This window comes from Solanum dulcamara, chromosome 6, assembly GCF_947179165.1.
Source record: "Solanum dulcamara chromosome 6, daSolDulc1.2, whole genome shotgun sequence".
Taxonomy (NCBI): domain Eukaryota; kingdom Viridiplantae; phylum Streptophyta; class Magnoliopsida; order Solanales; family Solanaceae; genus Solanum; species Solanum dulcamara.
In genome coordinates, this window is record NC_077242.1 from 32,731,513 (window position 1) to 32,803,601 (window position 72,089).

At 34.3% G+C, this 72,089-nt stretch overlaps 3 protein-coding genes across 4 annotated transcripts; 2 read left to right on the top strand and 1 right to left on the bottom strand.

Moving 5' to 3' along the window:
• Positions 1 to 27,964: 27,964 nt before the first annotated feature.
• LOC129893434 (enhanced ethylene response protein 5) lies at positions 27,965 to 34,031 on the top strand. The gene is made up of 9 exons (XM_055968963.1): positions 27,965 to 28,258; positions 28,553 to 28,689; positions 28,765 to 28,858; positions 28,935 to 29,299; positions 29,523 to 29,610; positions 31,845 to 31,921; positions 31,995 to 32,069; positions 33,172 to 33,277; positions 33,433 to 34,031. Exons 1-9 carry the CDS (start codon positions 28,085 to 28,087, stop codon positions 33,562 to 33,564), a joined length of 1,248 nt encoding a protein of 415 aa, XP_055824938.1. The 5' UTR covers positions 27,965 to 28,084; the 3' UTR covers positions 33,565 to 34,031.
• Positions 34,032 to 35,333: 1,302 nt separating this feature from the next.
• On the bottom strand, positions 35,334 to 38,925 carry LOC129893435 (protein HEAT STRESS TOLERANT DWD 1). 2 transcript variants are annotated; one of them, XM_055968965.1, is made up of 12 exons: positions 38,788 to 38,925; positions 38,531 to 38,688; positions 38,358 to 38,436; positions 37,863 to 38,036; positions 37,674 to 37,772; positions 37,040 to 37,208; positions 36,828 to 36,934; positions 36,575 to 36,714; positions 36,425 to 36,497; positions 36,015 to 36,130; positions 35,752 to 35,869; positions 35,334 to 35,667 (listed from the first exon to the last, which is right to left on the bottom strand). In XM_055968965.1, exons 1-12 carry the CDS (start codon positions 38,833 to 38,835, stop codon positions 35,536 to 35,538), a joined length of 1,413 nt encoding a protein of 470 aa, XP_055824940.1. In that variant the 5' UTR covers positions 38,836 to 38,925; the 3' UTR covers positions 35,334 to 35,535. The 2 variants fall into 2 exon arrangements, with proteins under 2 accessions (XP_055824940.1, XP_055824939.1); XM_055968964.1 differs by having other exon boundaries at positions 38,531 to 38,691; positions 38,788 to 38,923.
• A 4,976-nt stretch (positions 38,926 to 43,901) lies between these two features.
• LOC129892441 (uncharacterized) lies at positions 43,902 to 53,037 on the top strand. Its single transcript, XM_055968008.1, is given in 14 exon segments — positions 43,902 to 44,004; positions 44,077 to 44,121; positions 49,155 to 49,206; positions 49,295 to 49,368; positions 49,446 to 49,568; positions 49,773 to 49,895; positions 50,204 to 50,439; positions 50,527 to 50,635; positions 50,638 to 50,792; positions 50,890 to 51,588; positions 51,591 to 51,671; positions 51,940 to 52,059; positions 52,469 to 52,536; positions 52,607 to 53,037. Coding segments are annotated over 14 exon segments (2,001 nt in total). The 5' UTR covers positions 43,902 to 43,979; the 3' UTR covers positions 52,698 to 53,037.
• Positions 53,038 to 72,089: the final 19,052 nt, after the last annotated feature.

Sequence of the window (72,089 nt, forward strand, 5' to 3'; positions counted from 1 at the left end):
TTATGCATGCATTACGAACTTATGAATTATGATTTTTGGGATGTATATTGATGGAGCATGAATTATGGGTTTTCAAATAAGACAAAGATTACTTCAAAGTAAAGTATGCTATCATGAAGGTTTTCCATAATTTTTTATGAACAGGCTTATCATGATCTTGATTTTTTAGATAGGTATCTTTATGAATTGTTATGATGTTTATATATGTTGAAGGAGCTATTCTTATGATTTTCAAGTATTTATGATGAACTTAGTATTACTAGATTCTTACCATCTTCAAATATTATGAAATATTATGTATTATATTCCACTAAGAGTTGACCTACAATCGAGTAGACCTTAGGAAAGAGGCTCACACATCAGTAGAGGCATGAGACCATTCATAGAAATCTCATTGTCCCATAAATACGTGCCACCTTAGAAGAAGGATCACCCATTAGTAGAGACTTAAATCCTTAGAAAGGGTCACCCATTAGTTGAGGCTTGATTCCTAAGTAGCTTAGTGAATCCACTTAAACATCATGGAGTATACCTTGGCAAGTAGTATCTCTCTTCTCGATATGGGAATTAGATTAGAATTCCATGTTATTGTTCACATGGTATTAAATGTTAGTTAACGTTACCTATCACAAAGACTTATGCCTCTCAAAATGACTTTTACTATCCCATTTATTTATATACTATGTTACAAGTCCCCATGATGATGTTTTGATGCCATGACTACATGGTTATGATGTTTAAATGTTTTCAAGATTCTACTCATGCATTAAGATATTGGTCATGCATCCCATGTTCATATTGATTATGTCCTATTTTATAAGACCCCAAAAGGTGAAAAGTCCTAAAATGAGGATCAAAACATGAAGTTCTCAGAAAAAATGCAGTTTTTGGCACCCGGTGATGACCACAAAGGACATCAAAGGCCGTATTCCTCATAACGATTCGTGGTGTGCCACCGTGTTAGAGATTCAGAAACTCAAACCTTGCAGGAAAAGGTCTACGACCGAGATCATGGGCCATAGTGAGCACCATGAGATATGGCTCCCTCCATGGTGAACCCTCCCATGCGACCCAAAAACTCCACTCCAAATCAGGGACCATGTCCCAACCACCATGAGTCGTATTGCCTTTCACATATCGTGGAGGGTTTCATGGTGGATATCTCTCTTGGAACCTTAGACTTTTACCCCATGTCTAGCATCACGAACGACTACCACGGACCATAGTTCCCAAAATGGACAGTGTGGTGGGCAACATTCCAAAAACCCCTTTTCAGAAAAGGCCAAGTCCCTCACCATGGAAAGAACTACGGACTATATTGTCCATAACGGTTCGTGCTGATGGTCCATTTTAGTTTCGAATTCAGTCTTAAGTTAGGGTTATTTTGGTCATTTTCCTTTATTTCATTGATAAATGTGGATGATATTTGGGACTAGATTATTACCTATTAACTAACCTAAAATCCCTTAAACCTTTTATTATCACATAATTCCCCAAAATCCAAAGTATTCTCTCCCAAGTTTTTCACTCAAAGGCCTTCTTCTCCCTCAAGTAACTCCAAGGATTTCTTCAAGAACAAGATTCAATTCTCTTCAATTTAGGGATCATAAAGGTCAAGGTATGTGGGACTTCATCTATTGGTACTTTTGACCCATTGAATCCTAAAGATTTCTTCTCAAATTCTCTTATGATTTCTTCAATTAAAAGCCCTGATTTCAAGATTTTCATCGGGCCTTCTCAATTATGATACACTTCAAAGATATTAACCTAATTATGCATAATTAACATCACATTGCATGATTTCAAGTTATTTTAATGAAATTTTTATGAACGAGTTTAAAGATGCTTTATGCAAAGAAGTTTATGAATGATGATTCGATAATGATTTAAGCAACTTAATGATAGGGCAAGATAAGTCCCTAAAGATATTTTACTATTAAATATATGTAATGATAGAATGTCTACACCCACATTACATGAGTTATATGGTAGATGAGCTAATTCTATGATTTTACTATGATGATGCTAGATGAGTTATTCTTATGTAATTTTATAAACATGGGTTTATACTATTATTATCTTTCCTTATGATGTTTATGATTATGTTTTATGAGAGTTTCATTGGGAAAATGACTAAGCACCGAGAGGACTTTTAGGTAGGGTTCGATTCGATAACCAAAGGTAGGTAACCTAAGGAAAACCTAGTAACAAACCCCACGTAGGTTTAGAGATGCCAATATGGCAAAGCTAGTGGATCTACATAGCAAAGTTATTATGCCCTAACAAGGTAGCCTCCCCTGTCTCGATGTGGGACTCATCAGATTCCATGTATTAGCTCGCATGGTCTTATATGTCGATTAAAGGTCCTATCCCACGCCAATTTCAGATAAGTTATGAGTTCTTATGTTGATTATGAAATTTTGATGCATTGACCAATGAGATAAATATATCAATGTTTTCATGACTTTACTCATGTTTTAAAATATTGTTCTTGCATCACATGATTCATCTTTATTATGTTCTATGTTTATTTTTCATGTATCTTCTCACATACTTAGTGTATTCCATGTACTAACGCGTAATTTTTGTCTATATTGTATCATAATGTAGGGTTCGACGATCATGCTCATCCTTCTCCCACTCGTGGCTAGAGTTTGCTATTAGCTTATTGTCGGTGAGTCCTCCTAGTTTAAGGATATGACACTTATCTCATATTTGACAGTTGTTACTTCATTACTGTTATGTCAAAAAATGGACAAAGTGTAAAATTAATTTTATCTTCATAAGAAAAAATCAATTTTAGTAAAAGAGGAGTCGCCACTTAATTTTTTAAAGAAATTAAAAAAACTTAATTTAAAAGACCCTAACAGATTTAAGTCTTAAAAATTCAGAGAAAAAGGTACGAGATTCTTATTTCCACTTTGAGAAGGTGTTAAGCATTTAAAGTGGCCGCTAACGCGCGGTTATCCGACGATTTAAAAAATTATTTGACTAACTTTTAAAAATATTAATTTAAAAGGAAACGAAGACTTTAAAATTATTATTATTTTTAGAAAAATGATCAAACTTAAACATTTGAAAATAATATACATGTGTATATAAAAAAAAGTAAAAAGTTCATCGAATGACTAAGTAAGGTAGAAAATTATTTAAAGAGTAAATTAACATGAATTGGTTTATCTTTAGGGGAATCTAATTAAATTAAACTAAACTAAGATTAATATCTAAGAAATCATGAACGACATAAATAAATTAATTATTACAAACCGAATTAATAAAATAATAATAAAAAATAAGTAATGAACATATAAAAAATATGGCCCGACACTTAGTTTCTGTACGCCTGGACTAAGTTGTTGGGCCACCTGCGTTTTGGGCTTTTGGGCCAATTCTGATGTATATCACAATCGTATATACACTGTATATTAGTGCATACAACTAACAGTTTTCTTGTATATCAGATATACATAAAATTGCATATCAGTCAATTTTGCTCCAGCGACTGTAGAAATACTTAGTAAACATGTTAATAATAAATAATATGAATAGTAATACTAAAATTAAAAATAATAACAATAATAATAATACTAATACAAAAATAAAAATCGTCTTATGAACATGGGAGGCCTTGGAAAGCAACGGTAATTTCTTCATCGGTCAATTTTAACTTGTAACATATAATATATAATATAAACTTAAATTAAAATTTCCATCTTTAAAATGGAGAGGCCTCGAAACCCGACGGAGAGATTTTTCATTGGCCAAAATAAAGTTTGTTACATAAGTAGTAGACATGTAATCATCCCTCCAAATAATAAAAACTATTTAAAACTTATTTTAAAGAAGTGGGTACTAATTTTATTTAAAGTAGTAGGGTAATAACTTTATTTAAAGTAGTAGGGTAATAACTTTATTTAAAGTAGTGGTGAAATAACTTTATTTAAAGTAGTGGGGTAATAACTTTATTTAAAGTAGTAGGGTAACAACTTTATTTAAAGTAGTGGGGTAATAACTTTATTTAAAGTAGTAGGGTAATAAATTTATTTAAAGTTGTGGGGTAATAACTTTATTTCAAATTTAATAAAGGGAGACAAGATTAATTGTGATAAATGTCAAAATAATTACTACATGCTAGCAAATTTTATAAAAAATATACTATAATTATTTTCTAACAGTCAAATATTTCAATCAACAAATTATGCTCGATTAGCAAAATATTAAACATTTCCCAAATCTAAATCAAGAAAATAAAATATCGGTTATCAATTAGCTAATCAAATAGATACCCAAATTAAAAGATATGCATTTAGACAATAGCAAATAATAACAATCTCACCGTAAAAAACTTAATTAAATACAAGAATATAAACATGAACATAATTAAAATATAAGAACATGAATATGAACATGAAACCTTAATTAAATATAAAAATATAAACATGAACATAATTAAAATGTAAGAACATGAATATGAACATGAATATGAACATAAACATGAACATAAACATGAACATGAACATGAACATGAACATGAACATGAACATGAACATGAACATGAACATGAACATAAACAACAACAACAACAAAAACAAAAATAATATAAATATGCTTTGCAATCTTAATCAATTATGAATGAACAAAAATCTTTGAATCTCGAGTTTATCAAATCATTTGGAGCAAAAATAAAAAACTAAAGTGATGTAATAACATGTGAACAATATGAATCTTATAAGCAAGAAAATAACAATAATGGTTAGAGTAATTAATCATCCCAACATTTGTTATGAAAACAAAATCAGTAAAAAGAGTCTAACATGAGAAAGATCTAAATCTTCCAAGCAAGAAAACTTATCAAGAACACCAAACACAAGATGTAATCAACCCAACATATACACAATAATCATAAAAAAAGAATGAACTTTTAGATCTAAAAGAACACAACATATATAGTAAAATAAAGTTAAACGAAACCATACCAAGACGGATTTGTAAAGATCCGTCTTAGACCTCTCGTCTTGTTAGTCTAGCGGCGGCTTGGTGGCTTTTCCTGCATGGTTCGTCGGAGCTCTCGCCGGAGACGAGTGGAAGAGAAGTATTCGGTGGTGTGTAAGAGGAGAGAGATTGAGAGATGAGGGGAGAGAATGGTGAGGAGGGTAACTTGTCTTGTTTTCTCTTTTTGAGAAGATGAAGAGAGTGTAGAGAGATAGTGAAGAAGAGAGTTTTTGAGAGAGATAGTGAAGAAGAGAGTTTTTTGAGAGAGATAGTGAAGAAGAGAGTTTTTTGAGAGAGATAGTGAAGAAGAGAGTTTAGAGAGAGGGATAGTTGTTTGATAATGGAAAGAGAAAAGAAGAGATTAGTTTTAGGATTTTTTGTATTTTTTTTTTAGAAAAAACTAAAAACTTCAAAAATACAAACCATAATTAAACTAACCTAACTAAAATTGTATTTAGTAAAAATAAAATCTTTTGAGATAATTTTCGAATAATCACATAAATAGTAATCAAAGATATAGTTATATAGAAATATGTATGTTATACTAAAATTTATATAAAGATAAAAATAGTTAACAATAATATGAATATATATATATATATATATATATATATATATATATATTTTATAAAAGCTAATTATTTCAAAATGTTCGAATTCAAAGAAACTCGATAACTAATTTGCGTTGTGGATGGTCAAAATTGGGTGTCAACAATTACTCTTATGTTGTCTATTTGAGTGAACTAGGAGCTTGTCATATGCCCCCATTGAGTTAGTAGAGGCATGTTACATAGTAAGAGTCTATGTTGTGGCTTTCTCGTTCGACACTTATGTTCTATTTGAGTTTATGCTTTTATACTCGTTGGTCTTGTTTATTTACTTCATTTACCTTATGTATGCTCATGAATGTTATGCTAAGAGACTTGAATAGGGTCTTTCGGGATTCTAATCATCGTGTTACGACTAGGACCTAAGTTGGATCACGAAAAACATGGTATCAAAGCACAAGGTTCAAGTATCTTAGGGCGTCTAACATGTTGTGTCAAGTAGAGTTTTATTCATTGGTGTAAAGTGTGTCACATCTATGAATAGAAGGCTATAAATCATCTTAAGATACACTTTACTTCTTTCATGATCTCATCGCTCTATAGAGTTAAACTCTAAGGTTTCCTCCTCTAATGTTTTCTCTTTTTGATTACAAATTCATGCCTCCACAAAGATATCTCATACTGAGGAATGTTGAAGAGGAGCCATAAGCTCCGAATTCCCCTATGAATGAACAAGTGCCTGATCTAGAGTTCTGAGCTATTTTTCAAATGCTAGCCAAACTCGTGACTACTCAAGTGAACCAAGGAGTATTTGTTCCTCCTAATGTATCTACTCCGATTTCAAGGATTAGAGACTTCACAAGGATGGACTCACCCGAGTTTCATGGATCCAACATTGATGAGGATCCCCAAGACATTATTGATAAGTTCTATATGATCATTGATATTATGAGAGTGTCTTCGGAAGAGAAGGTTGAATTGGCGGCCTACCAACTCAAAGGTGTCATTCAAGTGTGGTACAACCAATGGTAAGAAAAAAGGGTTGAAGAGGGTCCCATAGTTTGGGAAAAGTTCAATATTGCATTCAAGCGAAGGTGTTGGAATTTATCAACCTCAAGCAAGAAAACATGAGTGTGAGGAAGTATGTCCTCAAGTTCACATTTTTTTCTAAGTATGCTCCATCCTTGGTAGCCTACTCTCATGCCCGAATGAGCAAGTTAATTTTGGGAGTGTTGGACTATTATACCCTGCACTCTTGGTACATAGGAACATTTATTTAGCTTCTCTAAAGTTACCTAGCTTCTCTAAAATTTACCACATGATCCATGTTATTCTTGACAACGTTAAAAGCTATCCATCTTTTCTTTTGGCATGTCTTAGATCTAAGTGATATATGATATGAGTATGGAGGTAATTCCATTCATAAGCTTCAAGTATGATTCATGACTCTTATTCACTTCTGAATGTTAAGACTCTTAAAGTAGTTAAGCTACTACCCTCGAGCCTTCTATATGTTGAATAGTATTTGGATGTATAAGCTCCAACTCCTAAGGCCTTTACGATGACAAATGTCTCTAATTCCATAAGCTATTTAGCATTATCTTGATACATGTCTATGATTCCTGAGGCTTCACTCGATATGATCCCTAATGACAATTAGAGGGTACTTGAGATGATTACTACCCTAATCTTCAAGTGATGGTTCACTTGATTACTCTATTAGGTCTTAGATGATGATTTAAATTGCATATAGTTACGCACTACTCTACTCGTTCATACGGTAACACATCTTTTACCAAGTCCCATAATGGGCCGAGTATGGTCTAAGTGTACATTATTCTATTCACTAAGCCCCCCTCTAGAGGGACGGGTATGGTATGATATAAGTATATAGTCATATGATGATGCAATGATGTGGTTATGGCATCGAGTCCTATAATGGTCCAGGTACGGTATAAGTGTATACTAATTTATTTACCGAGCCCCTCGGCAGAGGGACGGGTACGGTATATACATATATACATATGATGATATCATGATATATAACTGTAACACCAAGTCCCAAAATGGGCCGGGTATGATATATGATGATGAGATGCATGACTTCATTACATAAGATGCAGGTACAGTGATTTGTTAAATGTTATACTTGTCTCCTGCATCCTTATTTCAGATGTAATCCCCTTTGTGGTGTTTTATGCTTTATATACTCAGTACGTATTTCATGCTGACCCTCTCTATTCGAGGGGCTGCATTTCATACCCATAGGTACAGACACGTATTTTGGGGATCCACCAACTTAGGACTTTCCACTCAGTTATTTTAGAGTGCTCCATTATACCGAAGCCTAGAATGTTGGTATTGATATTTTGATATATATATTTGTTTATTCAGGAGTACGGCGGCGGCCCTGTCCCTCCATATGATACTGTTGACACCCTTAGAGGTTTGTAGACATATGTGTGTGGGTTGTATGTAAGTTTTGTTCAGCTGTGTCTATACGATGTATTGTGAATGTTAATATGCATTAGCAGCCTTGTCAGCTTGTGTGTCCTTTCATGATATGGTTATGACCCGTTGGGGTTCTTATGTATGTTATCACATTGTTCGTAGTTCGGTTTGACTACAGCTAATAGGTATGTATACGGGGTCCAGGTTGGACCCCAGTCACGGCCTATGGGATTGGGTCGTGACACGGACTTGGTTGTCACGACCCAACCTATGGCCTAATAGTAATACGGCGATTAGAATTATGAAGAACTTCAACCAACCCTCTTGGCATAAAATTCATGAGCATACATAAGGTACTTAAAATAAATAAACAAGAATCAGCGACATGGAAGCAACATCTCAAATAGAACATAAGTCTTAAAGAAGTGTGAAATAAGAGACAACATACACTCCAATGAACATCTAACATGCCTCTACTAGTCTAGATGGGGCATAAGAATATATCCTAGCTCTACCAATAAAAAAATATAAAGAAGCTATAAGCTCATAATAAATAAAATGTCTTGTCCTCGAAACAGGAGGACTCACCAACAGTACACAAGTGCTAACTCTAGCCACGAGAAGAAGAAGGATGAATGTGATCGTCTAACCCTAATTATGATATAATGCAGGTAAAAAGTATGCTTTAGTACATAAATGCACTAAGTATGTGAGAATATACATAAAAAAATAAATATAGGACATAATCAATATGAATCATAGATGCAAGACAAATATCATTAAAAGCATGCGTAAACATGAAAATATTAAAACACTTATCTCATTGGTAAATGCATCAAAACACCATAATCATCATAAGAACTTACATATGTGGGTGATAAACGCAACCGATATTAAGAGCATGCGAGCTATTACCTTGAAGCCAATGATACCCACATTGAGAACGGGGAGGCTACTTGCTAAGGTAAGCTCCATCCAATTAATATGATCATGTGTTATATGTGGATCCACTAGCTAATCCATATTGGTAAACCTACTATGGCAACGCAGTTTAAAAGTCTAGAGGTTGCTACTAGAGCTTAGGTCGAGCCCTCACCTCAAAGTCCACTCGGTGCTAAGTACATCATCCCAAGGAATACATGTCATATCATAAATCTTAAAATCATACTTTCCATAAGCATAATCTTTTCATAATCATACTTCATAAACTTGTTCATAAGAATAGTTCATTATCAAGTAATTCATGTAATGTGGATGTAGGCCTTCCACAAACCATCTTTAGGGTCGTAAGTCACCTTCTTCATTAAGGATCTTAGGCCACCCTTTCACTAGAGTCTTAAGTCACCTTCTAGGATCTTAAGTCACTCTTTCATTAAAGTCTTAAGTCACCTTCAAGGATCTCAAGTCACTTTTTCATTAAACTTTCTTGAAACATCATAAAAACATTATTCATAAACTTCTTTGCATAAAGCATCTTAAAACTCATCCATAAAGCTTGTATTGAAATAACCTTGAAAATCATGATCATGTCTCATAAATCTTACTTGAAAGTAGCATATAGCTTGGGTCATTTAAATTCAACTTGAAATCATGAAATATGATGTGAATTATGCATAATTAGACTAATGATATTGAATTATATCATAATTGACTAGACCTAATGAAAATCATGCAATTAGGGTTTTTACTTGAAGAAATCATAAGAGAATTGAGAAGAGATCTTTGGGATTCCGTGGGTGAAAGAGAACTATGGATGAAGTCCCACATACCTTGACCTTGATAAGCCCTACATTGAAGAGAATAAAAGATAGAACTTGAAAGAATCACTTGAATTACTTGAGGAAGAAGAAGACCTTGAGAGAAAATTTGGGAGAGAAGGTTTTGTAATTTTTGGAATTATGGAGAGAATAGGAGGGTTAGGGAACTTTAGGTTATTTAATAAGTAGTACTCTACCCTCAAAAATTGTCCGCATTCATTAACAAAATATGGAAAATTGACCAAAATAACCCCAACTTAAATTGAATTCGAAACTCAAAACGGACCATTACCACGGACCTTCAAGGTCACCACGATCTGTGGTCTCTTCCATAGAGTTGGTCTTGGTCTTCTGAAAAGGGTCCTAGCCTATCACGAGACCCACCATAGTTCACTAAGGGAAATACGGCCTGTGGTAGTCATCCGTGACTAATGCGTAGAACTTAGGAAAAAGAGAAATATTCAGGACCCCCTTCATGGAGAACATGATGGTCTGTGAAGTTCACCATGGCTTGTAGTGAGGGTCGAGTTGAGGAACCTGATAGGAGGTTTTGCAGGAGTGGTCACTAGAGTCCTTGAAGGGTAATATGTCCCGTGGTGGTGTGATAGTGGTCCTGGCCTTGGAAAGTTTCTGATGGTTTTAGGGGAAGGGTCACCAAGGAGGGCACCATGACTCGTGGTGCTCACCATAGATTGTGTCCCCTTGTCATGGTCCCTTCCCTATAGGACAGAATTTTAGAACCTAACAACCGCAGTGAGTACTACAGCCTGTAATAGACTTCGGGATCATCTCCTGGTGTCAAAAGGCTGTATTTTCTGGAATTTCATCTTTTGTTTCTCATTTTCTAACTTTCCAACTTTCGGGGTCTTACAATATCTCCTCCTTGGAAATATTCATCCTCGAATAGGAATCCAGCTAGCATGAATGGAATATAAAAGGAACATAACAGCCCAACATGAATGAAAAAACATTTCTACAATGCATAAAGCATAAAATCTTTAATCTCAAGCTAAAACATGACTTTAAAACTCATTTCATGAACATGAATGCATATTAAACTATGAGAACAACTTAAACGAATGATTTGTGTTGGTTGGATCATGAAGGAACTAAATACCTCAACTAAACACAGAAGGAAAGAGATGAGGATATCTAGACATCATATCATCTTCGGCTTCCCACCTAGCATCTTCATCATCTTGGTTCCTCCACAATACTTTAACTGAAGCTATTTCTTTGTTCCTAAACTTTCTAACTTGCCGGTCCAAGATCTCAACCGGAACCTCATCATATGAAAGACTCTCTTTAACCTCAATATTTTCCAAAGGCACAATGAAGCTAGTATTAAGAACAAACTTCCTCAATAATGACACATGGAACACTAGATGCACCGATGCGAAATCTGAAGCCAAATCCAACTCATAAGCCATATTACCAATCCACTTCAAAATTTGATATGGCCTAACATAGTGGGGAATTAGCTTCCCTTTATTACCAAAATACATCACACCCTTCATGGGTGAAATTTTTAAGTAAACCCAATCATTAAGCTCAAATTCAATTTCTCTTCTTCTCACATCCGAAGAGGACTTTTGTCGGCTTTGGGTTGTCTTTAATCTTTATCTAATGAGTCTAACCTTATCCATAGACTAAAATACCAACTCAGTTCCTATCAAAGAAACTTCACCTACCCCAAATCAACTGATAGGGGACCTACACAACCTATCATACAAAGCCTCAAATAGAGCCATCTCAATTTTAGAATGATAACTATTATTATAAGCAAACTCTATCAATGTCAAATGATCATCCCAATTTCCTCTAAAGTCAATAACACATTCTCTCAACATATCCTCTAATGTCTGAATGGTACACTCGTCCTAACCATCCGTTTATGAGTGAAATATTGTACTAAGCTTCACTTGAGTACGAAGTCCCTTTTGGAAGGATCTCCAAAATTGAGATATAAACTGAGTTCCTCATTCCGAGATGATATACAATGGAATACCATAAATCTTAACCAACTCTCAAATAAAAAACCCAGCATAGTCTTTAGTAGAATATGAAGTCTTAACTGGGAGAAAATATGTTGACTTAATCATTTGGTCAACTATCATTCAAATAGAATCATGTGTTGCCTACGAGTACGACGCAAATAAATAATAGACAAACTTTGGATTTGTGATCCCATGTAAGATCAGTTTAGGATCAAGGGATCAGTTTCTATCAGATAGGAAAGCAATACATGATCATTCAAGTTAGGTTTTTTTGTTATTGGGATAGGTGAATTATTATAGACCCATCCCCCTAGTGAACTTCCATATTCAAGTGTTCCCACTTCCAAGTAGGAATCTCAATGTCTTGAGCCAAACCTCCTAATTTTTTATGCTCAACTTTCACTTGTTGACAGTTAGGAAACTTAGCCATGAATTCTGCAATATGTCTTTTCATTCCATTCCACCAATACATTTCCCTCAAATATCGATACAACTTTGTGGAACCAGGATGAAAAGAATGTCACGAGCTATGAGCTTCAGACAATATCATATATTTTAATCTATTAACAATCAGAATACACAATCGGTCTTGATATGTCTAAACACTATCTCTCCCTTCGGAGAAAGCCTCAATGGATTTTTCGACAATCGCCTTCTTCAATTCCACCAAAGAGGGATCACCATCTTGCTTTGCCATAATATCCGCCACAAGAGATGATTCAAAACCATTTTGCACAATAACACCACCATCTTCAACATCAACCAATCAAACACCTATTTGGGCAAATCTATCCACATCCTGAACTATCTCTTTCTTTTTATCCTCACTATGAGCAACACATTTCATGGACAATCTATTAAGAGTATCGGTAACCACATTTACCTTGCTAGGATGGTATAGCACACTCACGTCATAATCCTTCAATAGCTCAAGCCATTTTTTTTATCGAAGGTTCAAATTCTTTTAAGTAAACACATATTGCAAACTCTTGTGATCAATTAAGACATCCATATGGACAGCATAGAGATATTATTTCCATAACTTCAAAGCAAATACCACCACCGCCAACTCCAAGTCATTAGTTGGGTAGTTCTTCTTGTGTGCCTTGAGTTTCTTTGAAGCATAAGATATCACTTTACCATTTTGCATTAGAACACAACCAAGAACAACTCATGAAGTATCAAAATACATGGCAAATCCATCAGAACCTTCCGATAAAGTCGACAACTGAGTAGAGGTAAGTCTATCCTTCAACTCTTGGATACTTTTCTCACATGCCTCGGACCATTAGAACTTCACCTTCTTAGAGTCAAAGTAGTCAATGGCGATGCAATTGAAGAGAAACCTTCAACAAACTGTCTATAATAATCGGCTACGCCTAAGAAACTTCGAATATCGAAAGAAGAAAATGGTCTAGGACTATTCTTAACCGCCTCAGTCTTCTTTGGATGAACAATAATTCCTTCTCCGGAAATAATGTAACCAAGGAAAGCAACTGACCTTAACCAAAATTCTCATTTACTAAACTTTGCATACAACTAACAATCCTTAAGAATTTGTAACACAATCATCAAATGATTGGCATGCTCTTCCTTACTTCGAGAATAGATCAAAATATTATCAATGAAGACAATCACAAATATATCCAAGTATTGCTTGAACACCCTGTTCATCAAATTCATAAAAGCTACAGGGGCATTCGATAGTCCAAAAGACATAACTAAAATTTCAAAGTGACCATACCGAGTTCTAAAGATCGTCTTTGGAATGTCACACTCCCTCAGTCGGAGTTCGTGATATGCCGATTAGAGATCAATCTTTGAAAAATAACTTGCTCCTTAAAGTTGGTCGAATAAGTCTTCAATCCTTGGAATGGAATACATATTCTTAATTGTGAACTTTTTCAATTGCCAATAATCAGTACACATAAGAAGAGAACCATATTTCTTTCTGACAAAGAAAATTGAAGCCCCCATGGAAAGATACTCAGTCTAATGAAACCCTTATCTAGCAAATCCTTCAACTGATCCTGTAACTCTTTCAATTCCGCTAAAGCCATGCGGTTTGGAGGAATACAGATAGGCTAAGTATCGTGAATGAGATCGATACCAAAGTTTATTTCTCTTTTGGGAGAAATACCTGGGAGATCATCGGGGAAGAATTTCAAAAACTCATTAATAATTGAAACTAACACAAAAGTAGGAGTTTTGGAATTAGTATTTCTAACCTAAACTAGATGATAAATGCAACCTTTAGAAATTATTTTCTGAGATTTAAGGCATGACATGAATTTACCCTTAAACACGGAACTACTACCTTTTCATTCTAGGCCTTGCTAATTAGGAAACTAAAACTTAACCACATGGGTACTACGGCATATAGAGGCATAACATGCATGAAGTTAATCCACATGAGAATAATTTCAAAATCGATCATATTAAGCTCTACTAGATCAACGGATGTGACCTTATGAAAAACTGAAACTGAATATTTTTTATAGACTCTTTTAGTAATAACTAAATCACCAACCGGAGTATAGACCAAAAAATGCTCTAGAAAGATCTCGAGACTAACTATGAAAGATATAAAAAGATAAGGAGTAACAAATAATAGAGTAGAACCCAAATCTAATAATACATAAACATCAAAGTCAATGGCTTCGACGCCACCAGTGGACCTTATCCGACCTCCAAAACAACATCAATTGAAGCACTCTAGTGTTGCAAACAAATCCCATGAACATTTAATTCTCAATTCATCTCCTAGTTCCTCAAATTTACAAAGAAAATCAGAGGCCACTATAGAAGTCTCAATGGAAGAGATGGAACGAGCAAGACAAATTATACTCCTTGAAAATATAGAAGGATTCAAGTTAAGAGAGCTATTGGAGATGAATCCACAATGGCTAAAACATCTACAAGCAAAGAATTAGGTCACCACCCTCCAATTCATATAGCTTCCAGAGATTCATGGAAGCTCTACAACTGGGGATTAATCCCCACTAAGTTGCGAGCATAACCCAAGAATCACAGTTAAAAATAATGAAGGAATCTCCAATGAGGTCAACTCCGGCAAAGTAATTGAAACTTTGGTGACCTGTTCAGTCAAAGACCAAAACAGAAAGAACTATGATAAGGATTATCACACTATGAATCTGGAAACTCCCAGTGGTAATCCTCTCAACAGTTCAACTTTGAAAAATGATGCACTGAGGGATCACATAGGGGACAATACTGAAGAAGGACATCAACTCCCAAAGGATCTCGATCCTCGGGTGCAACAGATACAAAAGGAAATATCTAAGCAGCACGATAAAGCTCAGAACCAAGAAGCTGAGAACAATCAGTTGAATGGGAGAATTGATACAGAAGGGATATTAGGTAAGTCTTCTAATGCTACTATTTCTACTAATAATAATGTTGTAATAAATAGGGATATTGCGCATTTGCAACTTAATGCAAATAAGAAAAATTATGTTGTTGTAAGTACTTTGATGCAGGGGAAAGATGTAGTGCAAAGTAACTTACCAAATGGTAAAGGAGATACTATGGTTGAGCCTCACAACTCCCATCAACAAAGTAATTAGACCAAGTTTGGCAATCACAGCAACTTCCCTTAGGTCTTAAATAATTTTGGGAAATATGTTCCCAACCAACACATCAACAAACAACATAGCCAACCCCCTACCAAAGATCAACCTACCCAAAAGCCCCAAAACAATTCCAAAAAAGACCAAATTATTGAACCAGCTCCATCTACAGTCATCTAATCAATAGTTGCTAGAATCAGAATCAATCAAGCTAGGAATGAGGTAAATATGGAGATCACACCCCCCAAAGTCACCACTAAGCAAGGACTACCAGTAGTCATATTCAAAAAGGAGGATTTTATGGTCAAGCTTACAACCATGTGTAAGTATATATTAGTGGGGAGGTTTACTAATGCCATGCCAAAGGTGGAGATCATCAGAAAAAAATTTATCTTACACACCCAATTACCTAGAGGGGTTAAAATAGCTCATTTCAATGCAAGACATGTATATATTAATTTGAACAGTGAGTTGGACTACATCACTGTGTGGACAAGACAGAGAATGGATATTAATGGACAACTGATAAGAATCCAAACTTGGACACCTACATTTAAGCCAGAAGAGAAAACTCCTATTGTGCCAATATGGGTATCTCTCCCAGAACTTCCTTGGAATTTCTATCAAAAGGAGTTTGTTTGACCTCATTTAGCTCCTATAATAAAGGTATTATACCTTGACACAGCTTTAATTTACAAGACTATGGGTAGCTTAGCTAAGGTGAGAATTCAGATGGACCTTACTAAAGAGAGACCCCCTCATGTGTGGATGGGATATAATGAGGAAGATATGACCATAGGAAGATGGCAATCAATCCTTTATGAAAATTTTCCTGAATACTGTAACTACTACAAGCACCAAGTACATATGATTCATGTCTGCACTATTAAAAAAGGGAGGAAGAATAGAAAAAAAGAAGAGAACAAGAAGATGAGAAAAAAGAAAGAACAAGAGAGAAGTTGTAATACAAGACAACAACACTAAACACAAACTAAATTAGACATGCAAATAAGCACTTCAAATCCAGATCATAATCAACAGAAAAATAAAAAAGAAGGAGAGCATCAATATGAAAACCAATGGCAAATACAAAAGATAAAGAAAATAAGAAATCAAATAAATTTTCAGCAAGACAAAGTGGTTAGTCCTAAATCTCCTTAGAAAATGTTGGACAAAGGCTTCACTCAGCATAATTCTACACAAGCAGGTATGAACTCTAACATTTCTCTTCATAATACTTATGTTGAACTTGTGGAATAAGATCAACCCACTAACCAGGTTGTAGAAGCAAATTAACCTCCAAGTCATGTTAATGTACTGGAAGATCAAGCTCTTAAGGAGAATTCCATGATAACAGGTATTGACTTATCTCTCCCAAGACCCCAAAACCCCAATAATAGTAGTTGTGATATTGATGCAAAACAACAAAGGTAAAACCAGCAAAGGCAAAGGAACCTCAAGTATTGACTTAATGATCCCATCACCCTAAAAAAAATCTCCCTCTGATTCTTGTGTCATGGTGGCTGATGTAGTTCAAAGAGGAAAGGTTGGGAATGACAAGGAGAACCCTACTCACTTACAGAAAGGGGTATCCAAGGGGAGGGAGTTATCTATGATTCAGCATACTACTAACCTTAGGAGTGACTATAGAGCCCCTGCTACCTCTATTCAAAGGCCTCTACATCTCACCACTCATGTGCACCAAATTCAGAATCTCTAGAATTTGACTGCACATGAGGATGACTTGGTACTGAATGCATATACTAAGAGGGGTAGGGAAAACCGATCACACAAGAAGATGTTAATGCAATGAGAAAAAAAATAAGGATAATTTGTAGGTTGTTGATAGTGAAATTGGGAATCCATCAACTAAAACTCTTAATAGCATGCAGAAAAGTAAAGATACAAGTTCACAACTGTTGAACAATAAATCCACTTTAGCTTTGAGTAAGAAGAAAAGGGATGCTTTTAAGACAAAACAAGCTATGGAGGATAAAAGATAATTTGAGAATTCTCAACAAAGAGTTAACTATTTACTGGTTGAAGAATGGGTAGGGATCCATGCACCTCCAATTCAAGTACAAGACAATGTGAGTATGTTGAACAAAAGGGCCATTTCAAAGGATCTTAGTGATGATTATAGGGTAACACACTCTGAAGATGTAGAGGAACCTGATCAGTTAGAGAACTCAGAAAGAAGATAAAGAAATAAGGGCACAACTCCGCAAAGTTTTTGGGACTGCTTCAAACATAGACAGCCAGGAGGTAATCCAACAAATTACTGCCAAAAATGGCCTATCTCCTAGAGGTCAGAAAAATAAGAAAAAAAATATACAAAAAAGCTTCTATCAATAGTTCTGATAATTTTTCCAACAAGAGTACATCAATACTAGATCAAAAGCTCAAAAGATTTGATGATTAATACAATTTGTTGAAATACAAGGAGTATTAACACTCAAGGTGCTTTGGATATACTTCAGAACCTCAAGAATTACCATAATCTTTCTATGATTGCAATTCTTGAACCCTTTGCAAATAGTTCTAACCTCAACTTCAATAGAATCCAGCTTACAATGGACAAGGCTACTCATAATTCCAACAACAAAATTTGGTTATTTTGGAGTCAGGATATTGATTGCACTATTTTGGATTAAGATGAACAATAAATTACTTGTGAAATTAAACATATTGCCTTCCTAGTTACTTATTTCACAACCTTTGTTTATGCCAAATGCAAGGATCACATGAGGAGAGACCTCTGGGATAAAATATTACAGTTTTCAGATTATGAAAATCCTTGGTGTAATATTAGGGATTTCAATGTGATTACTGACATAAAAGAGAAAATTGGGGACTTACCTTATAATATGAATAAATATTTTGAGTTCATAAGTATTATTAAAGCTTGTGGTCTCATAGATTTAGGTTACGAGGGTCATAAATTTAACTGGTGCAATAATAGGGATAAGGATGCTAGAATTTGGAAAAGGTTGGATAGAGCCATGTCAATGATAGGTGGTTAGAGAAGATGCCTATGTATACTGTCACTCATCTTACCTCTATAGGTTCTGATCATTGTCCCCTCTTATTAAAATGCATGGATAGATATATCAATCCTATCAAGTATTTCAAGTTCCTTCATTGTTGGGTGGAGAATGAGACTTTCCTGAAAACTGTTAAAGCTTGTTGGGAAAGAACAATTGAAGGAAATCCTATGAGAATTCTTTATCAGAAACTGAAGAAGGTATCTAATACTCTTAGTAATTGGTGAAGACAATAATATGAGGATATTTTTGAATCTGTTAAAGTGTTTGAAGAAAAGTTCAGACAAGCAAAAGAAGACATCATTAATGACAACACTGAATAGAATAAAACCAATCTAAATCAAATGAATGCTCAATACATCAGATGTCTGAAGACTGAACAATCCATTCTCAAAAAGAAAACATAATTGCAATGGTTTAAGTATGGGGATTGCAATTCCAAATACTTCCATGCTATCATCATAGGTAGGAGAAGGAGACTGCTTATTTATAAAACCTCTGATGAACTAGCCACTACTATCAAGGAGATGAAAAAATTGCTATAGCTACTTGTTCTTATTTTGAGAACATTTTTACTTGGAAACAAGAATTGATCAATGAAGAAGTTCTCAGTTGTATTCCCAATATGGTCATAGACCAATAAAACCAAATTCTTCAGACCATGCCTACTATAGAGGAACTAAAAAGAGTTGTATTCTCTATTAGTACTACATCTGTTGCAAAAACAGATACAATGAATGGCAAGTTCCTTCATTCTTGTTGGGAGATCATTTGTGAGGATATGCTTAATTTGGTTTAATATTTTTTTGTAGTCACTCCATTCCTAGGTTCATATCCCATGCATGTTTGGTCTTACTACCAAAAGCAGATCATCCTAATAATCTCACTAAATTCAAGACTATTCCTCAGCAACTTCACAGTAAAATTTTCTCCAAATTGTTGTGTCTCAAATTGGCTCCCATTCTCTCCTCCCTTATTTCTGAGAACCAATAAGATTTTGTCAAAGGCAGAAGCATTTTTAAAAATATAATGCTTGTCCAAGAAATTATTCATAGTATCAAAAAGCCTAAAATTAGGGATAATATGGTTATTAAATTAGATATGGACAAAGCATATGATAGAGTCTCCTGGTTCTTCTATATGTTTAACTATGAGAAGGATGGGCTTTGGGGAGCTGTTTATTGACATGGTATATAGGACGATGTCCAATAATTGGTATTTTTTGATCATCAATGATTGTAGGCATGGTTTTTTCCATTCAACAAGGGGTATCAAATAGGGAGATCAAGTATCTGCTACTTTGTTCATTCTTGGTGGTAAGGTGTTGTCCAGAATGCTCAATAATCTTCATAACCATTACATGTATAGATGTTTCCATATAGAGAGAAGGGGTCTCATGATTGACCACTTGAGCTTTGCTGATGATGTAATCAATTTCACATCTACTTGCAAGTATTTACTAAAGTTAATCATTTGAACCTTGTAAGTATATGAAACTACTTCTGGGCAACTTATTAACAAGGATAAAAGTCAATTTAAGATCCCTCTAAATAGTGCTGCTGAAATTATTGAAAGGGTCAATATTGTTACTGGTTTTACGTGTACTCATGGTCCTATTACATACTTGGGATGTACTTTATACATTAGAGGTCAAAGGATAATATACTTCACTTCCATGGTGGCCAAGGTTATTTTCATAATAAAAGGATGGCAAACAAATATGTTGAGTTATGGGGGAAAAGCTACACTTGTGAAATCAGTTCTCCATTCACTTCCTGTTCATCTCCTTTCTACTATAACTCCTACTACTACTAATCTCAAGCAAATCAAATCCCTCATTTCTAATTTCTTTTGGATATGGGACAAAGGAAAGGGGGAATACCATTGGAATTCATTGGAAACACTCAGTTATCCTGTAGAGGAAGGGGGAATTGGAATGAAGAATCTGAGTGATATTTGCTTAGATTTGTAATACAAGCAATGGTGGATTTTCAGATCAAAAAAGACCCATTTGGGGTAAGTTTCTAAAATCTAAATATTGTCAAAGATCTCATCCAGTCATCACTAAATGGCACACTAGTCAATCTCTTATGTGGAAACACATGATGATCAATAAAAGTGAAATAGAGCCTCATATTCAGTGGTCCATAAACTCTGGTTCTTGCAGTTTTTGGTAGGATGATTGGCCTGGAATTGGTCTCTTAGCCAATCACAATGACTATCTCCCAAGACTCAACAACATAACTATTTTCAAGTTTCTGATTAATGGGATGTAGGATGAAAACAAGGTGAGACAGCATGCTTCTCAACACTTTGTCCAAAAAATACTTACTACTACTTTAAAAATAACAACCTGTTGTTCAAGATACAGCTTTTTGGAATTTGAATTCTCATGGTAAGTTTACCTATTCATCAGCCTAGAACCAAGTGAGAAAGAAAAAAGTTAATACAATGACTAATTCTTCTACCAGGAAAAAAAAATATACATGTCAAGGTATCATTTCTTTTATGGAAATCTCTCAAAATTAAGCTCCCTGCCAATGACACAATTACATCCTTTGGTCAGTCACCTGCTCAGTGCTCTTGTTGCTACAGACTAGGATGGGATAACAATGAGCATATTTTTAGTTCAGGCCATTTTGCTAATCGCATTAAGAGATACTTTTCTGATTGTTGGGGAGTTCAGCACAACAACAGTCCTATGAGAAGTATTCTTATGAAGTGTTGGCTTTTTAAATCAAGTAATGAGGTACATAAAATCATGTTATAGGCCACTCCTATATTTATATGTTGGAACCTTTGGAAGAATAAGCGTGCTAGCAAATATGGAAGAAAGAATTCTAGTATTACTAGAGTCAAATTTTCCATTATTAAGGACCTATACATTCTGATCCTTAAAGCTTTTCCTTACATCACTTGGCCAAGTGAATGGAAAGATCTTCTGTCCATAGTAGAATAGTGCACTCATGAGATGAAAATCATTTAAGTCAGATGACATAAACACCAATACCCTATAGTTAAACTAAATATCGATGGAAGTGTATTAGATAATCCAGGGAATTTAGGAGCTGGTGGTTTCTTAAGATATCACAAAGGCAAGATGATTTATGCCTTTACGATACCTCTAGGAGTTGGTTCTAGTAACCAGGCTGAGGTACAAGCAGCATTACTGGGGATTACCTTGTGCATTCAACATAGGTTCAGTAGAATTCTATTGGAAGTAGATTCTAAGCTTCTTGTTAAATGGTTAAATAAGAACATCAACCCTCCATGGAATATCAGCAAGTACATCATGGAGCTTTAAGATGTGATCATTTTGCTTGACCAATTTTAGTGCAAACACATATTTAGAGAAGCCAACTATACTGCAGACACTCTATCGAAGTATAGCCATACAGTCAATAGTGTCCACCAATTCTATAGCTTCCAATAACTTCCTAAAGAGACCAAAGGGTACTATATTTTGGATAAATTGGGCATGGCAAGTTTCAGAAGGCAGAAAATGAAGAGGATCAAAAAACTCCCTTAAACATTTTGTTTGATTTGCTACTTTTGTACAATATAGACATCCTCTATACTTCTTTTATTTACTTATCCTTTTCTATATAGCTATATATTCGTTAGGATGATAGCTAGTTAGAATAGGTCTTAGTTATTTCTTTTCTTACTTATGTAAGGGGATAGTCTCCCTTATTTATGTTTTCCTAGTATCCTTGTATCAAGAAGAGTCCTCTCTTTTAGGTGCATAGGTTTTAGATTTCATTTGATAGTATTGGGGATGAGTCTGCCGACCTTAGCAGGTTGGATAACTTATGAACCACCATATGATCGGAGGTACAGTTTATGTCCCCCTCCTTGTATTTTCCTTTCTTATTTTATATAAAGGCTTAGGGTGCATGGCTCAACCCCTGACTGCCACAAGGGATAAGATCCTGGAGTTAGGTCTATTTAATAAAAATAAAAATAAAGACTTTTAACATACCCGTGACCACATCAGAAGGCTTATCAACTTTTTGCCTAGCTTGAAGGGCATAGAACCTATTTTGACGTGTCCCACTACCTTGTAGAGTTTGTCCACCTTGAGTTGACCTTGAGAAAGCCCTTCTATTCCCTTGTTAGGACATTCGAAGATCTTGTGCCCCATCTTACCGCATCCAAAGCATGCACCTATGCCAACCAAATATTTATCTCCATGATTTCCCTCACACTTGGTACATTTAGAAAGAGTAGGTCCACCAATACTGCCTTGTGCCTTAGGATTTAGCACCTTATCCTTCTTGAATATTCAAGCCTGAGTGTTTAAAGAACTTTGGCCTTGAAACCTTTGCCCTGTCAGAAATGACCATTACCACCACTGAATTTGTTGTGAGAAAACGCACCTTCATACCAAGCCCTCTTCAACTCCCTTACATTTCTCTCCTTAAGCTTTTCTCCTTCAATTTTCTCAGTATACATCATAAACCTAGAGATATCCATCAGTTTGATGAGCGTAGAAGTTCGACATTATTTCATAACAAAGTATGACACTCTCGAGATAAACTTGTTCATATGGGCATGAGAGTCGGCTACCAAGGATAGAGAATACTTGGACAATTTTTTGAAATTGAGGGAATACGCCCTCACACTCATGTTTCCTTGCTTGAGTTGATAAATTCCAACACCTTTGCCTCCCTCAACTCAAGTGGAAAGAAGTGATCAAGAAAGGCAACTTTGAACTTTTCCAAACCTATGGGACCTTCTTCAACCCTTTTGGTTTTCCATTGGTTGTATCAAACTTGAGCGACACTTTTCAATTAGTAGGCTGCCAATTCTGCCTTCTCCTCCAAAGACAATCCCATAATCTCAATAATCTTGTACAACTCTTCAACAAAGTCTTAGGATCCTTATCAACCTTGGATCCATGAAACTCGAGAGTGTTCATCCTTGTGAAATATCTAACCTTCAAAGCCGGAGTGGTCATAACTTGAGGAGTATCTACCTCTCGATTCACTTGAGTAGTAACTATTTGTGTTAGAGGAGGAAACCTTAGAGTTCAACTCTATAGCACGATGAGATCATTAAAAAAATGAAGTGTTTCTTATGATGTATTATAGCCTCCAATTCATAGATATGGTGCACTTCACACCGATGAACAAAACTCTACTTGATGAAGCATGTTTGACTCCCTAGGACACTTGAACTTTATGTTCTGATACCAAGTTTGTCATGACCCGACCTAGGGCCTAGTCGTAACACGATGATTAGAATCCCGAAGGACTCCAATCAAGCCTCTTAGAAATATTAAAGAGAATACATAAGGTACTTGAAATATATAAATAAGAATCAATGATATGGAAGCAATGAACATGAAATGCACTAAGTATGTGAGAATATGCATGATCAATAAACATAGGACGTAATCAATATAAATCATAGATGCAAGACCAATATCATTAAAAACATGCATAAACATAAAAATATTAAAACACTTATCTCATTGGTGAATGCATCAAAACATCATAATCATCATAAGAACTTACATATGTGGGTGATAACCGCAACCAATATTAAGAGCATGCGAGTTATTACCTTAAATCCGATGATACCCAAATCGCGAACGGGGGAGGCTACTTGCTGAGGTAAGCTCTATCTAATTAATATCATCATGTGTTATATGTGGATCCACTTTCTAATCCATATTAGCGAACCTACTGTGGCAACGTAGCTTAAGAGTCTAGAGGTTGCTTCTAGAGCTTAGGCCGAGCCCCTACCTTAAAGCCTACTCGGTGCTAAGTACATCATCCTACAGAATACATATCATATCATAAATCTTAAAATCATACTTGTCATAAGCATAAGTTTTTCATAATCATACTTCATAAACATGTTCATAGAAATAGCTCATTATCAAGTAATTCATCTAATGTGGGTGTAGATCTTCCAAAAACACTTTTAGGTTCATAAGTCAGCTTCTTCATTAAGTATCTTAAGTCACCCTTTCACTAGAGTCTTGAGTCACCTTCTAGGATCTTAAGTCACGAATTTGCCAAATATGAGTTGGGCACTTTAACCATTCAGCCATGGATGCAAAAGGATACGAGTGAATTAGGTTTCATTAGAGTCTTAAGTCACCTATAAGGGTCTCAAGTCAGTCTTTCATTACACTTGCTTGAAATATCATAAAAATATTATTCATAATCTTTCATAAGGCATTCATAAACTTCTTTTCATAAAGCATCTTAAAATTCATCCATAAATCTTGGATTGAAATAACCTTGAAAATCATGATCATGTCTCATAAATCTTACTTGAAACTAGAATATAGCTTGGGTCATTTAAATTCAACTTGAAATCATGCAATATGATATGAATTATTCATAATTAGACTAATAATATTGGATTATATCATAAGTGACTAGACCCAATAAAAATCATGCAATTAGGGCTTTACTTGAAGAAATCATAAGAGAATTGAAAAGAGATATTTGAAATTCCATGGATGAAAGGTACCCATGAATGAAGTTCCTCATACATTGACCTTGATGATCCCTACATTGAAGAGAATGAAAGCTAGACCTTGAAAGAATCACTTGAATTACTTGAGCAAGAAGAAGACCTTGAGAGAAAACTTGGGAGAAAAGGTTTTGTAATTTTGGGAATTATGGAGAGACTAGAAGGGTTAGGAAACTTTAGGTTAGTTAATAAGTAGGAATCTAGCCTCAAAAATTATCCTCATTCATTAATGAAATATGGGAAATTGACCAAAATAACCCCAACTTAAACTGAATCCAAAATATAAAATAGACCATTACCACAGACTGTCAAGGTTACCATGGTTTGTGGTCCCTTTCATGGAGTTGGACTCGGTCTTCTGAAAAGGGTCCTTGCCCATCATGAGACCCACCACGGTTTATTAAGGGCAATACGGCTCATGGTGATCGTCCGTGAACAATGCCTAGAACTTAGGGAAAAGAGAAATATTTAGGACCCCCTTCACGGAGAACATGATGGTACGTGAAGTTCACCATGGCCTATAGTGAGGGTCATGTTGAGGAACCTGATGGGAGGTCCTGCAGGAATGGTCACCATGAAACCCACCATGGTTTGTGAAGGGCAACATGTCTCGTGGTGGTGTGATTGTGGTCCTCGCCTTGGAAATGTTTTGAGGGTCTCAGGAGAGGATTCACCACGGAGGGAACCACAGCTCGTGGTCCCTTTTATTATGGGACTGAGTTTCAAAACCTTGATCACAGTGTCACATCAAGAACCATGGTGAGGACTACAGCCTATGATGGCCTATGTGGTCATCACTTGGTGCCAAAAAGCTGCATTTTCTAGAATTTCATCTTTTGTTCCTCATTTTCTAACTTTCCAACTTCTAGGGTGTTACATTGGTTATGAAAGAATGACAAACCACTATTCTCATCAAGGACATTTACATATCTAGTCTCATGAATTATGCTAAAAAAATTGAAGGAGAGAAGCTTTAGGAAAGAAATGCAAGGGAGTCCAAGAGGGCTCGATATAAAGGTGAGTTTTCTCACAACAAATCCGGTAGTGGTAGTGGTCGTTTCTGACAGGATCAAAAATTTCAAGGCCAAGGTTCTTCAAACACTTTGTCTCCAAATTTTGAGAAGGACAAGGTGATAAATCCTAAGGCACAAGGAGGAGCTCCGGGTGGCCAAGTCATCCCTCCATGTAAGAAATATGGGAGAAACCATAGGGGATAGTGCTTAGTATGATTGGATGTTTTCTACTAGTGTGGAAAGACGGATCATCATGAAAAGGAGTGTACGAGTAGAGCTAGACCCCAGGTTCAAACTCAGGCTACCGGTCATCTAGATCAGCATGCTACTACTTCGGGTGGCGGTCAGTGCCAAAACAGATTTTATGCCCTTTAGACTCGTCAGGAGTTAGAGGATTCCCTTGATGTTGTGACTGGTATGTTGAAGGTCTTTAACTTTGATGTTTATGCATTATTAGATCTGGGTGCTACTCTATAATTCATTACTCCTTATCTTTCTATGAGATTCATTATTAGTCCCCAGATCTTTCTAGAGCTTTTTTTGGTCTATACGCCGATTGGTGATTCAGTTGTAGCTAAAAGAGTTTATAGAAATTGTCCAGTTTCAACTTTTCATAAAGTCACCTCGGTTTATCTTGTAAATATGACTGATTTTGATGTTATTCTTGGCATGGATTGACTTCATGCATGTTATGTCTCTATATGTTGTAGAGCCTGACAAGTTAAGTTTCTATTTCTTAATGAGCCAATCCTAGAATGGAAAGGTAGTAATTCCCTATTTAAGGATCAATTCATCTCATGCTTTAAATCTCAGAAAATAATTTCCAAAGGTTGCATATATCATCTCATTTGGGTTAGAGATACTAACTCTGAAACTCCTACTCTTGAGTCAGTTTCAATTGTTAATGAGTTTTTGAAAGTTTTCCCTGATGAATTGATAAGCATTCCTCCCGAAAGGGAAATAGACTTCGGTATCTATATCCTTTCTGATACTCAGCCTATCTTTATTCCTTATTACCGAATGGCCCCGACAGAATTGAAAGAGTTAAAGAATTAGTTGAAGGATTTATTAGATAAGGTTTTCATTAGACTGAGTATCGCTCAAGCACTTCAATGGCCTAAAGCCAAAAATGAATTGGAGGTCTTAAACTTTTGAATAATATATCGCACTTTTAAAAAAAATTGGAATTCTATTCTCCTCGGATATTTTTAAGATGCAAAGTTATTAATATATTTCATAAAAACTAAACTATTTTGAGATTCAAAGTTGTTTCTTTCTTTTTATATGAAAAACTTACTTTTTCTATAAATAGTATTTCCCGTTTCAATTTATTTGTCTGAAATGGACAATACAATTTTATTTTATTTTTTTAAAATATCTATAATAATTTTATTATTACTAAAAAATGAGGGCACAGAGCCACCCCTGCTTAACATCTTTAATTGCCTAGCACTCGTAAAGAGTTGCATGCTTTTCAAGATATATATATTTATTGATCGACATGAGACACACATGCAAAGCACGTATACTAAACTAGTATATATAAAATTAAAGATTCCTTTTTAAAAAGTTAGTTTTAAAAAAAAAAGTTAACATTGAGCATAAGAACTTTTATCTAGTATTATAAAAAAACTAATAATGATTCAAATCGAACCACAAAATAAAAATGAAAAAACTAGAGCAAATTAAAAGTTGAAAAATCTGATTATTATTAACTTGATTTGGTTTCTAAGTATAGAAATCTGACACCTTTAATTTGGTTTGATAAAGAAAAAAAATTAGATCACCCAGACCTATATATTTCTCTAGTTTTCACAAATTGTGATATTTTTATATTTATGAAAAATGTCCAAATAATAAGAACATTTGATAATTGGCTAGGAGGTAAATAAATTGTAAATAAATAATACAAGATTTGATAAAAAAAAAATAGTGTGAAAAGATTTCCACATACTAATATAAATATAAATTATGAGAGAATTTTTATAATATTTGATAGAAAATAATATTATTTTATACCCCTAATATTATTTGATATTGCAATGCTGACGAAAAGAGGGTAGTGGTTAATAATTTCTTAAAGCGGAGGATCGACAATAGAAAGAGGGCACTGTCATTCTTGTTGAGTCGAAGAAAGACATAAACCCCTTTTGGTGTGTGCTCAAAACTAAGCTTCAACTGTATTGGAATCAAAGAAGGAATGTCATCATCCTATTTAAGTATGGGAGAAGCTCACAGACGAATCACTGACTTCCTTAACCGCTTCTCCGACGCTGTTTCATCTCAAGACGCCAACTCTCTATGCCTTATCTTCTCTATCTCTTCAAACTCATCTTTTCTCCTTTCTCTATCAGATGCCCTCATCACCTTCCAGGTAACTTTCCTCTTTTAGACATTGGATTCAAAGCTGTACTAATTATATGATTGATGATTCCTTTTTCTGGGTAATTGGGATTCTCTGGATGAAATTGCACTCATTGTTTTGCTACTCATATTTCCTAGCAGGCTAAATTTCTCTTTTTTTGTTAGGGGACAACTGGCTACAGTAACATAGTCTGATATATGAATGAATGCTTTTGTAGATAGAAAAACCCCCTTAATTTGGGTAATTTGATCTTTATTTTTGTGATGAAAATACATTTATGTATGTATCTTGTTTCTAAAACAGGATGCTAGCAGAGTAATAGGACAAGCTGATAGATACTCTCAGTATGCAGATGTACTACTCCCTCTATTTCGTGCCTTACAAAGTTATCGACTCAAAAACTTGGTTGAATCTTACCAGGCATTTGAAAAAGCTGCCAAGTGAGTTTAGCTTACGCTCTCCTTTGCGCCCCTTCTCCCTTTACCCCTATCCCACTGATTTTGTCGAGATTGCAGTGCATTTACTCAAGAGTTCCGCAACTGGGAATCAGCTTGGGCTTTGGAAGCTCTTTATGTCATTGCCTATGAAACTAGAATTCTAGCGGAAAGGGTAAGAGCTACTCTTGTTATATTTGGAATATCAGAAGGTTTGTTGAGTTGACTCATGTGTGTTTTTGCATGTGTAGGCAGATAGAGAGTTGGCTTCTAATGGAAAAACACCTGAAAAGTTGAAAGGTGCTGGCTCATTTCTGATGAAAGTGTTTGGAGTCCTTGCTGGAAAAGGATCAAAACGTGTTGGAGCTTTGTATGTGACTTGCCAGCTTTTCAAGATTTATTTCAAGCTCGGAACAGTTCACTTGTGTAAAAGTGTTACAAGAAGCATTGAAACTGCCCGCATTTTTGATTTTGAGGAGTTTCCTCTTAGGGATAAGGTTACTTACATGTATTATACTGGACGGTTGGAGGTGTACAATGAAAATTTTTCTTCTGCTGATCATAAGCTATCATATGCTCTAAGCCATTGCAATCCTCGGAAAGAAAGAAATATAAGGTCTGTATAGGTTCCAGTTATATTTCGGGATTACGATGTTTCACTCATCAAAATAAATAATGGTAAAAAGATTATTAGATGAATATCCTGCAACAATATGGATTTTCTGCAATAAATGCTGGATTTACATTTAAGGAGTGACTTTTCTTTTTCAAAAAGCAAACCAGACACTATTATTGACTGCGTTGATTTCATCTCATTGATATTATGCTTTTATTTTCAGGATGATACTAAAATATCTGATACCTGTGAAGCTCTCAATCGGCATCTTACCTAAAACTTTGCTTTTGGAGAAGTACAATTTGACTGAGGTGTTGCACGTATTCTGATTCATATTTAATTCACTCAGCTTGAAATATTGACATTTTTTTAAAATAGTCTAATAGCATGCATTTACTTCACTATAGTTAGTGTAAAGGAGGTATGGCTGCTGATTTCTGCTTTCAGTTGAACACCACTGAGATTCTTTTGCTGTTGAAATGGAACATTAAAATATTGAAGTTTCATACATCCCAAGGATTTCATGAAAGGGTTTTCCGCTATTAAGTTTAAGTGCTACACATAAAACTCTGTTTTCTTCTTTTAACTTTCAGACTCTTTAACATTCGAAGTTAATTCATTCAAGTTGCTGAGTTTACTTATAAAAGAAATCCATTAAAGTTGCTGATGTAGCTTACTAGAGCTGCATATTCCATTTCTAAAGGTCTAAAAGGATTAATTATCTGCATTCTCCATCATCTCCTCATTTCTATTATCTTGCTTCCTTAATATGGTCTCAACTCCTCACAACAACCTTATTCATCATTTTACTGTTTTAATATCCTTTAGTGCTTAAACATGCAATGATGCAAAGAAAACAAGTACCATGCACCCTTTCTATGGATAAGTAAGAGGTGCCATTTACTTATAACACCGAAAAGCTGCTACTGGTTAACAGCTTGGTTAGCCTATTAGTCGACTACTAGGATTTTTTTAGGCTTTTATTTAGCAGTCAAGACCTATCTATTCAGGTCTAGTTACTCTTCTAGCTTTCTGTAGCGGCATTACTATAAAATGAACTGGCTCGCAAGTTGGCCCGAATGCCATCATCATGAAACAAAATTACTTTAAAATGGAACTGGCCGGAGATATGCATTTAGTGCTGTTCAGGATCAATTGACAAGATATATTCAATTATATAAGTTTTGTGACTTACATTTCCCATGGCCTACCAATATTTTTATTCCATTTCCCATGGCAAATATGTTAATACCGATGCTTGGCTGATTTAACCTTTTTATGTGGAAATTCTCCTTAATGTTTTTATGACATTTGACAATATTTTATAAGTTGTAGCTTCTACTGTCACAAATTTCAAGAGTCAGAATCAGTTTCACTTTCATCTATTAAGTAAAGTTCTCCTTTTAAATAAAGTTCAGCCTAGAATGCATCAACAAAATTGACACTCTTAGACGGATGGTTTCTAGGAAGAAAGTGTCTGCAGTGTGGCATACCAACTATTTGGCGTGTAAAACGTTGTTTTTTCCTTTTCTATCCGTCCTTTTTTTAAAAAAAAAAATGGCGGAATTCGGCGAGTTTGCTCGCACATCGATTATTTCATTGGGTACTAGCTACCTCCCACCTGAACAAGTACTGGATAACTCTGCCTGCAAGGCTTAGGCAGAAGACCGAAAGAAATCACCTAGTGTTAATTTGTCTCTTCTTAATTTGAACCCTGATCTCAAAGGTTTTCACCCACTTAATTGACTGCTAGGACACACCTTTGAATGCAAATTATTCTTCCGTCTTTTTTTTAAAACAATTTTCTTGATGATGTTAATTCTTTTTCCCCTTTTTCCTATTCTTTATTTTTCCCCCATTTTGTCTGTTCCTTATTGACATACTTGTCTACCTTCAGTAGTATTTATTCTCTTGCGTTGTTTGTTCCTGGATTCTCTGACATGAACCAATTTTACCCCATGTCATACTCTCTTACTTGGAGGTCATCCTTGGAAAGTTAAAGGAATCGTTGACATTCTACTATTACGTCAGCTCTGTTTCTGGTTTAGAAAGACCTCAACACTGCTCTATGAGAAGCACCTGGGTCCTCTTTCTTCTATTAAAACAAATTATTGTTCTGTTCTATTCAACTTATTTTTGAAAAATTAAAGGATGTTTGGTCCCATATGTGAAGTTCATTGTGCCCTTAACCTCCTTTCTTTCTTCCTTTTATGGATTTTTTTTGAGAACTGTGTTCTAAAGCTAGCGATTCATCTGAAGAGGGTAAATTCTTTAAGTTTTTCCAATGTAGAAGATCAATGTATTCAAACTATAAAATCTAAGCTTCCTATTCAAAATAGATGAAGAGGAAACAGTTGTTCTGTTTGATGATTTGGTGGCAATCTTGGCAAATACCATATAGTCTTCTGGTGTTTAAATGCAAGGAGGTGCATGCTCTATGAATTGAATGTGTGATTGTTTACTTTATGATGATTAGATGTAGAAAACAATAGTTTCATGCTCTGCAATCTCACTCTCCTTTTCCTCTTTGAATTTATTTTTACAGTACAACAACATTGTGCTTGCTCTTAGAAGGGGGGATCTACGACTTCTTCAACATGCTCTGCAGGAACATGAAGACCAGTATGTATATATTTCCTTTATATATGAGCTGCATTAGATTTGCATAGCCTAATAAAACTCCTATTATTACCAGGTTCTTAAGATCTGGCGTTTATCTTGTCCTGGAGAAGCTAGAGCTCCAAGTTTACCAGAGGTTACTAAAGAAGATGTAAGTCATACTTCTGTTTTTGGGTGAAAACACACGTGACCCCCTCAACTTGCCAAATATTTTCATTAAGACACCTTATCTTGAGGTACGACCTATTGACCACTTGACGTCAGTAAAAGATGTACCGATTACGCACGCTGCTAACATGCACAATGTGTCTGAATTAACTGGATCAGAAAATAAACATTGTTGTGTGGAGACTGAATCCTTTTTCCTACTTTTTTAGAAAATCCGACAATATTTTCCCCGTGGGACTCAGCCAGATCTTCTTCAGGTTGTGGGTCAGTTTAAATGGAGGTACTTTGCTTTTTGAGAATAAAAGTTTGATCTGGGTTTAGAATGAACATTGTGAGAAGTGAGGTTACTACAGGGTCTGTGAGTGAATTAAGAACAGTTTTTTTTTTTGGAGCTAAGTAATTTTTTGGGTGGAGAGAGGAAACAGAGGATGAAGCTGAAAACGTTTTCTGGAGTTAGGTGTGTTCCGTCAACTACTACTACTTGGATAACTATTAACAGAACTTGCTAAAAGGTGGATGCAATTTTGAAAGCAAAAGTATCAAACAAGTTTAACAGCGAACAGTTCATTACTGAGGTAAAAACATTGGGAACTAATCTTGAGAACTTTTGATAACTAAGTTCTGGTCCGGGAGGGATAATATCAACCACTTGACTAATTTTCTAAGAACTCAAGTTTGACTTCAGAACTGATTTTGAGAACTCAAGTCACAGTAATGGGCGTGTTCGTAAAATTGGCTATTTGTTGTTGAAGATGATGGTGGTTATGGTGGTAGTGAAATGAAGAAGACGACCATAGGGGGAGGAGGGGAAAGTTGACTGATCAGATACATTTTTTGGTATTTTCCCCGCATCATTCATTGATTTGTCTCATCTTTGTGAGAGATTGTCATTTAAGGATCTAATAGGCACATTTTAGCTCGAGTTCAAGTGTTCAATAGGTACGTACAACCTCCTCAGTTCAAGTGTCTAAATGAAAAAAAATTGGCGAGTTTGAGGAGTTGTTGATGTATTCAGCGTTTCTTTTTTATTGTTTCTTTCTAATTGTCTTTTGAGTATTAAAATCACTGTATTATTGATTATACAGCTATATTATCCAGAAGCAGAAAGATCAGAATAAAGCTCACCAAATCAAGTTAGACTTAATTGTTAGAGCTCTAAAATGGCTTGAAATTGATATGGATGTTGAAGAGGTAAGCTTTTTGTCTCTTTTAGTCTGGTTGGTTCAAGTCTTCATATTCCTCTTTCAACTGGCGTCTTCCATTACACCCAAAAAAAGGAGGAAAAAAACAAGGCTTCTTCCTTTACTTTCTCCTACATAACTGGAGCTTTCTATGCTTTATTGCAGGTGGAGTGCATCATGTCCATTTTGATATATAAGAACCTGGTCAAAGGTTACTTTGCTCACAAAAGCAAAGTTGTAGTTTTAAGCAAGCAAGACCCTTTCCCCAGATTGACAGGCAAAGCAGTTAACTCATAAGAATGAGGCTGGACCACAGTATCTGTACAACTATGTTCTTAATGGACTGGCAGATAACCGATCTGGGTAATGATGCTGTAGCTGGCTCCCCATGGTTATGTTCAGCTCTCTCCAGTTGCATGATGCTGTGACACAAGTATGATGATAGCGGGGACTGCTTCTACCTGATTGATACTGAACTCTGATTGGCAAAATGGATGTAATGCAATTTTACTGTTTATTTATTTTGACAACAAAGTTCAGTGGTGACTCCCCATGGGAATGACGCTGTAGCTGGCTCCCCAGATTGATTTAGACAATCTGGACGTTGGTTATTGTACTAGACGTACTAGAGTGAGTGTATGCTGTGTGGGAAGACTACTTCAACTAACAATCATTTTTGTTGATCCAAAGTGTAGGGTGAGCTTGTCTGCTAGGTGTCCTAACCCATGATATTGCAATAATAAACGCTCATCTGGTTTCACATATATGAATCAGGTCCTGCACCATGTCATCCACTCCACAATATGTTAATGTCTCAATTCCAAATCAAACTGGTTGAAGTTAGCTTTATCATAATTGAATGAGACTTTGGACATTGTCAAACTCGACAACGTCCCAACTCCAGAATAACCCGGAAACCCTTGTATTTGGCTTTATTTGTAAGTTGGATCCTTATACTTTCGAGTTTACCAATTGAACCCTTCAACTTTTCAAAACATAATATTTTAAACCTCTCTGACCATGGATCGAACTTATATGATATTAACATTGCTGAGGTGGAAAAATATGTCATTACATGCACAAGTGAGTTTAAAATATTTTACATTAAAAAATATTAAAATTAAAAAAAAAAACTGAATTGTAATTAAGAAAAAATAAAGAGAAAGAACCTTTCTTCTTCTGGCCTTAACCTCTTATCCCCTTGCCCTCCCAACCCCCAACCCCACCCCCACCCACCCACCCTAACTATCTTCTTTTCAGCCCATTTTTTTCTTCTACGGATCCACCCATCATGCCCCCCCCACCCACCCACCCCCACCCCCTTTTTCTTCTTAACATCACCCCTGTCCCCCAGCCAAACCTTTTATCCCCATCTCTAAATGCTTTCTCAAAAAAAATTCTGTTTTAATGCAAATCAATACCTTCCCTGGCCATTTTTTTCATTCTGCCACATTTTCATCCTCAAAATTTTAATTTTGTGAATATCTTTTGAATCTTGTATGTGTAATGTGAAGGGTGATATTGGATATTGAAAAATTAAAAAAATCCTTTGATAAGTTTGAGAAAACTTGGAGAACAATAAATGAGTTTTGTTAATTTATGAAATTAATTTAAAATTGTGATGAGGGTTTGTGTTTTTGAACTTGTAATGTAAAATTCAAGTCAAATAGACAAGAATTTGATCTATTTAACATGAATTTGGCTTTCAATTTGAGAGCAAATATAAAGAACATAATGTATGTAGTACACACATTGGATGAGAAATGGGTTTAAAATAGTGTTTCAGTGAGTTTAAAAGTTTACTTGACAAAATCGCAAGTATTAGAGTCCAACTAACAAACGAAGGCAAGCATAAGAGTCTCCAGAGTTATTCCGCCTTATGGATTCTTACTCTCTTCTATTTAACTGGATTAGTGGATTCGTTTATTTTTAAGTCCTATATAATTTATTTATTTATTTTGAAGAAGATGATTCTTATATCTCTTCTATTTAATTGGATTCATTTCTTTTGAAGAACTAAATAATTTGCTTAAAAATAAACAAAAGAGGGTGTGGCAAGCGTTGAATTGGGAAACAGAGAAGAAAGTTCACATTTCAAACAATGCAATGTGTTGATTTTTATGTGTTGCTATAGCTCAAGGATCCATACATAGAAACTGGGACAAATTGCTGCAACTCTGCCACAATATAGCACAAAAGCAACAGTACAAATGCCATCACACAGAGGAGAGGTACTTCAAAAATGAAAACTATTAACTTAATAAACTATCATGCAACATTTGCAGGAATTGCATTTTCAATGTTCGATGGCATCAGTATGTTAAATCCATCTGCCGCAGTGGATACAACCATTCCTGGGATCTGAGAATGCCAGTGAAGTTCTTTCAAATCTTTCTGACCCTGTTAGCAGTGCAAGAGCAATGTCATAAGAATATCCTTAAAGCAGATAAATGTTGCTACTCAACAGACAAATAGAAGTTTAACCTGATGAACGAAGAGAAGTTGTGGGGGCAAATCTGTTGGGGCATTGACTTGCTCTTTCATTTTACTTTTGAACTCTGACTCCTCTTCTTCATCTCTCTCCAAAGAAAGGTCCCAGATTCTGATAAATTGAGAAGGATTAAAAGTTAAAACACACCAGGTGATACACACAGATAGACACATCCAAACTAATCACAGGAAGAGATGTGGAAAGAGAGCTAAATCTGTTCCACATTCCCATTAGAGTTGTCTCAGAAGGCTCTTACGTTAGCTGATTATCTGACGATGAAACAGCCACTGTTGAGGCTTCATGAGGACTCCATTCAATAGAAGTGATGGGATGTTTGTGATATTCAAAGTGTGCCACTACGGAGTCTCCTTCCTGTCAAAGTGAACAAGAGAATAAGGAGTCGCTCTTTCACTTGTATTGGCAAATTAACAAGACGCCACCTATAAACTGGTTCTCTCTTTTCTCCTTAATTCACACTTCCTTTATGACGAAACCTCAGCTACTGGGTTGACAGTAAGAAGATGAAGTCCTACTGGCCTCATCCACACTTCCTAACCCTTTCCAAGCAGTTAAATTTTAATCGGACAATCAAAATCGAGAGAGTATAGGAAAATCATGAAGTTACTAATGTTTGTGTCAAGAATTTAGTCACTATTAGTAGAATACCTTGACCATTCTAAGATCTTGAATAGAAAATGTTCCATCATCACTTCCTGATGCAAGCATACAGCTTGCCAACCTGGTGAAAAAGCAATAGCATGACAATATAGCCATAACTATAGATGTGGAAAGTAACACAACAGGAAAGTCCAATACTTGTTCCATGATATCACATTGACATCTGCTTTGTGCGCCGTTATAGTTGCAGCAAGAGGGTTGTCCATACGGGTGTCCCATATTATAATATTTCTATCAACCGAGCAAGAAGCAAATACAGTAGGTTCTGTAGGGCTCCACTGTATCAGAGGAAATTAGAAAGATACTTCAGAATTTAGCAAAAATAATGAGATACAAGATTAAAGAAGCCTCCCATAACTGAAAGTGAAGTTAGCTGGTCCTATATGAACACCTGGAGATCTTCAACACTTGCAGTATGTCCATTAAAAGAATTAGCACCAACATTCCATGTTGCATTACATGTTGGCTCCCACAAATGGATACAATTCTTGCAGTCACCTGCAGAGACAAGTAACAGCATCTAATGTTAGAAAAATTTATGACCATAGCATATCATTAACGAATGTAATTATGTGCAAAGAAAATAGGATTACTATGCCATACCTGAAACAAGCTTCCCGGGAACAAGAGGACTCCAGTCTATAGCATAGCCTTCATCTTTATGTCCGCCAAACTTAAATAAGGGTGCTTGATTAGAGACTGCAGAAGCCCCATGGCTAAGATCACTCTCTGATTCTGCCAAAGCATTTATATGCGAGCTAAAATCCCAAACCTGCCAGTGCAATAAACCTTATTTAAGAGAGAAGCAATCATACTAGTGATTGGATGTATTAAACTTGACATGCAGTGGAACATACTTTACTTCTTAAGAATATAATCTTGGTAACTATAACAGTCAACAAGAATTGGTATACAAATCTCATGTTTGAGAGGTATTGTATTTAAATTTGTTTCTTCTTTGTCAAGGGAGGGTGTCCTGTCTACCAGATCATCGAAAACAAACTATATAACTCAGAAGAACTTAATCAAACATGGGAATATACCATTTTGAAGTTTTAGAATGTATCTCACATTTTCTCTAGTTTTTAAAAAATGTTTCATGTGTTTGCAACATGATTACCATAGAACGATGACAAACAGTTTAAAAACTAACATAATTACTTCAAACAGATTAAAGAATTGTATTATCAATGGCTTACAAATTCAATTATTGAATTATTATTAGGCAGAGTCTGACCTGAACATGACCAGTATCACCCCAAGAAGCAACTATATGTGGGTTGTGCGTCATAGCACGTATGCGATTAACACATCCTTCGTGAAACACCTTGCGTAACTGTAGAATTTTGAAACAGAAGTTTTAGCAGGAAAATGTCATCATATGCGGCGATAGTAAACTATATAGATGGTGTTAAAAATAAAGTACCTGCAATACAGGTGTCCCCGATCCAGCTTCCTCTTCTTCTTCATCACTGTCACTGCTGTCGCTGCCCATATCAGAGTTTTCATCACCTGTCTTGTCTGGCACCAATTCCCGCCTTTTCCCAGATACATTAGATAACTTAAATATACCAATCGAGTTCCAAGAACTTTTCTCTGCCTGTAAGAATGGGAGAAGCATGTTTCAGAAGCTTAAATCATCTCTAACTCAAATGGTGCAAGAAAATTTGGTTTTTCATTTCCCCCCGTAATAATAAAAGAAAGGAATTTTATACTATACAAGGAGAAACACTAGCATTGGCAACCAAATATGTCAAAACACATTAAAACAACGTAAGGGAGAACAGAAATTAAAACAGAAAGGATTTTCTGCAATCTACAGAAAAATACTTTTGCTTGTCATGAAAAGTTTCTGAACGTTAGAAATGATCCTCTTTCTCATAGTATAGAAGAAGCTAAATTCCTGCAGTTCTTGGCTTACCTGTGTTCCTGCTACACAGTACACAGTATGTGGAAACTCAGTCCGCACCAAGCCGAGTGAGTCACGCAACACATCAAAACTGCAGAGAAATTCAAAAAAAGTTTTAACGAAGTCAAGTGATCAATTCTTTATTTTGTATTTCAACCAATTCGAAACCCCCACGAAGAAAATACCTCAAGCAGGGCCAGCCAATGTGGAAGGCATGAAGAGAATTGTAAGCAGAAGCGTCACACTGAAGCTCTTCTCCTTCCTCTAATTTGTCTACTCCTGGTTGCCATACCTTCGCTGGCAATGATGGAACTGAATCCGAGGATCCTTCTCCCTTCTTTGCCTGCTTTATAATTTTGTTTTTTCATCTTTAAATTTATACTCTCATGTGACAAATTGATTGCAAAACAAGAACACAAATTTTCAGAGAAAAAAATCGCACCTTGTTCTTCCTTTTAGCCTTTTTAGGGTTCTTTAAGCTCCGAACCATCTTGGGATTACAGGATGGAACTAATAACAAGAAGACGAAGACAGAAGGTGAACCAGAGACTCCACTGCAAGGGTTTTACAAATAGGGTTTTGTATCTGCAATATATACATATATATTTCCCCATTTTCTTCGAATCTGAGAATTGGGCTCCAAAGGTACGAGTTTGGTCGGGCTTTGGGCTGTTTGGGTCGCTTGTAACTTCAGACTATAAAAAAATAAATTTTAATACATAACTTATTTTATTATATTCTTTAAAAAAAATTATCATTTGAAACAATTACAAAAATTCATACTCTCTAATATTTTTGAATACATCATTTTACATAATATATTGACGGATAGATACATCACTTTACGTGATGTATTGATCGGATACATCACTTTATGCGAACGCGATGTATTGGGACATTAAGTGATGTATTCAAAATCAAGACGGACGATGTATCAGGACATTGAGGGATGTATTCGAAATCGGGACGGGATGTATTCGAAATCGGAACAGGATGTATAAGAACTTTTTGGGATGTATTCAGATTTCACCAAATTTAAGAGATTTTTATAAATTTGAAAAGAATACGAATAGAATGTAATTAGCTTCTTACATTAAAAAAATCTTATAAAAATAGTGTTTATTCATTTAATCAAAATTTCTTAAGCAAAATTGTTCTCAACCTTAACAAAATAAAGAAAGTTTGTATTTTGATAACTAAATAAAACTAAAAAAATTATATTTCTTTTTTTATCCGTTTTTCTTTTTAAGCTCGTTTTTGTCTTTTTTCTTGCGATAATTTTTTCTCTTTTTTCTTTCTTTCTTTTTTTTCTTACATTTCTTTTTTCTTTTCCTTCTTTCTCTTTCTTTCTTTTATGTTTTTTTCTTACGTTTCTTTTATGTTTATGTTATAGAGTATTTTTTGTCGCTTCCTTCTTTTATGAAACTAAAATATACTCTATAACTCTTGTCTTAGAGGCAACATAAATAAAAGTTGATATTGTGTCTTAATTTATGAGATGTCTATAACTCTTGCCTTAAAGATAAGAATTAAATCAATAACTTCATAAGTTATGCCTCATGTGCAAGACTTAAAATTACTACATTGTTATTTGATTTATCATATGTTCTATAACTCTTGCCTCTTAGCTCAAGGATTTCCAAACAACAAGTTAAGCCTCATGGACAAGACTTGACAATATCACTTTTTGTCTTGATTTATGAGATATTCTAGAACAATATGTCTTGATTTATGAGATATTCTATAACTATTGTTCTGGTGGTAAGACTTGTTAGCCCGAGGGCTTTCAAACAAGTTAAGTTCCATGGGCAAGACTTGACACACCACATTATGTCTTGATTTATTAGATGTTCTATAACTCCTGCCTTAGAGGCAAAACTCAGCCCAAAGACTTCAAAGAACAAGTCGCGCCACATGGTCAACTCTTACTTATGGGAATGCAATAATATTTTCCTTAGAGGCAAAATATAGCACAAGGATTAATAAAATAATATATGCCTCATCGAAAATAGTTTACATTATTTCACTATGTCTAACTTATGAGATACTCTATAACTCTTGCCTAAGAGAGAAGACTTAGATCAAGAACTTCAAATACAAGTTACTTCCTATGGGCAAAACTTGACACTATCACATTGTGTCTTGATTTATGATATCTTCTATAACTCTTGCCTTAGAGGAAACACTAACCCAAGGACTTTTAAATAACAAGTTGCGCCTCATGGACCACAATTTACATCATTTCACTAAGTCAAACTTATAGGAAATACAATAACTTTTGCCTTAGAAGCAAAACATAACTCGATGGTTTAATATGATATATGTATATATATATATACTATTTCAATATGTTTAACTTATGCTATGCTCTATAACTCTTACCTTAGAGACAGGATTTAGGTCAAGAACTTCAAAATAATAAGTTATGCTCCATGGCTGGACTTGACACCACTATATTGTGCCCTGATTTATCAAATGTTCTATTACTCTTGTCTTAGAGGTAATACTTATTCCTAAAGTCTTCCAAATAATATGTCACACATCATGGGCAAGACTTGAGACTATTATCTTGTGTCTTAATTTATCATATGCTCCATAACTCTTATCTTATAGGCAAGACTTATCTAAGAACTTCCAAAGAATAAGATACGCTCCATGGGCAAGAGGTCTTGATTTATGAGATATTTTATAATTATTGTCTTAAAGGTAAAAAGGGCAGCCCGGTGCACTAAAGCTCCCGCTATGCGCGGGGTCCGGGGAAGGGCCTGACCACAAGGGTCTATTGTACGCGGCCTTGTCTTGCATTTCTGCCAAAGGCTGTTTTCAAGGCTTGAACCCGTGACCTCCTGGTCACATGGCAGGATAAACGACTTTCAAATAACAAGTTAAGCTCCATGGGCAAAAAAAAAAAAAAGAATATTTTTACCTTCAAAAAGATAAAAGAAAAAGTAATAAATGAAAGAAAAAAAAGAAAGACAAAAATGAAAAAAGACAAAAAAAATAGAAGTTGAGAAAAAACGAAAAGAAAACAAAAAAAAAGAAAAAGAAAAAATAATAAATAAAAAAAAATAAAGAAGGTCAAAAATGAAAAAAAATTGAGAGGCGCTTGAACATTGAGTGTTGTTTAAAAATATTTGAGATGTAGAGGGGCAAAAATATATTTTTACTCTACTTAAAATGGATGAAAGACAATTCTTTAAAGCCTTTTCTTATGGGAGGCAAAAACTCAAGACCACTATATTTGGGAGAAATCTTGTGTAATTTTTTAATTAATACTACGAAAAAGTATATAGTACAGTAAATATATGCTCTGTATTTATTGTACATAATTATATTTTTTTAAAATTGCGTAGTATAATTACACTTCACTTTCTCTAGCATCACTCCAATTTTGCTCGCATCTCTCTCTCTCTTGCCTCCCTCATAACACATCTCTCCCCCACCCCCCGCTCTCTCTCCTTCTCTCCACCTCTCACTATTTCTCTCTTTTTAAGCCTTTTTTTCCTCTTCTTTACTTTGTATGTTTTTTAATCAATTGTATATTGTTCTTTTTCTCTCCTTGTCCTTCTCCTTCTCTCAATGCCTCTCATTTTTTAGACTTTTTTTGTATTTTGTTTTATTTATTTATATCAACTGTATATTTATTCTCTCTCCCTCCCTCTTTTTTTTTATATATATTCTACTTTTTAATTTCCTATCTACCTACCAACCAGTCATATAAATTACATGAAAGTTAATATACGAATAATTTATTTCTTATCCAACTATAAAACTACCCTAATAGAATATGTTTATGCATTCGTTAGTTGTGCTCGACTTCACAAAAGTACATCTCAGCTAATATTTTACACAAACTTTTTATAACTTGTGTACATATGCACACATGTAAAGGTTTGAGGAATTGAGAATTCAGCTAAGTGCCATTTCAGTACAACTTACAGTGCATTTTTATCATTATTTATGTAGTGCTCATACACCTTCTAGTCTCCAAGTCTTATGCTTTGCAAATTTTTTTGCTAGCAATTAATATTCATTTGAGCAAATTGTTCTTTTTCCACATAGTAATAGTGTATTTAGGTGAATTGTTTCTATATTATTGATTGTTAGTCCTGAATATTCTGAAAACAGGTATTTTAAGAATATAATCATGTCATACATCAATAATAAAAGGTTTTGAAAATAGCTCCAATTACTCTTCATATCCTTTTGTTATATCTTAATCTAGGTTCTAAAACTTGCCAATAAATTTATGATTTTTCTTGATTTCAATGCTCTAAAAGTGAATTTTGTCTATATAGGTTTATTTGACTAACACAATCATGATCAAAAGTTTTTTAAAATGCCGACATTTTATGCAATAGTTACATTCATCAACTGCACTCTGTCTATGAATTGTATATTCCCTTTTCTTTAGATTCAGTATTATAATGTATATGACCATTTATTTAAAATAATGTGTCCATCTAATATACTCTGCGTATGAATTGCATAATTTGTATTCTCTTTTCTTTAAATTTTATTTATAATGAATACTTTTGTTGCACGATTGAGTAGTACAAACACATTTGATTGAGAAGGCTAATGACTATTTTATTTCAAGTGTTCTCCATTCATCATTATGAATTTACAATTCAATGTTATAATGCTATTGCAATTATCATATATTGGTCAGTTTATAGTGTTCTTCAGTCATATTTTGACAAAACTCCAATATTATACAAGAGGTTTCCTATTATGTGCACATGTGAAAAGAACACACTCCATCTATTATTGATATGTTGGTTTCTTTAGCCATTTAAGTTCAAGAGGGTTCTGCTATAAACTCAAGGATGGTATTTATATTGAAGATAATCCCTTTTTGCAATTGTCGTATGTGAATTATGACCGGTAATTTTCTTTATAATATGAAGTTAACATTTTTATCCCTTTTTAAATGTCTCTTGAAGTATTTATCAGAAGCAAACTTACGTACAAAAGACATTTCCTCAATCGGATTGAGACACTTAATTGCCCCTCCCTCCACCCACCATCAAGAAAAATCATGAAATTTTTGAAGGCGAGTATAACCCATGTCATGAAATTGATACTAAAATACAACAAATTATGCTTGATTATTTTATAAAATTAAAAATCATTTATATCAAGAACCAAATGTGACAGGCAAAAAATTTATAGATGATACGTAAAACTTTTCCAATCTTTCAATTAAAAATTCTTAAAATATATTAACAACGTCAAAATTTCTAATTTTGAATGTTCTTAATATGTTTAATTTTTTACTGATTTTAATTATTTAAATTTATAAGTTTAATGATGCCATTTATGACTGTGCGAAGCATAAAATAAATTACCTAGTATCTGCATGATTAATAAACTCGACATAAAAGGAAACAAAATGTCTATTATTTCACACACTCATAGCCTTTGAGGTATTTAATGGACCCAATTATCTTTCTTAGCTCATGCACATCCGCATTCTGCTATCCAACCAAAATTTCTCTTCTATCCAAGACAAGACAAGTCAGCTTCTAAGGTTAAACTCTCACTTACAAAAAAAAAATCCCCCGAAATTATGTAGTACACTTGACCTGAAGGGATAGTATTTTTTTGGTGGAACATATCAAATTCTCCCAAATGCTAGGAACAATCCAAGTTTCAGGTACTAAAAGCTTCCCTCTTCTAATATTCGATGAAATGATTTTGGTTTTCAACTCAGTTTGGCGTTACAAAGTGTTAGATTTCAAGAATATTTCATCTTCTTCAGTTTGCTTATGGAGTTAGTGTTGACACCTAATTTTGACTAATCCATAATTACTTTTTGGATTGTTATCTTAATAAATAGACATTTTTAAAAATTATCTCTTTATTAAATAAATAAATTTATATTTAATTTTACCCTATAAATCGTCTATTTTGACATTCGTAATTTATAATATTGTTTCTATTTATTGATATTATTACTGTTATTATTTTTATTTATTATTTATTTATTTTTAAATAATAATAAGCTTAATACGTTCAAATATTCTTACGTATCCATTTAGTATATATTATGTATGTGTGTGTATTTTCTTTATATCAAAAAAAGATATTTCTTAACTAAGTTTATTTTATAATTTACTTATTCATATTAATATATACATATTACGTATCTATTTTATTACGTCTTGTATACATGTGCATATAAAAGGTCATTAATTAATTAAGTTTATCATATATTTTAGTGAACTATGTTAATTATGCATCTATTTTAATACGTATTATATACATACGTACATCATATAGATAGATAGATAGATAGATAGATAGATAGATACATACATAGTATATACATAAGTAGTGGTATAATTTTAAATCTATCTTTTAATCATACCCATCCATCTCATCTTTATCAAATACCAAGATTCAATCCCAACCGCTCATCAAAATTAATGAACGGCTAGGATTACAACTCCCATTTCTAATTACCTACACCCAAAACCCTAAAATATTTTTTTTATTTTTTATTTTTCACCTCATCAAAAAAGGACCTCTCTCTCTCTAAACTCTTCTTCACTATCTCCCTCTCTCTACACTCTCTTCATCTTCTCCAAAGAGAAGAGAAGACAAGTGGTCATCCTCATCATCTCCGTCGTCGCCTCTCTCCTCCATTTCTCCCCTCATCTCTCGATCTCTCTCCTCTCACGCACCACCGAACCCCTCTCTTCCACTCGTCTCCGATGAAAACTCTGTCAAACCATGCCAAAAAAGCTATGAAGACCGCCGCCCCCCTCCATGCTCTTTCCTCTTTTATTTCTCTTCTCTCTAGAGAGAGAACGCCTCACACCCCCAATGCTCATCTTTCTTCTCTTTTTAACTCCGGCGGACAGGACCAGTGACGTCCCCTTTTCCTCTTTCTACCCTCTCCGATCTCCCCTATGAACGCTGCCTCATTCTTTCCTTTGCCGACGAAGCCAGCAACACTAAAGATAACAAACTGCCATGGTCAGAAGAAGAGCTTCAAGATTTAATTATTTTGAGATGGATCTATAAGAGATCCATCCCGAGTACGTTCTTCTAATGACATTTGCCTCTTTATTTACTTGTTTTCTTTACAAATTGATCATTTTTTGTTTGTTTTGCGTGATTCGTATATGGGTTTTGGATTAACCACAACCTCCTTCTGAATTTGTTTGACATACCAAGATTGTTTTGGCTTTGTTGACGTATCACAGTGCCTTGATTTGTTCTAAATGTTCAGTTAGAGCTTTAATGTCTTTCTGTCCATGAAGTGTTCCTTTTGGAATGTTTGATGATTAACACATTCTTGTATTTTTACGCTATGAGATTTGCTGATTCTTGGTCCTCTGTTGATTGATTGTGAGATTTTGGTTTGATTATAGTGAAGTTTTGTTGACACTCACCCATTTGATGTTCTTCTAAGTTGTGTATTGTTACACACATCTATTCAACTCCCTGTCCTTTTAAATGATTCGTAATAATTTATTTATACTGCCTTATTTTCTTGATTGAACACACGGTGAATCAGAGTTAAAGTACATATTTAACATTATTACCTTATTTGTTGGCCTAATTAGTTTTAAGACCAAATGGGGACTGCTGCTACTGTGATATTTTAGAGTAATTTGTAGTATGATTTTGATCATCTATTGATTTCTGCTTATTTTTTGTGCTCTTAATTGATCCTGCCTTTCTTTTGAATTTAAGTAAGTGATGTGTTTAGACTAATTCTATGTATAATTTAATTTATTTATTGATTATATGATTTCGAAAATAATTATTGAACAACTCTAAATCTGATTTCTTTGGATTCTCAATTATTCTTGTTATGTTAAATATTACTTTACTGTTACCTAATTGATTATTTTTCATTGCAATTATTGACAGTGGGTCCCTCTGATAAAATTTTTTGACTTTTGAAGCATACTTTTTTTGAAAAAATCTGAATTGAATCTTGGAAATCAGATTTGTTTTGAAAAATTGGCATTTTCCTTTAACTCTCATGGACTTTTGGGGAAAAAATTTTAAATGAGAAATCTTGACAGTTATCTAGGTTGATTTTACTGTCTTTGATTACCTATTGATTTATCAATATAAAGGGGAAAGGGACAGAAACACAAAGACAGAAGAAAAAAAACAGACAGAGAGAAAGAGAAAGAAAAGAAAGAACATTTTACTTTACATTTCAAAATCTCAAACGAAAACAAAAACAAAAACAAAAAGAGAGTTTCTTGCACACTTTAATATTCTATTTTCTAGTGTTTAGCATTGAGTTTTCAGATTTCGATTTACTTATTCCTTCTAACTAAAGTATCCAGATTAGTTTCAACCTTTCTTTATATGTTAGTTTATTATTTTAAAAAAATGTTCTTGCCTTGTTTGTTTACTTTATCGAATTAAAATCATATGATCATGTTATACCTCTATATTTGTATATTGGTTGTATTTTCTTTATGGTTTAGCAGGGTTTTGATTTTAAAGTTCAAGACATGAAGAGTTCATTTGGAACAAGATCCAGAAAGTTTTCGTTTCCTGTTTTATTATTTCTATTTGTATATTATTCTCTCCTGATTATTTTGACGTGTAATAATAAACTCTATATATAATAAAAAGGGGAAAATACATGAGGAGGGAATATACTTGCTACTTGCTTATTTTGTTTCTTAGTTTATCATAAATTTATGTGTGTTTGGGATACATGTGATCTAGTTATAATACTCATATCCACATGCTTAGGTTTATTTATTCACGATATAAATATTTTATTTCTTTTTACAGGATGTTTGCTTCACTCAAAAAATAAAATAAAATAAAATAATCTAAGGATAGTTTGTTAAATATCGTTTATCATCATATATGTTTCAAAAATAATTTGTCTATTTTATATGTGTTATCTTTGTTTATTAAATTTTAAATCTCATTAGAATAATCTCTTTGATGATTATTATACATTATAACTTGCCTTTTAAACCTAAAACTATGTTTATAATTTCAAACAATAACTTTGTCATATTAATTATTTAAACATCATGTATGTAGGATCTACTAAATAATTTTGAATATGATGATAATCATATTAGATTGGGATGCCATTTCATATAGACATCATGTCCATATGATTTTATAATTTTAATATATCATGTCTATATATATTTTAATTAATATTTCCTAACATATTAATTATTTAGATATCATGTCCGAAGGATTTATTTAGCGTGATAAAATCATATAGAAATCATGTCTATAGGATTAAAAGAGTTTTTTTTGATATTTTATTTAGAAATCATGCCAATAGGATTTTAATAATTATTTATCATATTATATTGAAATCGTGTCTATAACATTTTAATAAATATTTCAACATATAATGGTATTAAAAACATGCTCTTTATTTTTCATAAATTTTCAATATATTGTTAGAAATCATGCTTATAGAAATTTAAGTAAGTTTTTATAATATTATTTTATAAAGAGATTATGCTTGTGACATTTTAATAAATTTTTAACACAATATTTAAAAACCATATTTATAGTATTTTAATAAATTTTCAGCATGCTATTAACTAAAAATCATGTTAATAGAATTTTATAAATATTATTAGTTAATAATTAAAAATTATCAAGAATGTCTTTATTTTATCATGTTTAAATTTTTTGCATTAAGTCTCGTATATTTGATTGTATGCACACACATATAATTATTATAACTTTCACTATTTATCTGTGTTTTCAAGCAAGCTAAATAATTAATCTAGAGGTTTACCTGAGATTTTATGTGCTAAATGCTCGTCCCATCTGTCTTGTTTGGCGATGTGTCTAATTAGAATGACTATATTTTCTTTAGTCTAAAACCTACCCTAGTAGTATGTCCAATGCCTCTTGGATATTTAAGTTGGGACGTTAGACACCTTTTAGGACGTTAGATTTTATTGTTTCTTTTAGATCATTTTAGGATTATAATAATAAATAAACTTAGGAGGGGTAGGAGTAGTTAGGCCCTTCGGAAATGATGGAAGTCGACCCGAGCAGAAAAATAACAAAAACTCTATTTTGTCTTCCGATTAATAAGTCGGCGCTGATTTGAAGAATATGAGTACATAAATATTTTTCATCCCGTCTATTTTAAAATATTTTTTTTGTTTGTATATATCTGGGGTGGTTTAATGTTAGAAACTAAAATGTCTTCTTTTAGGCATCACTAATTTCTATTGCCTTTACTCTTATTTTAATTAGTTAATAATATTTATTTATCCTATACTAATTCTAACATTAATTAGTTTAAACTTAATTAAATCCCTTGAAGAGAAACCATTTTTTTATGATCGTTCGTTTCATTTAAATTATTCCTCTTTTATTTAATCATTTTTATAGCAAGTCTATCACTCTTATAAATTATCTTAAATGTTTTAAAATTTATACTTCTTTCAAATTGTTTAATGTTTCGATTATTGTTTAAAACACATTTTCCCAAAGTCAGTCAACTAATTTTCAAATCGTTGGACAACCGCATGTTAGCGGCTATTTTAAGTGTTAAAACATTCTTAAAATAGTAATATGAACCTCGTACCTTTTTCTCTGAACTTTTAAAACTTAAATCTGTTAGGGTCTTTTAAATTAAGTTTTCTTAATTTCTTTAAAAAATTAAGTGGCGACTCTTCTTTTACTAAAATTGATTTTTTCTCTAAAGAAGTTGAAATTGATTTTAAACTATCTTTTTCCGACATAACAGTTAGTATTTTCCTCTTCTTTCTTGTAGTGTATTGTTGTTTGCGTTTCCAATTTATATGGGTTTCATATGCTTTCTTGTAGTTTCCATGGGGAAGTGAGCGTACCAAACGTGGGGCAAGGGAGATTTCTCCTTATAATGACCTCTTTATCTTTATGCTTCATGCTTACAGCACAAAATATTATGATTAATGAATTTTGGATATTTGATTCTTCTTTTGCAGCCCATTAACCATATTTCGCGATAAGTTGGTTGTTAGACTGGAGGATGCCAAGGGAAATGAGATATCGTGTAAAGGTATATATAGCTATCATCTTTGTGTTCCAAGTTTGATGCTAATATGGAGGTTGGTGAAAACATTTTCTACTTGACAGAAGTTGAGATCTTATCAATTGTTGAGAAGGGTTATTGGGATGATTCTTTCCAACTTGAAGGAGGTCATTATGTCCATATGAAGTTGCAATTCATTCTAAGTGAAGATGAGCGCAACCTAATTCGTATTGTGGTAATATTATACTGTTACTAAGTTTTATTCAGACTCATATATATGCCTAACCTCAAACATGTTTCCACTCTGAGTTACTACAAGGATTTTACAAGTTGTCCTTAAGGCTTTTTCTTTTTTCTATGCTTTCAATTTTTATTAGCCTTGATGATTCTGTCAGCTTATATATAATGGTATTTTAGTTGATTTGGTAGAGAGAATCTTCTTTTGAAGAAGAAACAAGACAAAGTTGCTTCAACAAATGTTAAATACAAAGGAACTACAATTTCTGTGTGAGATACATTTGCATCATCTATGCCCATCACAAGGGAGTTTTCAGGTTTGACCACACATTCTCGGAACTATATTAAGGGGAGAAAGACATGGGAACAAAATTAGGACTAAGCAATTTTTGGAAATTTTGTTTGAGTGACGATTAGATTTTACATTTATTATAGTAATTCAAAAGTAGGAGAATTCCATTAGGAATTTGCACTTTGAAGCTTAACCCATGGTGTAAGCACTGTGGTGACTAGATAGAAAATGCTTAGTAAGTTGATGAGGTTAAAATTTCTTTATCTAATATATTATAACTGAGTAAATTGCTTAGAGTTTTGATTATGAATCTGCCTGTTTAGAATGCCACAGATAAAAGTGAAGTAAACTCATCTTCACCTGTGAAAGAGGGGGTATATTCTGAACCTGACAGCCCATCAGCTGAGAAGATACAAACTCAGCTAATACATAATGATTATATTGCTGTAAAACCTATTTATGATAAAGATGCGCAGATCATCTTGAAGATGGATGTAACTGTAAAGAAATAGTCTTTGTCCTAATAGAAGATTTTATCTGATCCATCTAATAAGCCCCAGGATCAAAGTGCGCAGTCTATGTTGAGGATAGATATCATTGCAAAGAAAGAATTTGTGGCCCTAAAGAAGATTGTTGATCCATCTAATAAACCTGAGGGTCAGAGTGCTCAATCTATGCTGAAGATGGATGTTGCTGCAAAGAAAGAGCTCATATTCCAAAAGAAGAATGTTGATTCATATGATAAATCTGAGGATCAAGACACTCGTCAATGTTGAAGATGAATGTTGCTGTCAAGAAAGAGTCTGTTTCTCGAAAGAATATTTTTGATTCATCTCCTGAGCCAGAGGATCAAGGTGAAATTGAGAAAACTCCTAGCAGTGTCAGAAAAATGATAAGTGCCTTTGAAACCAGTCTTACTCAGGTACTTCTACTCTCCAGCTTATTGTAGGTGAAATTCGTCTTGTAGGACTTCTTAAGTTGATAACCTGATTTAATGTTGAACTGATTGCATACATCAGAAGAAGGAGAGAAGATCTCTTAATAGAAACCGAGCGTCAGAGTCCCAACCAAATTTAGTTGGAATCGGAGGCTCCCTAAAAGATCTTGATCCAGATAATACTTCAAGGCTTAATCAAATAAGTGCACTAAGACTAGAAAGACCTCTTAATACAGTTGACTTGCCAGAGCCTCAAATAAATATTAGCAAAAGAGGAGAAAATAGTTCTCCAGAGCAAGATATTGTTGGTACGGAATAACCCATGTTCCATGAAGAGTTGAAGCAGTCTAGTGTGCATATTGTCCGATTTAACGAAGCAGTCTCAAGTCAGTAGGAGACCTTCATATCTGCTAAAAAGGAGTCAAATACTATAGATGCTTCACCTGTAGATTTGATGAGATTATCCAACCTGGAAACACCTACTAGTTCCCAAATAACTAGTGTGGCTCATCCAGTTATGCTGAAAGCTAATAATTTAGCTGTTGATCGAGATTGTTTTAATGGTCCTTCAGTTGCAGAGTAATGAAACAGAGAAATTAGATCAGAGACTTTACCAGAAGTACATCTTGAAAAAGCTTCAAATGTGAAACCAAATCTAATAGCATGCTGCGAAGATGAACTTTATGACCCTAAAAATTCTGGTGCATGGATATTTTCAAATAACAAAAAACATCTATGTATGACAAGTGCAGGTAAAAATATAGTGCATTTATCAGAAGATTGAATCATTGGAGTAGATGAATCATTGGAGTAGATGATCATCAAAGAAATAAGAGACCTTCTATGTAGGAAACTACAGGGAAGGTACTCAATATCCTTGCTGATATCTTTTAAACGTTCAATAGTATTCCAGAAGTTAGTCCACTATCCTTAGTGGTAAATTTGATGAAAAACTCTGCATGTTTCTTTATCACACATATCTGTATGACCAACAATATACTACCAAATCCACTTACGGATCATGTCATCATTATATCATAAATTTAACAACTAGAATATTTGGTCCTCTAGGAAGATTTTTTTTTGCTTGAACAAGTTTCTGCAAGGGTAACATTTATATTTTTCATGGAAGCAAAGTAGTTTTTTCCGTAGAAGTGACTCCGTGACAAAGAAAGGAAGAGAGAAGCCACAAAATCTAAGAAATCAATCTGAGTGATTTGGAGAAAATGACTCTTCTGGACCTGTTAGACAGGTCAGACATGCATCTTATTTTGATTCATACATTTTTATAGTACTCACTTGGATATCTACTATATAACTGTAAACTTAGGGAAGCATAGCCTCGTGAAGCGTTAAGATGGTTTGATCTAAATATTTTAGTTTTGCCTCTTTACCTTTAAAATTGAACCATGCATCTCATTCTCTTCATATCCAGGTACAAAATTTAAAATTCTACCCCATCCTTTATCTTTGCTTCAGTATTATGTAAATATATGAAATAGTCTTTTGAAAAAAATCATGCTTCAGACAATCGTTAGCAAAACCATTAGAAGTCCATTCATTAACCATCAATTGTAACTATACTCTTTTTCTTTGACAACAAAAGAAGATGAATAATTTCAAAGGTGACTAATACTTGTTATATTGTTCGCATTTTTCAGGTGATAAACATTGCATTAGTTGTAGGGTTTGGTATATTAGTTCTCCTCACTAGAAAAAGAGAAACCAGGTGTGTATTGCCCTCAATTGTCTCCTGTTTTCTTGTTTCATTGGTATAACCGAAAAAATTCATTCAACAGGAGAAATGACAGACAATCGAAGGATTTTTACTTCACCAGTCCAGATTTCTTGGATCAGTTAGCATCTTCAGAAGAATATGGAGTGTATTAACGGTAGATGGAGGTTGATTCATTGCCTTTTCCCAAGACATAGCTAATCTTTCGGCTTATTTCCTTTGGCTTTTCAAAGGATATATCTTATTGAATTACTCCTTTGCTAATAGTAGCGATCTTGAATTTGAAAATATGGTCTGTCACTCTGTGACAATGATCTAAACATTTAATTTTTCTCAACTTTAGCCTGACATTTTGAATAGTCTTTCTCTGGACATGTAAGACAAGCAACCATTTTGGTTAATAGGTACATTAAATTTCTGTTGTAAATGATTAATGTCTTGTTAATTAAATGAAATGAGAATGCAGATCAGAGTAAATTGGGAATGAAACTTTAAAGCAGGTAAGAGCTATCATAAATCAGAGATTTTAGATTTTTAATATTACTTTACCAAATTTCATTTCAAAGAGCAGCACTGATAACTTCTTACAAGATAGTCTTCTCTTTTTCATCACCAACAAACAGTTGCCTACACTCTCTTTCATTAAAAATATTGGACTATAAGAAGTTGCATGTAATTGAGCATAGCTACATTTCACACAAGGTTGTGTAACAATTCACTTTTTAAACACTCATGGATATTTAGTCATTACTTTCTGTACTTTGATTACTCTATCTTATCTGTGTCGCTTTCGTTATTCGTGTTATTCGTTATTTTCTTTTCCATATCGCTTTGAACTTCTTAGCCTTATCTGACCTCTTTTTATGCTTTTTTTGAGCCGAGGGTCTCTCGAAAACAGCCATCCTACCTAGGAGTAAGGTCTGCGTATACTTTACCCTCTTCAAATCCTACGTTGTGGGATTTCACTGAGTCGTCGTTGTTGTTGTTGTTGTTGTTGTTGTTGTTGTATTGAGGGGTGGTGGAGGGGGAGGATGAATCCCCTCAATTACTATTTTGTCTATTACTCCTCAATGGTGCAGTGGATGCAGGCCATGTGTACAAATAAATATAAGAGGTCAAGATGATTTTGCTTGTTATTTTTTTAAAAACAATATTCTTATGCTAAATAATATTAAACCAAAGTATTTATACATATTAATACTCATTTAATTTTATTTATATTTTACTTAACATTTTTAAATTGTTGTAAAGAATAAACATAAACATAATTTGTGAAATTTCCATATTCTTGAAATTTGTTTCATTGTTCACAACTTCACATAAGAACACAAGAATTGAATCCACATTTATGAAGAAAAACAACATATATAATGATCATAGTCTCTTATGGTTAAAAATAATTTACCTTAAATTTATGGTATTATTTAGTGTAAGACTAAATTAATTATTTTAATAAATAAACAAAAGAACCTTGGTAGAAGTACTAAGTAAAATGATCATAGTCTCTTATATTCATTTTGTACATGTGGCCACTACACCATTGTGGAGTAATAGACAAAATAGTAATGGGGGAGGGGGTAGGGATTTGGGGGAGGGATCATTTCCTCATTATTTCCCTCACATTTTATCCCTCTTTGAAACCAAGTTAACAACCACCAAAATCATCCAGTTCCGAAATTAATTGCTAATTTATTAGTATTAGGTTAAAATAGACGTCAGGTTATGTAACACCTCGGAAGTGTACAGGTTGGTTAAGTGAAAAAGTGCAAAAATCTGGTGCAAAAATCTTCTGGTGCAATGTGGTTCACAGATCGTACAAGGTTCCACGGTCCGTAAAGCCACCCTAGAAAGAGCCTTTGTGCTTGGAATTTTATGTCAGAATTTACGAACAGTTGTACGATCGGTATAAACTGTAGGCCCTCTTCTGAAAGTTGGTTTTTGGTTGACCAAGACAGATGACTTGTATGGATCATGAAAATGTAAACAGACATTAAAAGGGTCAGTCTAAGGAAAGCTTCAGGAAATTTGGGGTTCTAGTTCACGATCAGATGTACGGCCTGTAGAAGGATCCATTACCACCCACCATAATTGAAATTTTTTGAATTAAGGAAGGTTGTATGGGAGGTCTGTATGACCAGTGCAATGGACTATAGACCGTAGACCGAGTCGTAGAAGGAAAGTACAGGAAGTTGAAATTTTGAGGCTTGAATAGGATGAGAGGATTAACAGTCCGTAGAATATTTTATGGACCATAGAAGGGAGTCGTAGAGTGGACTTCAGATTTCAGGATTTTCCTCTTGTTTTCTACGGAACATTACATGGACCATAGAAGTTTATATGACCAGTAGAAGGTGCCCGTAGAACCTGTCCGTCAGTTATTTTTTTCCAGTGGTATTTAGGTCTTTTTTCACTTTTTTAATATCAAAGCTACATCGTTTCTATCCTATTTTGAGCACCCTTTTCATTCACTCTCATTCTCTCAAAACCCCAACTCTTCTTCTCCAAATTTCCTCTCAAGGTGAATCTAAGACTGTTCAAGGTTCAAGTCTCCTACTTCAAGTTCAAGGCTAGAGTTCATCAAGGTATGTGGAAAATTCATCAATGGGTTCCTCTTCACCCATTGAGTTCCAAAGAAACCTCAATTTCTCAATTATGATTCCTACCCAATTTTAGGGTTTTCATGATTCTTCCATGGGTTCAATTGATTTTAATTGTACATGTCATTATTAATCTTATTATGCATGATTTGATCTTAATTCAATATTTTCAATGATTTTGACATGAATCCATGCCATATAAGTATTTTGATTATGAAATCAAGCTATGAGATTATGCATGAATTATGAATTGAAGAAACTATGTTTTAAGGATGCTTTCAAATAAAATGTTGATATGATTTTTTATGAAACTAGGTCGCTTACAATTGAAGCATTCTCATTATGAAAGATTATTATGATTTAGCCACTTCCAATTGAAGTGTGGTTTAACTATGAAAAAACTATTATAATTTAGATGCCTTAGATAAATGTCTCGTATGAGTATGTTATGAAATCATGATTTAAAGGAGATATCCTTATGACTTGAAGTTTGGTTAATTTGGTATTACTAGATTCTTACCAATTTAAAGTTTATGAATATGATATGATTATGCATGATTTCCGTTGGGAGTTTACTTAGAACCGAGTGGATTTTGGAATGAAGGCTCACTCGTTAGTAGAGGCGGAGTTCTTTAAAAGCAATATCTTTATCCTAAAACTACGTGCCACCGCAGGAGTAAGAAGGATCACCCGTTAGTTGAGGCTTGATTCTATAGTATGCCATCCATTAGTTGAGGCTTGACTTTAGCTAGTGGATCCACCTAGGCTTATGATAAAGGTCCTTAATTGGGCAAGTGAGACACTCTCTTTTTGGTGTGGGAGTAGTACACTAGACTCCATGCTATATATCGCATGATTTATATCGATTAACGGTACCTCCCACAAAAGACTTATGATATGATTATGATTCCTTTCAGAATATTGCATTGACCTCGTATATGTTTTATGAACTCAACTTATCAGATTATGTCATATTTTAATTAGTCATTGCATTAGCATGTTTTAAGACTTATCATGACATTATGTTATGTTTATGCATGTTCTCTATACTCAGTACATTCCATAATACTAACCACATATTTTTACCTATATTATCTCATAATATAGGTCTAACGCTCCATCTAAGGCCCGCGATTAATATTGAGTCCTATCAGCCTGCTTATTGCTTGGTGAATCCTCATGGTTCGAGGATATACCACTTATGATATTTCTTCAGTCTTTACTTTACTTTCAGTTTCAAATTTTAGAGTTAGCTAGGGACATGTCCCAGTAGCTCACCTATTTTAGTAGAGGCTTTCAAGCATAAGAGTTAGATTCCACATATGTGTCTTCAGATATTGTCTTTTGCTATATAAGACTTATTAATCTATCAATATTTTTATTCCGCTTTCATATTATTCTAGTTCAGTAAGTTATCTTTATGCCACGTGGTTTAGCTTAGGGTCTCTCAGGACTCTAGGTACCATATCACGTCTAGAGGTAGTCTTGGGTCATGATAAACTTGGTATTACAGCCAGGTTCAAGTGTCTTAGGATGTATGAAAGCTACATTAAGTAGAGTCTTGTTCATGGATATGAAGCACACCACATTTATGAATGAGAGGCTACAGGACATTTAAGAAATACTTCACTTCTTTCATACTCTTCATCATACGATAGAGTTGAACTCTATAAGGTTTCCTTCTAACTTATGTTCTATGCATTTCAGAATCATGCCTTCAAGAAGAGTTCTGTCAAGAAGGAATGTGAATCAAGATGAGTAGCAGTAAACACCTCAAGCTTCAGTTGACTCTTTGGCCGAGCAAGTCACTCATGCTGAGTTTAGGGCTGCTTTCCAAGTAGTTTCCCAAGCCATGACTGCTCAAGCCAACTATTAGGTTTTAACTCTTGTAAATCCAAATATGGGTACGATGCGACTATTGTTTAAGACTTCATAAGGATGAATCTTCCAGAATTCTATGGTCTAAAGGTGGACGAGGATCCATAAGAGTTTGTTGAAGGGATCCAAAAGATTATCGACATTATGGGTGTCACTCTAATGGAAAGTGCAGACTTGGCCTCTATAAGATCCCAGAAATTGGAAAGCCAGAAAATGAGGTTCAAAAGAGGAAATTTCTAAATACTAAACTTTTAGCACCAGGTGGACCATGAAGGCCATCACGGGCCATGTTTCTCACCATGATTCACGGTGTTCTGCCGTGATGGAGATTCAAGACTCGGACCCTGCAGGGATAGGTCCACAATATGGACCATGGGCTATGGTATATGGTGACTGCCTCTTGCAGACCCTGTCAGGATCATCTTCACAATCTATGTTCACAGACTCTACTGTCGCCCACAGATCATGAAAGTCTCCATGGAGGAACCCCTTAAACCTTTCCTGCAAATCCCCAAATTTCAAGTTCAAGTCTACCAACACGGTAGACCACCACGGATCGTGGTGCCCATAATGGACTGTGGTGTTTCTCGTGGTGGCACCCCCTTTCAAGACCCCTTTTTATACAAGCTTAAGTCCCTCACCATGGAGGGTACCACAGACCGTATCGTCTATACTGGTCCATGGTAATAGTCTGTCTAGGTGACTGAATTCAATTTTAAGTGGGTTATTTTGGTCATTCCCTATATTTTCATCAATGTGGATGGTTTTTGGGACTAAATTCTTACCTATTAACTAACCTAAGTACCCTTAACACTCTTATTCTCACATAATTCCCCAAAATACAAAAGTCTTCTCTCCCAAGTTTCCTCTCAAGAGTCTTTTTTTCCCTCAAGCAATTCAAAGGATTTCTTCAAGGTCAAGCTTACATTCTCTTCAATTTAGGGCTCATAAAGGTCAAGGTATATCAGACTTCACCATGGGTTCTTTTCACCCATGGAATCCCAAAGATTCTTCTTAAATTCTCTTATGATTTCTTTAATTAAAAGCCCCAATTTCATAATTTGTCTTGGGTCTTCTTAAGAATGATACACTTCAATGCTATTAGCCTAATTATATATAATTCACATCATATTACATGATTTCAAGTTAAATTTCAATGAACCATGCTATATGCTAGTTTCAAGTATGATTTATGAGATATGATCATGATTTTCAAGTTACATTCTATGACATCTTTATGAATGAGTTTAAAGATGCTTTAGGCAAATAAGTTTATGAATGATGATTCTATGATGTTTCAAGCAAGTTAATGATAGGGTAAGTTAAGTCCCTAAAGATGTTTTATGAACAAAAGATATGTGATGATGGAAAGTCTACACCCACATTACATGAGTTAAATGCTATATGAGATACTCTTATGTTATTTTATAAAGATGGATTGATATCTATTATTATTTTTCCTATGATATTTATGATCATATTTTATGAGAGTTCCGTTGGCATAATGACTAATCACAGGAGTTTTAGGTGGGGTTCAGTCTGGTATGCTATTGAAGCTACCCAAGAAAATCCTACTAGCAACCTTTTAGTCCCAAAGTACGTTGCCCGCATAGGTTTATAAATGCCAATATGGCGAAGCTAGTGGATTCACATAGCAAAGTTAAATGAGTTACTAATGGAGTTTTCTTGAGAAGGTAGCCTCCCTCATCTCGAGGTGGGAGTCATCAAATTTCATGTAATAGCTCGCATGGTCTTATATGTTGGTCAAAGGTCCTATCCCACACCAGTTTCAGTTAAGTTATGAGTTCTTATGATAATGAGGTTTTTCATGCATTGACCAATGAGTTAAATGTTTTAATGTTTTTATGACTTTATTCATGTTTTAAAAATATTGATCTTGCATCCCATGATTCATATTAATTATGCCCTATATTTATTGATCATGCATCTTCTCTCATACTTAGTGCATTTCATATACTAACACATAATTTTGCCTATATTATATCATAATATCACGACCCAAGCCTAGGGCCTAGATGCGACACGACGAATGAGACACCCAAATGTACCTCACTCAAGCCTCTTATAATTCATTTAGCTTTTCATAGGTATACATTCAATAATAAGCAAAAATAAAAAGGATAATGGGACTAAGGGAAAATATCTTAAAATAAGAGTCATTATCGACTTCAGAACTTCATACATCTATGTACAATAAGACCTTCTACATCATAGACTTGGCGGAGGCTAAGACATGTCCCTAGATCACCCTCAATCAATAAAAATAAAACTCAAAATAAAACATCTAGAAGTATCAACATTTAACAAGCTAGAAAGATGCTATAAAGACAAAGGGCTATTGCTCCTGAAACATAGGAACTCACCCAAAAGTAGCCTTCTATGATCTCTACTAGTCACGTGGAGGAGAATATAGAGCAACACTGATCCCTACATAATAATATCATGTAGGCAAAAGAGTATTCGTTAGTACTTTGAATGTACTAAGTATGTATACATGCAATTCAATGAAAATATTAAGGCATAGTAAGATAAGATACATATGTAGATGCATGCATAAGAAATGGACATAGATAACTTTAAAATGTTTATTTGTTGGGAAGATAACCATAATTGACATTTAAGACCATGTGATCTATTATATAGAATCCAACATAACCCCCAACATTGGCACGGGGAGAGTACTTGCCAGGTAGAGCTCCATCAAACTTTACATTCATTCTTTAACTTTAACTTTAAGGGATTTTGTAGATCCACTATCCTAAGCCTACAAGGGTTCCAATGTTGGCTCATAGTTAATGCGACAAGGGGTTGCTGCTAGGATTCCCTTATCGAATCCTATCTCAATGCCCATTCGGTGCTAAGACAAATTCCACAGAATATTTCATATATCATAGTAACATAAACATTCATATACTTTGATACATCAAATCACCATTAAGTAGAATAGCTCATTAAAACATAATGATTCAAATGTGATAATTTTCCTTATAACATAGAATCCATTCTTTGGCTAAGAAGCCCTTTCATCATCATTCAATCATTATTTCATTTCATAAGACTCCTTTTAATCATAGACATTTTCTTTCATAACCATGTCATTTTAGAATCAAATCTTTCAATTCAAACTTCATTGAAACATAGTGAAATTAGGTGGGTTATATGCAATTCAAACTTCAAATAATTAACATCATCCAATATGTATGAGAGTAATAGAATGCATCAATTAAATCATCTTTAAAGCAAGCACAAATATACTTTAAGACTTCTTTCATGCCTTCATATAAGAACCTTTGTTAATCAACCACTTCATAAAATATAGAGTTAATATAAACTTAGAATAGATAAATAAACTTTAAGAAATCAATAATCTTTGTATTTGAGTCATAATATGAAAACCCATAGAAATTCAATATTTGAAATTGAGTTTAGAAAAATATTTGGTCTCCATGGGTGGAAGAACCCGTGAATGAGACCCACATACCTTGGGGATTAAAGCTCTAATGCAGCTTTGAGAATGGAGACTGTAAGAAATCTTAAAATGGAACCCTAGATTTGCTTGAAACCCTTGGAAGAACTTTGAGAGGAAAGGAATTTGAGTATTTGAGTCTAAGTGTTAGAATGAGGGATTAGAATAACTTAGGGTCCTTATATAAACTCAACTCGGTCCTCAAAACGACCACACATTGGTGTTAAAATACGGGAAAAGACTAAAATACCCCTTTAAAAGTTTGGACGAAACTGACCCTATGAGTCATCCTTATGACTCGTAGAAGGGTCGATGAGTGATATGAAAGACTTATCCTGTAGAGTTTTGGCAATACCCTTAGGACTGAACCTCAGGACTTTCTCTACGACTTGTCTCTATGAGTCATAGACACTTTTACAATTCATAGAAGTGACTCGTCCTAGAACCCTTGAGGATTGAGTTTCTAAACTCCCTCTACGACTTATTTCTATGAGTCGTAGACTTGATGATGAGTCATAGACTCAAGTCGTCCTGTATTATTAGGAAAACCTGCAAGTCCAAGTCTTTGAAGTTTCTCGATGAGTCATTTCTATGACTCATCTAAACTTTCCTGAGTCATAAGATGGACTCATAAACTCCCTTTTTCCTTAATAAAATCTCCAACCTCCTTATCAAACCTACGAGCCATTCTTACGACTCGTAGGTAGAGTTGTAGACATTAATTTTCATGACCCAACTCTGGGGCCTAGACGTGACATGATGAATGAGGAATCCAAAAATACCTCAAACAAGCCTCTTAGCATTTTTTTAGCCTTTCATAGGTAATTACAATAAATAAACAAGCGGAAATCATAATAGAAAATCTTCAACTTACATATGTCCAACAATACCTCTAACTTTTAGATTTAATGGGGAAAAACAAGTTCCTAGCTCACCCTCAATCTTAATAGAAAGAAATACCATAGTAAATGTCTAAAGATCTCAACATATCATAAGCTAGAAAGATAAAGAAGTATTGTTCCTGGAACATGAGAACTCACCAAAAGTAGTCTTCAAATGAGATCTCAACTAGCCATGTGGAGGAAAATGAGGAGAAGCACTGGTCCCTAAATGGTGATATCATATAGGCAAAAGAGTATGCGTTAGTACTTTAAATGTACTAAGTATGTAAGCATGCATGAACATTGAGGAAACATTAAAATATTTATGTAATATGAAACATAATGCAATGCATGCATAATCAATCATAAAGATATCCTTTAAAACAACCATTTCTGGAAAAATGGCCATAACCGACATTTAAGACCATGCGAGCTATTACATGGAATCCAACATAACCTCCTACATTGACCGGGGAGACTACTTGATGGGTAGAACTCTGTCAACTTCATTCATTTCTTTAACTTTAACTTTAAGGGCATTTATGGATTTATTAGCCTAAGACTACAAGGGCTCCTATGTTGGCACATAGTTAATGAATGAGACAAGGGGTTGCTACTAGGATTCCCTTACCGAATCCCACCTCAATTCCCCATTCGGTGCTAAGTCAATCCCACGGAATAGTTTAATACTTCAAAATATTCATAGCATATAGCTGAGAATTCAAAACATCATATTCGGTGGAATAGATCATTAAAATATTTGGTAATTCAAATATGCAAGAATTATCCTTATTGCATAAAGAATCCATTATTCATATTATTTCATCATTCTTTTATTTCATAAGACTCTCTTTTTATTATAGACATTGCCTTCTTAAATATTCATTTGGAGTCAAAGCTTTCAAGTCAAACTTCATTGAAAATATAGTAAAACTGGGTGGGTTCAAATCACTTCAACTTGCAAACATGTATGTAAATAAATATGCATAAATACTTTGAAATTCATTAATTAAAAATTATGCTTTAAACAACCCATCATGAGTTTCAAGGACCGTTAAATAGATAAATAGAGGAATTACTTGCAAACCATCAATTCATACATATAAAATAATATTGCATCAAAAATAGACCAATAATCATTAGTTTAACCATGATTCATGCTATTAAGTAAAAATAAGAATTACCCATAGGAAAATATTAGTTGAAATCAAGAGACTTAATTGAAAGAGTTTTTTGGACTACATGGGTGGAAGAATCTATGGATAAATACCCACATAACTTAGAGTAAAACTTAAAGAAAAGATATAATTTATCATATAATCAAAATAATTTAGACATGAGAGTGGAAGAAATACTCTCATTGAAGACTTACATACCTAGAATTCGAAGTGTTACTCAAAATCGAAGAATTTAATGAACACTCTTGAATCCTAGCCCTTTCTCCTCGCTGGAGTATTTTGTGTATTACTCAGAGTATATGAATCATCGGAATAGTATTTATACACTATTAAGAACTAAAAATATATTTTGAGAATGAGTAAAGGAGTGTATAAAGAGAAGAGTTGCTTGAGAAAGCTTGATGAATAAAATGATGAAATAAGGTGAGTATTTATAGGTGTGAAGGAGGGACCTAACAATAATTAAAAAGAAAAATATGAAATTTTAATAGAAGATTGTGATGTCATGGGTGATGTCAAATGGAGGACTATTAATGTCATGAATTATGTCAAATGGATCTAGATCTTTCCATGGTTGGTGAGATAAACCTTCTTTTAACGGAATACCCTTTTTGAAGCTGCATTTGAACAAGATAACTTCCTCATAGGATTTGGTGTCTTCATATGAATTGTTTCTCTAGAAGTCTACTTTTATTTCGTTTAAGAATCAACCGATTTGGAGCATCCTACAGTGAGATATGATTTTTTCTTCTACAAATACTTCATTTCATCACAGAACCCTATCTTACAATAATTAATTTATTTGACCTACTTAACTTCTGAAACGTATGTAGGTAATGATGTTGGGGTTATTCATAAATTTGAATCACCTAATATGAACCAACCTATGAAAAGTTATGCCCAAATTACAGAAGCTGTATCATTTTCATCGAGAATTGGAACATCATATACAACATTTTTAGGGGGTGTTACATTAATTTTTAGTCCATTTTCCAAAATTGTTCCTTTATTTTGACTCCTCAACTTACGGGGTCTTACACATAATATAGGGTCTAATGATCACGCTCATCTTCCTTCTGCGCGTGGCTAGTGCTTGCTATTAGCTTACTATTGGTGAGTCCACACAGATCGAGGACATGACACTTATTTCCTATTTAACAGTTGTTACTTCATTAATCTTATGTTGTCTAATTGGGTGAGATAGGAGCTTGTCTTATGCCCTCATCGAGTTATAAGAGGCATGTTAGATAGCAAGAGTATATGTTGTCGCTTTCTCGTTTTGCAACTTATTTTCCATTTGAGATTTTGATTCCGTATCTTCATTTAGTTTTATTCCTTATTTACCTTATTTTTGATGATGTATTTTATGCTAAAAGGCTTGGTTGGGGTCCTTCAAGATTTTTATTATCGTGTTATGACTAAGTCCTAGGTCGGGTCGTGATAGCCGCTTATCAATTAAAAGGTGTTGCTCAGATTTGGTTCAAGCAAAGGAAGAAAGGATTGTTGATGCAGATCCATTAGATTGGGACAAGTTGAAAGGTTCTTTTCTATACTTATTCTATCCTCACGATATGATAGGAAAAATGCCAGAGTTCACCAATTTAAATAAGGGAATATGAGTGTGAAAGAAATTGCTTTGAAATTCATTATCTAAGTATGCTCCGGCTAATTTGGTGACAGATTCTAGGGACCGTATGAGTAAGTTCATTTCTAGTATTTCAAAGACGATTGTGAAGGAATATAGAACCGCTATATTGATCAAAGCAATAAACATCTTTAGGTTGATGCCTTATGCTCAACAAATTGAGGAAGAGAAGTTTAAGGATAAAACTAGGGAGACTAAGAAATCTCTGACCGATAGTGGTGAGTACTCTCATGAGAGATCCGGTAGTGGTGGTCGTTCTTAGTTCAGACATAAATAATCCATCTTGACTTCATGTATTGCTCTTTCTCAGAACATCAAGAAGGATAATGTGTCTAACCTTAAGCCTGAAGGAGGTGTATCTGGTGGTCATAATTTCCCCACTTGCCAAAAGTGTGGCAAGAGTCATCTAGGGAGATGCTTAGCTAGTACAGATAATTGCTTTGGATGTGGTAAGATTGTACATAAGATGAGGGATTTCCCTTCTCTTAGTAACAAGGGTAGAGAGGTTCGTCAGCAGGCTCACCTTAGTGCTTCTTTAGGTCGCCAGACTCTGCAGGGTGCTTCTATGGTTCTAGTGGCGGACAATGCCAATAAAGGGTTTTTGCTTTTCAGACCCTATTGGATTAGGATGATTCCCCTGATTTGTTCACTGGTATGTTATGAGTTTTTAAGTTTGATGTTTATGCCTTGTTAGATCTAGGAGTGAATCTTTCCTTCATGACTTCTTATGTTGCTATAAAATTTATTGTCAGTCCTAAAATCTTGTTAGAGGGTTCCCAGTATTTACTCCTATTGGTGACTTAGACTTAGCTAAATGGGTATATAGAAATTGTACGATCTCATTATTTCAAAAAATCACCTCAGTTGATCTTGGAGAGCTAGACATGTTTGATTTTGATGTTATTCATAACATGGATTAGCTACATGCTTGTTATGCTTCTGTTGACTGTAGAACTAGAGTCGTAAGGTTTCAATTTCGTAATGACCCAGTCATAGAATAGAAAGGTAGAACTTCAATGCCTATAGGTCAATTTGTTTCTTACCTTAAGTCCAGAAAGATAATTTCCAAAGGTTGCATTTATCATCTAGTTCATGTTAAGGACACTATTTCTAAAACCCTAACTATTCAGTTCATTCATGTTATTAATGAATTTTCGAAAGTGTTTCCTGAAGATCCTCTCAGAGTTCCTCCTAAAAGGAAATTGACTTCGACATAGACCTTCTTTCAGATACCCAGTCTATCTCTATCTCTCCTTAAAGAATGGATCAAACTGAGCTCAAGGAATTGAAAGATCAGTTAAAGGACCTTCTAGATAAATGTTTCATCAGGCCCAATTTTACTCCGAAGGGTGCTTTAATTCTCTTTGTTTGTAAGTAAGATAGTTCTCTTAGATTGTGCATTGATTATTGACAACTGAACAAGGACAAAATCAATAATAAGTATCCCATCCTAAGGATTAATGACTTGTTCGATCAGCTTCAAGGTGTTAGTTTCTTCTCAAAGATAGACCTCAAATCAGGCAATCACCAGCTCAAAGTTAGAGAATGTGACATTCCGAAGACAACCTTCAAGACTCAATATGGTCACTATAAATTTTTGGTCATGTCTTTTGGACTAACATATTCTCTTGTAGCTTTTATCAATTTGATGAACAAGGTATTCAAATAGTATTTGGATATGTTCGTCATTGTCTTCATAGATGATATTTTGATCTATTCTCGGATTTAGGATATTCATGCATACCATTTGAGTATTGCCTTATAAATTTTCAAGGATCATAAGTTATTTGCGAAGTTTAGCAAGTGTAAATTTTGGTTGAGGTCAGTAGAATTTCTTGGCCATGTTATTTCTGGAGAGGGCATAAGGGTTGATTCTCAAAAGACTGAAGTGGTAAAGAACTGGCCTAGACCTCTTTCTCCCTCAAATATAAGGAGTTTCTTGGATCTAGCGGGTTATTATAAATGATTTGTAGAAGAATTTTCCTCTATTGCTTCTCCTTTGACCAAATTGACTCAGAAAAAAGTCAAATTTCAGTGGTCTGATACTTGTGAGAAGAGTTTTTCAGGAGTTGAAGACTCGACTTACTACAACCCTAGTCTCGACTCTACCATTTGGTTCAAATGGTTTTGTAGTTTATTGTGATGCTTCCATAATTAGTCTTGGTTGTATATTGATACAACATGGAAAGGTCATTGCTTATGCTTCTAGGAAACTTAAGTTGTCGCTCATGTTAAGTATGATAAAAAGGAGTTGGTTCTTGATGTCCATAGGCTTGCCTATTTGGGAGTTCATTTGGTTGATTCCGAAGATAGTGAAGTTACTATTTAGAACGGTTCAAAATCTTCTCTTGTGAGTGATGTTAAGGCAAAACAAAATGAAGATCCAATCTTAATGGAAATAAAGGAAGCGATTATCAAAAAGACCATTGATACCTTCTCTCAAGGGGGAGATTGTCACGACCCGAGCCTAGGGCCTAGATGCGACACGATGATTGGAAACTCGAGGGATCCCAACTAAGCCATATTAGCATACATAGCATACATAAGGAAATTAAACATAATGAAATACATAGAAGAAATAACTCCACATAGATGTCAAAGAGAAAGTAAACTCAACTCAATGTCCAAAATGGACTATATCAATTTTCAATGTCTAAACATGCCTCTATACTAGACTTTGATGGGGGCTTAGGAAAAGCTCCTAGCTCACCCGAATCATAGAAGAAAGTCAAAGAAACATATGAAAGAAAGTCCCATCCTAGATGAATGAGGACTCACAAATAACAACTCAAGAATTCTAAGTCAACTCTAGCCACGAATATGAGGAGCCCGAGTATCGTCTGTCCCTACACTATGAGACAATGTAGACAAAATATGTGGAGTTGTCAACAGGACTATGACTCATCCTATGGATTCGTCGGACTTCTTCTGAGGATGGCCCTAAGCAAGTCCAAGAGCTCCCTGTATGACTCATCCTTATGAGTCGTAGGAGTGATTATGAGTTGTCTAAGTAGTCGTAGACTTAGAGACAACCACATTTTGAGAAATTTTCTTTTGTTCCGACTTTATGACTTTTGGGGTCTTATAATATCTCTCCCTTGGAAACATTTATCCTTGAATGAGATTCAACTATCATAGAAAAGACATTGAAATAGGACTATTAACCCAACATGAATACAATGTCACCTTAAAATATTAGAACATTATATTTTCAAACTTAACATAAAACATGACTTAAAATCAACCTTCATGAACATGCATGCATATGAATGATATATGAGGAACTATATACGTAGGAGTTCAATTGATTTGAATAAGAACAAAATACTACCTTAGGCTTGAGTAGAAGGAAAGAGATGCGATTATCGTTTCATCATATCCACCTCTGTTTCCCAAGTAGTACTCTGTACTTGTCGATTTCTCTACGATACTTTGACGGACGCAACTTATTTGTTTCTTAGATTATTCACTTGCCGATCTAATATTTCCATCAAAACCTCCTCATAAGTCAAATTCTCGTTAACTCTCACATCTTCCAATGGTATAATGGAATTTAGATCACCCACAAACTTTCTCAAATGGCAAATCTAACTTATAAGACACCTTGAAAATACAACTCAATATCTTATTGGGTCTAACATTTCTAGGACTCAATTTCACTTTCTTACCAAAATGCATTACATCTTTTATCGGTGAAACCTTCAAATAGACCCAATCATCTACCTCAAACTCAAGCTCCCTTTTCTTAACATCCAAATAGGACTTTTGACGAATTTGGGCCATCTTAATTTCTCTCTTATGAGCCTCACCTTCTCTATAAAATATAATAATAAATTGGGACCAATCAAGGCCATCTCACCTACTTCAACTCATCTCACCGGGGACCTGCATCTTCTCCCATACAATGCTTCAAAAGAAGACATTTGGATGCTAGAGTGATAACTATTGTTCTAGGCAAACTCAATCAACAGGAGATGCTCATCCCAACCTTTTTTGAAATCAATAACACATGCCTTCAATATATCCTCTAAAATTTGAATCATTCTTTTAGCTTAACCAACAATTTGAGGGTGGAAAACGATACTTACCTTCACTTTTATACCAAGACCCTTTTAGAATGACTTCCAACAATGCGAAGTGAATTGAGTACCTTAATCTGATATAATAGACAAGGGAACACCATGCAGTCTTACCAACTCTCGAATATATAATTTAGCATTCTTCGACACAATAAGAAGTCTTAACCTGTAGGAAATGAGATGACTTAGTCATTTGATCCACAACAACCTAAATAGAATCATATTATTTCTTAGTATGAGGTAAACCCGTCACAAAGTCCATGTTCACATATTCCTACTTCCAAGTAGGAATCTCAATATCTTGAGCTAAACCTCTCAATTTTTGATGCTCAAATTTAACTTGTTGATAATTTGGACACCTTGCCACATATTTCTCTATGTCATTTTGCATATCATTCCACTAATACACCTCTCTCAAATCACAATATATCTTAGTGTATCCTTCATGAATCGGATACCGAGAACTATGGGCCTCATCTAATATCAATCCTCTTACTCTTAAACCATTAACAATAGGCACACACAACTGGCCTTGATAACGAAGCCCACTATCTCCCCCTTGGGAGAAAACCTCAATAGCTTTTTTAGCAACCCAATTCTTCAATTCAACCAACACTAGATCATGATCTTGCTTAGCTTTGAGATCCGCCACAAGATATGATTCTGATATATTATGAACAAGAATACCTCCATCATTAGAATCAATGAAACGAACACCTAAACGAGCCAACCTATACACATCCTTAACCAATTCCTTGTTACCTTCTTCAACATGTGCAATACTATTCATGGACAATCTACTTAGTATATCAGCGACCACATTGGCTTTACCCGGATGGTACTACATACTCATATCATAATTTTTCAATAATTCAAGCCATCTCATTTGCCCAAGGTTCAAGTCCCTTTTCTTAAACATATATTGTAAATTCTTTTTATCGGCGAACATATTCATATAGACACCATAAAGATAGTGTTTCTAAATCTTCAAAGAAAATATGACCGCTGCTAGCTCCAAGGTATCGGTCAGATAATTCCTTTCATGCACCTTAAGTTGCCTAGAAGCATAGGCTATCACCTTACTATGTTATATTAAGACACAACCAATACCAATCCTTGAGGCATCACAATACACAACAAAACCATCATAACCTTTTGGAAAGGTTCACACTAGAGCAGAGGTAAGCCTATCCTTCAACTCTTGGAAGCTCTTCTTGCATGACTCAAATCATTGGAACTTCACCTTCTTTTGAGTCAACTTAGTCAAGGGTGAAGAAATCGAGAAAAACCTTTCCACAAATCTTCTATAATATATAGCTGGGCACAAGAAACATCTAATATCCAAAGGAGATAATGGTCTAGGACAATTGTTAACCGCCTCGAAAACAATGTGACCAAGGAAAACAACCTCCCTTAGCCAAAACTAACACTTATTGAATTTGGCAAATAATTAATTGTCCTTTAGAGTTTGTAATACAAGCCTCAAATGATTGGCATGCTCCTCCTTATTCTGAGAGTAAACCAAAATGTCATCAATAAACATAATTACAAACATGCCCAAATATTATTTAAATACCCTATTCATCAAGTCCATGAATGATGTGGGGGCATTGGTCAATCCAAGAGACATAACTAAGAACTCATAATGGCCATACCTTATTTGAAATGCCGTCTTGGTAATATCACACTCCTTTTCCCTTAATTGGTGATAATAGGATCGGAGGTCAATCTTATAGAAGTAACTTTCCCCTTGCAATTGGTCAAACAAATCATCTATCCTCGGTATCGGATATTTATTCTTGATAGTTACTTTGTTCAATTGCTGGTAATCAATACACATACGAATTGAACCATCATTCTTTCTAATAAACAAAATAGGAGCACCTCATGGGGATATACTTGGTCTAATGAAACCTCTTTTTAACAAGTCTTTCAATTGATCATTTAACTTTTTTATTTCCGCTAGATCCATTCAGTAAGGGGAAATAGAAATAGGTTGGATATCGAAAAGAAGATCTATGCCAAAGTGAATTTCCCTTTTGGGAGGAACACCGGGTAGATCATCGAGAAATACATCTAGAAACTCATCAACAATAGGGATCAACTCTAGAGTAGGAGCTTCAGAATTAGTATCCCTAACCCTCACAAGATGGTTGATGCAACCTTTGAAAATCATTTTTTGAGCTTTAAGGCGTGAAATGAATTGACCTTTAAACATGAAATTACTACCATTTCATTCTAGGACCGACTCATTTGGGAATTGAAACTTAACCACTCGAGTTTTACAATCAATAGAAGCATAGCATGCATATAGCTAATCCATATCAAGGATAACATCAAAATCAGTCATGTCTAGATCAACTAAATCTGTCACGTCCCAAGCCAAGGGCCTAGACGCGACCTGACAAATAAGACACCTAGAGGTACCTCATCCACGCCTCTTAGAATTCATTAAGTTTTTCATAGGTAATGACATTCAATTCAAGAGAAAAACAAAGGGATAATGAGACTAAGGGGAATGATATAGAATAAGAGTCAACATTAATCTTAGATTATTTTACATTTACTTCCAAACATACCTCTATTAATAGACTTGGTGGGGGCTAAGACATTCCCTAGCTCACCCTCAACATAAGTGTCAAAAGTACCAAAACGTTAACCATAAGTCTATATATATCATAAGGTAGAAAAGTTAGGGATATTGTTTTCGAAACATGGAAACTCACCAATAATAGTAGCCTTCTACGAATTCAACTAATAATATGGAGGTGAGTGTGGAGCAATGCAGGTTCATACATAATAATATCATGTAGGCTATAGAGTATGCGTTAGTACTTTAAATGTACTAAGTATGTGAGCATGATTATAATGAAAAGAATTGGGACATTTATAAATAAGTATGTAAGTGAATACATGCATGAATAATCAAGTAATGGGCGTTTGAAACATTCATTTGTGGGAATATGACCCTAACCAATATTTAAGACCATGCGAGCTATTACATACAATCCAACATAACCCCCTATGCTGGCATGAGGAGACTACTTGCCGGGTAGAACTCTGTAACTTCATTTATTTATTTATCATTTAGGGCTATTAGTGGATCCACTAGCTTAAGACTATAAGGTCTTCTATGTTGGCGCATAGTTATTAGACAAGGGGTTGCTACTAGGATTCCTTTATTAAATCCCACCTCAATACCCCATTCGGTGCTAAGTCAATCCCATAGAATAGTTTAATATAACATAAGAACATAATCATTTACATAGCTTTAAATCATCAAAGTATTAGGAGGAATAGCTCATTAAAACTCTTATTTGATTCACATAAGTGAGAATTGGCCTTTCACAAGTGGAATACATCATTTCATAATCATTTCATTATTCTTTCGTTTCATATGACTCCCTTTGAGCATAAATATTTGCTTTTATAAACATTAATTTTGGAGTCAAAGCTTTAAATTCAACTTCATTGTAACATAATGAAATTAGGTGGGTCCTATTCAATCAACTTTCAAATCGTTCAAATCTATGATAGCATGCATGAGAGTATGGTAATGCATCAATTTAAAATATCTTTAAAGCAACCCACCAATACACTTTAAAACTCCTTTTCATGACTTTATATGAGGACCTTTGATAAATCAACCATTTCATGAAATTAAGAGTCAATATAGGTAAATAAGCTTCAAATAGACAATAATCTATGTATTTGGAATCATGATATTAAAACTAATAAGATTTTACTATTTGAAATTAAATTGCTAAGTTTAGAAAATACTGGGGCTTCATGGGTGGAAGAA

Coding starts and splice junctions, on each gene's coding strand:
- LOC129893434 (XM_055968963.1), top strand. CDS start 28,085: ATGTCATCATCCTATTTAAGTATGGGAGAAGCTCACAGACGAATCACT. Junction 28,859..28,934: donor CTAGAATTCTAGCGGAAAGG/GTAAGAGCTACT, acceptor TTGCATGTGTAG/GCAGATAGAGAGTTGGCTTC. Junction 31,922..31,994: donor CTGCAGGAACATGAAGACCA/GTATGTATATAT, acceptor TATTATTACCAG/GTTCTTAAGATCTGGCGTTT.
- LOC129893435 (XM_055968964.1), bottom strand. CDS start 38,835: ATGGTTCGGAGCTTAAAGAACCCTAAAAAGGCTAAAAGGAAGAACAAG. Junction 36,498..36,574: donor AATGTGATATCATGGAACAA/GTATTGGACTTT, acceptor CTTTTTCACCAG/GTTGGCAAGCTGTATGCTTG. Junction 35,668..35,751: donor AACTTCTCTTCGTTCATCAG/GTTAAACTTCTA, acceptor CACTGCTAACAG/GGTCAGAAAGATTTGAAAGA.